Source organism: Amborella trichopoda, chromosome 13 (genome assembly GCF_054954075.1).
Source record: "Amborella trichopoda isolate Santa Cruz 75 chromosome 13, AtrichopodaSantaCruz75HAP2 v2.0, whole genome shotgun sequence".
NCBI lineage: Eukaryota > Viridiplantae > Streptophyta > Magnoliopsida > Amborellales > Amborellaceae > Amborella > Amborella trichopoda.
In genome coordinates, this window is record NC_142348.1 from 36053770 (window position 1) to 36125858 (window position 72089).

Genomic DNA, 72089 nt, shown 5'->3' on the forward strand with positions numbered 1-72089 from the left:
ATCAGCCTTGGCTAGATCTCACCTAAACTTTTAAGAAATGGAACATTTTGTTTTTGAATAAAATTAAATTAAACCAAATATAATCAGATTAAAAAATATAATAACAACATAAGCGAGAACAAACTAAAAAAGCAACTTAAAGATAACCTACTAAGCCTAACTGATATCTATATTTAGAAAAATAATAGTTTATCAAATGAGCATTTTGATTAGTAAATAATACTATTAACAAAAATATTGAGCTGTTATATTTTATGAAAAGAAAACTTATAAAGGAATAAATCTAAACCTTCAAGGGAAATATAAAATTTGAACTAAAATAAAAATATTAAATTAAAACCAGTTCTAACTAAAATAAATATTCTAAACTAAAACTAATGAAAGGAAACATAAAAAATAAAAGAGGAAAAAAGTTTGTCTGGAGCTGGAGTCGAGATCAAACTTAGAATTTATATTGGTCTTTTCCATCTTGACTGAATGTTTGATTATTACAAAAGGCTTCAGATCTAGGATTTTTTATTACCCTCATAGCTTCAAGGATTTGGAGAGAGTTTTAAAATCTTTATTTATGGATCATCTCAAATGCTTTTCTAGATTTCCCTTAGATTTACAAGAGGTTTTAATAGCTTTTTCGATGCTTCGATGGGTAGAAGATGACCCTATTTATAGAATTCGAAATTTAGCATAGACAGAATTAAAGGACGTAGGATTTTGTTTCGTAATCCATGTAGAATTTTAATATGAAATGCATAGAGTAATGTCTTGGAATTGGATAAGTAAATTTTTCACTCATGACCATGTGGTCATTTTAGAAATTGTTTAGTATTTCGCTTATAATTTTCTAAACTGTGCATTGGAATTGAGTGATTCATGAACCTTTTTAAAGCTTATGAAGTCATTTGCAATTTAAAAAATAAATTTAGCTTAATTTAAATGAGTTTTGGAGGGGCTATGATATTTGAACTCTAAATGATGGGCTTGGCGTTTCTGGATGTCAAAATGGTATACAAGGTAACTTCTTATGGGAATTAAGCAAAAATGGACCTAGGATAATGAAACAAATGCATCCACTATTTTTTAAGGTCAAAGTTAGGGTTTGGATAGCTTATAAACCCCATCAATCAAAAATAGGTCACCTATAAACGTACTTTGCGCGACATTTGTCTGGGAACTTAATAAATCTCGCAACTAATTCAAAAGAAACAATATGTAAATCAATACTCCTCAACAATGATTAATACCATGTGACTATTTTTGCCAAAATAACTATGTGAAATTGTGAATTTCCAAAAAAAAAGACAATGAAATATTAAAATTGAACTCATCATAAAAAAGGTACATGTCAGAGTTTGTGAATATCCTCACAGTAGAGCCATCTGGTTTGTGGAATGGATATGTCTCTCGATAAAGGATTGGAGTTCTAAAGTCAAGAGGGCCTTAAAGCCGAACTTGAATTTGAGAACTCTAGCTTTCAAGCCCTAAGAGGTTCTGATGATATCTTTAATATTATGTTTAGGCAAGTAATTCATCGTATGTTGATGAAAAACTAAGGCAGTTTAAAGTAAATTATCTCCCATTCTAGATATCCCTCTATATATACTTAACAATGCATAATCACTGGGGAAGGTGCCAAATTGTCCATTTAATCTCTCTTTAAATCATTTTTTTCATCTTCTTTCAGTAATTAAACGCATGGTGAAATCATACAATAGGATCTAACAAACAAGTTAGTGAAAACAATATCAAATATCAAAATTCAAATAACAAAATGAAATTACAATGACCAAATGAACTTACATTGACATATAAAGAAAGTTGCAGCAACATGCCTCTTTAATGGCTGCTGCAACTACCATTATGTACACTTAAAAAACAAAGACTAAATCGCTCACTTTGGTCCCATTGCTAGAACGAATCAAAACCCAACTTAGAGATTGACTAAATGCAAATATATCACCACACACGTGCAAAATATATGAACTTAACCAAATGTGTGCATAAGACTCATTAAATATGATAAGCCAAGAATATACTCAATTTTGCTTAGGTTACGACTACGGGACTTAGATATACAACATATCGATGCTCACTTTGAATAACACAAGATTAACAACTCCAATGGATTTGGGATTTAAGGAATTAAATTGTGAATAAAGCCAACTATACTTTAGAAGCTCAAATAACATGCAAATACTAATGAAGGGACTACAAAAAGAATCATTGTGGGGGAGAGAGATGGCGTGGGGGCCAAAATGACTAATCTATGTGCTAAATTATGGGGAATTAACAAGAGAGTGGGAGAAATAATTTTAGCATAGTTTTGGCTTATAATATCACCATCTAGAAATCATTAGGTTGCTAAAATGCTTGCCGATTATTATTGAAAAATCTCTTAAAGTTCTACTACAAATTTCTCATGAAAATCATATGAAAATTATGCCAAAATTGAAGTATATTAAACTAGAAACATATGTAGTTTAGCTACACATAATGGAGAATGGATTGATCAAGTAAATAGGATATGAAAAGTCATATACAATATTGTTTTGATCATATTACAGCCAAGGAAGATCATGATCTTGATGTATAAATAATCTTATTTGAATGGCTATAGATCACCAAGATGGACATACACCATGGGGCTTCACATTAAGTTTGTTGAACACATAATTTTTAATTTTATAACAATTACTAAGAGTAAGAATTGTTGTAACCAAAAAAAGAATAATAATGATTTAAACAATCATAAATAGAGTATGAGGAAGTACTATTGATAATATGCACCATCACACTAGGCTTTTTTACTTGTAAGTAATTAGTGAAGAGCCGTGATAGATATGGAGATCATCATTGATAAAATATTGTATACATAATGGATGTGATTTGTATACACCCACTATAGAAGTAAGGTGCACCTCAAAAATTAAGTAGAAAAACCTTTCAATTAATCATACTACCTTAAGATGCAAGGATATAAAAAAGAATTAAAAAAATAAAAAAAATTCAAGTCCTATAAATACTATATCTTGAAATAAATTATTACGAACGGTCTATTTTCAAGATTTATAGTTTTTAATTTTATAACTAGAATGTAAAGGAGATTTTCAAGCCACTTTCATATCGGGGGGACATTTTTTTTAGAATGAATTTTTTTTTTCTCGAGAATGAAATGTCGGAGGGACTGGCAAGATTTAAACCTAGAGACTGCTTATAAGGTGGGCACCTTATGCAAAACTAAATACCGGTCTTCGACTAACGATGCCCTGTTATGCCTCTTTTTCTGTCTGTGCTTGAGAGTGGGTCAGCAGTTCATATTCGAATCACGGCAAGGCAAACAGTGCGGAGCCCTGCTCATCAACTCGAAGAATTGTTAACAGTGAAATTTGATCAGAATCTTATTATTGAATAGTGGCGATGGAAATTTCAGAGGATTCTGATGCTCCAGAGGAGTTTACAATGACACAGGTTCTCCTCCTACCCCTTTTCAACAACGCCAACTCTTTACTGGTTTTAGAGCTCAAAAGTCATCTCTCTCTCACTCTCTCTCCATTTTCTTGAATTTTCTCGTACTTGTTTTGATCCTGTTATGACTGGTATGGCTTTTGATCATTTTCTTTCCTCCCTCACAACAATAGTTGCCCATCTCTCTCCTTTTTCTATTTATATATGTTTTGAGGTAGATGTCATGTTTGGAGGAATTGTTCTTTGTAGACAGTTCTAGCTTTCAATATTGTAGGTCTGGTTTTTCGTCTAGGTCATGTGGGTTGTTATTGTTTTTTACGTGCTAATCTTGTGTGGAATGGAGTGTATTGGCTCTGCCTTTTCTGCTCTGATGTCTAGAAGCTATGGATCAGTTATCTGGTGATTTTTGAGAAGACCACATTGTTACCTAATTTTGCATGAATACTTGGCCTATTGGGTTGAAAATTTCATGGTAGTCAACGGTGGTTCTCTACAGGGTGATTGGCATCGGATGCGATTCCATTACGTTTATACATGCTATATATTAAACTCTAGAAAAGTTGGGGAATTCATGTTTGAGGGTATTGGGTAGTTATTTGGCGCTACTGAGCGAGGCAAATAGTGAGTTCTGGGGTTGTTTTATTGGATTTGCAAAATAGCTTGAGATGTGAATACTTGAGTTGTACTTGAGTGAGGATTTCTGTAATTGACTATGCACTTGTGCGCCACATTTCACTTCTAAAGCGTATCTCAACGTGCACACAAATTATTGTTAGCCCAAAGTGCTGTGGAATAAGAGTGAGGATTTCTATGTTTGACGATCCAATAGCTTTATAGTGCCATACATTTCGTTTTATATTGATTTAAGCAAGCTGATCCTGAATTGTTACTCAGTGTGAATATTTGTTGCATATTTGGGTTTAATGTCACTGTTAAAAGTATCTTTAATGCTTATATTTCTCGCAATACATTTATAGCCTTACCATTCCATCTGTGCTGCCCACTCTTCTAAATCTTCTTCCATATGGTTACAGAAACCATTCATTTACTACCTTCAAACCATCTGTGGCATGAGTTGAATGATTGGCAGTTTTGTTGCTTCTCTTGATGTAGTTGTAATGAACTAGATCCCAGCACTAGGAAAGGATGTCATGAGGAAATGTTGCATTGGTCAAAGTGTATCTACTAGAAAATTGAGAGCTATTTCTTAGGTTTCATGGGTTTGATGCTTGTTTAACATTGTGTGTGGCTAACATGCGTTAGAGGATGATACCTTCTTATTGAGGGCATAAGTCTTCAAGCCTTAGGGAGGATTTCCATAGAGGGGGGGCATGATAAGGAGAGATATACTACGATGAGTTACCCCTTTTTTTTAACGAATGTCACTTCATCCCTAGTATCTTCAATGGTTCGCCGTTGGTTCATTTTGCATCTGAAGGCAAAATGAGGCTACCATTTAGAGTTCGTATTTTGTGAGTTCTAATGGTGTGGCTAAAACTGCATGGTTCATGAAATGAGTGCAAAATATGGTCTAATTACTCTCAAACATAACTATTTTGGAATTGCAATGGATGCTTACAAGAATTTTTTGTGTGGTAACATTCTTTAAGTGTAGCTACGTATAGATTATGGTAAACATACAAAATCAGTGATTTAGATGCTAGATTGAAAAACTTGTAGGGGGAATGCCCACCAAGGTAGAAAAGGATATTTGTGGGAAGCCTAAAAAGTTTGTTGTACTAAACAGTGTTCTAAAAGGCGGACCGCCCAACACCTAGGCAGTCCAAAGGGCTTGGACGCCTCGCCCAGGCCTAGGCAACCTACCCTTGGGTGGTCGCTTAGGCATTAGGGAACCCTTCCAGGCGGGTGGCTAATGCCCAGCCCTGGGCGGCTCCGCCAGCCAAGGGGCGGATATACCCTCGTTGAGGGGCATTTTTGGGTTTTGTTTTAATAAGAAAAATGGATAAGGGTGGGTTTTAGGTTCATTTGAAACCTAAACCCCATTAGAGCCTATTTTAGAGAGAGAAAAACTTCAAAACACTAGTTTTTAGGCATCCAAGTACTACATTCCATTTGAGACTAATGGTGACCATCACGATTGGGTTTCATAATGATGACGTGAAAGTTTGACAAGCCTAGTTATATACTCATGAGATAATCTCTGTTCAGGAGGATTTGATTTGTTCTTGTTTCCATTTCTTTGCCAGTAGTTGTATGTGTCGTGACATTAAGCACTTCCACGTTCTTTTAAATGCAACTTTTTAACACTTTCATGATCTTAAGATGATTTGTGGACATGTTATCCACTTTCAGATGCTTTTCCTCATTTCTTTCTGTGTTTGCTTTATAGGGCATGGAACAAGAGGAAGAAATCAGAAAGGTTCAAAAGGATAATAAGATGAGGTAGCTTCTTAAACTTAATTGGATGAGAATACATATTAAATTTTTACTATTGCTGCTCACTTAAAAAAAAAAAGTGCTGTTTCACTTTCTTGTTTATTGCATATGAAATAGATGTGTAGCTGGGAAAAATAGTTGATATTTTATATTTCTTGTTCTCTTTTATGGAGGGTGATGTATTTTGGGAATGGTAATTGACGTGGTCATATTTCCTGTTTCCTGGCTTTGACAAATTTTTTTTTTTGCAATTGTGAAAAGCAACCTAACTAAACTTATTCCAGGACATGCTCAAAGAACTCACTATTGGGTTGAGTGGGGGAAAATGGCTTTGTTTATGGAACACTTTCAAGTTATATGTTAATAATTGTACCTTACATAATATCATCCGCAATCATGGTTGCAACCTTATATAAAAATTTTCCTTTATATTTTTCTTGCTAACAAGTTTGTACACATCCAGTGATGTAAGATGTACAAATTCAGATAAATACTTAATGCCTGTTTGTGCATGAGGGTATATGCTGCACAAAGGGGACTTATCCAAGACAAATGACTTTTTAAAAACAAATCCCTCATGGATAACCTCTTGAACTCTTCAGCTACTACTGAAACACCAAACACCTCGTAAGGGTCTGTTGGTAGAAGTGCACCTTGTTGGTAAACTGCACAAGCATCCAAATTGTACAGTAAATTATGAATATAAGATAAGTTCACTATAGTTTCACAAACGTAGTGCCCGTCATCTGTAACAACTATAAATTCATAGACTACTTTTAGATTGAAGATTCTTCTCTGAGGTCAAGTTTCAATTGGGAGCAATTTAATTACAACCTATGTAGTTGAAGAAACCAATTCAATCTCCATTTTATAGCATTTTACTAACTTGGCTTTGTTCATGCTATATATATATACCTAGAGATTTAATTTGGTGGGTATTGGAAAAGAAAGGAGTCACCAAAGGCTATATTGACGTAGTGAGAGAGATGTATGAGTGAGCTCTAACTAGTGTGCGGGCAACTAGTGGAGAGAATTGAGTTCTTAGTGACAACGGGCCTACATCCACGGGTTAGCACTGAGCCCATATGTCTTTGTTTTGTTTGTGGGCAAGTTAATTAGGCACCTACAACATGAGGTACTATGATGGATGCTGTTCGTGGATGACTTAGTTTTGATCGATGGGACTAAAGGCGACGTCAATGCAAAGTTAGAACGTTAAAGGGATACTTTAGAATCTAAAGGTTTTAAAATTAGCTGGACTACGATAGAATATATGGAATGCAAGCTTTGTAATAATAGAAGTAGAAACGAGGACGTAGTTCAGATTGATAGTCAAGAAATATCTAAAAGAGATTGTTTCTGATATCTAAGGTCAATAATCTAGGAGAATGGAGAGATTGATGAAGATGTCACACATAGAATTAGAGCTAGGTGGGAGAAGTGGGGATGTGCATGAGAAGTTTTATGTGATCGCTGCATACTATTGAGATTAAAGGGAAAGTTCTATAGGATGACTGAACGACCAGCCATGCTTTATGGGATGGAGTTTTCGGTGGTCAAGAAACAACATAACCATAGGATGAGCGTTGCTGAGATGAGGATTTTGAGATGGATGAGTAGCAGGACAAGAAAGGATAGAAGTCAAAATGATTATGTACGAGGGAACTCAGGTATGGCTTCAATAAGAAATAAGATGAGGAAAAGTAGACTTAGGTGGGTTGGTCACGTGCAACGGAGACATAATACATTACCGGTTAGGAGGTGTAATTTGTTTCAAGTGGAAGGCTCTAAAGAGGCAAGGGGAAGGCCCAAAAAGATCTGGACAGAAGTCGTGAGAAACGATTTGGTGACTTTTGGTCTTACTGAGGGTATGAATGAAGGAACAACATTCATGTAATCAACCCCAAATAATTGGAATAAAGCTTGGATGATGATATATATCATTTTTCCAAAAGGCGGACCGCCTGCCCAGGGCCTAGGCGGTCCAGAAGGCCTGGGCGCCTCGCTTAAGCACTTGGGCACCCGCCTAGGCTGCCGCTCAGGGGTAGAAATGCCCCTTGTTGAGGGGTATTTTTGATTTCTTTTAGAAAAATAAGAGGGAAAAATGGTGGGTTTTAGGTTTATTTCAAACCTAAACCCCATTAGAGCCCATTTTAGAAAGAGAAAAACCTCAAAAAATTAGATTTTTGTGATTTCCCTAGATTTTAGGGGTTATTTCATTGGGCTGCTTAGGTTCTGGGCGCCCTGGACTCCCGTGGCCACATAGGCGCCGCCCAACGTTATTTGGAATGCTGACATATATATATATATACCAGTATAAACCAAGACCGATTTTAATCCAATTTTAATTCTTTAAGTAGTTGCAGAATTGAATATAAACTATATTTTTGAATATTAAATATATTTTCAATTCAATAATTTAACAATTCCTAAATATAATAAAACAAGTATTATCACAAATATAGAGAAGGGAGATACGTCTAGAATTATCCAACTGGTATGTGTAATACTTTGAACTTTAATGCTAAAAATAAATTTCAATTGCATAGCATACAATACTAATCAAACTTAATCAAAATTGCGTAGCACACAATAACTAATCATTTATTCATAACAAGATTAGAAATTTACAAGACTTACTGAGAGCAGATACAGAAACTATGAAATAGTTTCCATTCGTCAGGGCAGTAACTAGGCAAAGAACTGAAATTACAGTCGCACATCTATGTGATACAGAAGCATAAAAGTACAAAATAGGTTACAGAAACAGTTACCCGAAGTATCTGCAGAGTTGAAGAGTACAACTTCCGGTAGCTTTACAGGAAAGATAGGTAAAAAGTAAGAGTTTTTTACAAAGAGAAAAGATGAAGAGGGAAGATAAGGGTTGGAAGTGGAGGAAGCAGATAGCTGGCTTCACTCAAGGCTGATTTTTGATCTGCCTTCACTGAGGACTTCTTCCTCCTTTTATAGAGTCCGGAACTCAAAGGATTATTAAATATTTTGTATAAGTCTGCATCTTCAATAATATCTCGGTGGTGATTTATTGTGGCCAGCTGGAGGTACGGATGGAGGCACTGTGGTGTCGGTGGAGGCACTGTGGTGTCGGTGGAGGTACGGCATCTGTGAGAGGGAATCGCCAGGTGGTGGTACGGCATCTTAAATGGCCAACATAGGGAATCTTTTTTTTTTTTTCCAAGTGGAAGAGAGGTATTTTTGGATTTTATAGGGCTTTTCACCAGGTCTTTAAACTTTATTTGGGTTTTTGTGAAAATTCTCCAAGGTCGGGCCTTTGTAAAAATCCTTCATCGTCCATTTCAGCTTCGTCTTCATTTTGAGAAGAGAGTGTCATATTATCTGCTTCTTCTTCAAACATTTGTAATAACTGTTTCTTTAACTCCTCCTTAATTGGCTTACTGATGCAGGGAGCTTGAAGAAACATAGAAAATCAGCAAGAAAGCACCTTGACACAAACAATTTTGGAGGAATCCTAAGGCTTCTTTTTCCAAACAAAGTATTTTTCTTTTCTTAAAGAGGAATACGTGAATGCATTTCCAGCTCATCCACACCCATATTTATATTGAAAATTTATTTTTTTGGACAATATTTGTCCATAAAATTAATATTTGATCAAAAGGTTCTAATTTAAGTATAACTTGAAACTAAACTCCCTGACTTTAATTAAAATATCTAAAAATACCCTAACTGGTCCAATGACGAAATAAATAAAAAAATCATCTGAATATGCCTCAAAAACTAAAAAAAAAACATTCAAACTATTTCTTGCTCTTCTTGTTTTTCTTGGAAGTCCTCTTAGGGTTTTTATCCTTAAAATATGAGTGAAAATTAGGAGGAATCTGTCCTTTCCAATGAAGATACTTGTGGCTACTTGTACTCTGATCACCATTATCATTCTCCCCTGGTTGAGGTGAACTCGCCCTTGAGTTCACATCTTCATCTTCATACACCTCCAAACCATGATACTCTGATAGATCAACAATGTTGAAGATGTCTGAAGTCTCCATATTTGACGGCAAAACGGCCTTGTAAGCAATGCTGCCCCTCTTCTTCAAAATCTTGAATGGTCCTGCCTTGCGATCATTTTGTTTGCTGTACTTTTCCACTGGATTTTATTCCGTCTTGAGATACACCATTACCGGGTCTCCCACATTAAACTCCTTGAAACGGGGATGCTTGTCTGCTTCCTTGCATTTGGATGTATTGGCTTCCAGACTAGCACACATGGCCCTCCCCATTGGCCGAGACAGGAACCAAAGTAAAGCGAGTGAGTTGGGTTTTTTCCCATATAACACCTACAACAGACTCCACGAATACAAAATCGATACATCTTTGAGTCCATGGAAGTCCCAGCACAAAATCCATGTTAACATCCTCCCAAGGTGCGTTAGAAATAGGAAATGGATAATAAAGCCTGGTATTTTGTCGTTGCACCTTAGCCAGTTGACACGTACGACACCTCAAACCGCACAATATCTCTATTCAGTTTTGGCCAGTAGTACTTAGACTCCAATACTATGGTTTTGTCTGGACCAAAATATCCACCAAGACCTCCCTCATGAAGCTCTGCTATTGGGTTTCTCTACAAGAACCTACAGGAATACAAAGATGGTTTGCTTTGAAGAGAAATCCATCTTGAATGAGAAAATCCCCAACCCACTTCAACACTGGTCCCATATCTCCCTAAAGTCATCATCTGTATAATGATCCTTCATAAACTCGAACCCAGTAACAACAGTCGTCATGGTAGTTAATACAGTCGACCTTCTACTCAAAACATTGCCACTCTATTCTAATTGTCTGCCTTATGCCGAATAACAAAAGTGAACTCCTACAAATAAGCCCATCGAGCATGTCACTGATTTGGTTTATGTTGCCCATTAATATACTTCAATGCCTCAAGATATGAGAACAAAATAAATTCTCCGAATCAGGTAATGTCGTCAATGCCTTAAGGCTTGAATAATAGCATAAAACTCTACATCATAAGTAGAATACTGTCGGCAGGTATCATTGAACTTCTCACTGAAGAAGGCAATAAGGCGACCTTCTTGGCTCAATACTGCACCAATTCCAACATTTGAAGCATCACAATCCAACTTGAAGATTTTATCATACTTCGGAAGAGCTAACATTGGTGCCGCAATCATCTTCTGCTTCACCTCGTACAAATCCCCCCTCCTATGATCGAACTAAAGCCTCTGATAAACCTCCTATGGAAAGTAGCCAACTCATGAAAATTGCGAACATCATGGACTATAGTAGGAGTAGGCCAATCCTTGATAACTGCTCTCTTCTTTTGGTCAACCTTAATTCCCTCAGCTGAAACAACATAACCATGACAGATGAGGCAATCTGTCGTGAATTCACATTTTTTAAGATTCAAATATAATTGTTGTCCCTGTAGCAAGTCAAACACCAATTGTAAGTGCTCCATATGCGCCTGCTCACCAATGTTGTACACTAGAATACCATCAAGTATACCACCATGAATTTCTCAATAAAAGGCTTGAACACTTGATTCATCACCCTCATAGAAGTACTGGGCGTATTGGAAAGGCCAAAAGGCCCCCTCGTGTTTCGAATGCAGTCTTTCACTCCTCTTCAAGTCGAATATGGATCTGATGGTACCCACTCCTCAAATCTATCTTCAAAACACAATAGCACCAACCAACATATCTAACATATCATTTAGGCATGGAATTGGGAAGCGGTACTTGATTGTGATCTTGTTAATGGCCCTACTATCCACACACATCTGCCAAGTCCCATCCTTTTGTGACCTGTCTCTGCAACTCATCATGCTCCTTTGGACTCATTCTATATGTAGCCTTGTTCGGTAGGCTAGACCCAAGAATAATCTATGTGATGTTGGATGTCCCTCATGGGTTAACCCCTCTGGTAGCTCATCCATAATGACATCACTATAGTCCCTCATTAAGTACTCTAACCCTGGTGGAACCCAACTAATAAGCTGCCCCTCCAATTGGACTACTGCAAACAACATCCTAAACTCCTTCAATCCTTTCATAAACTCTACCAAAGAAAGAAAGCTAGCACACCCTTCATCTGATTTGGATGCACTTTCATTATTAGATGGATCTAAATCCACTTTTATCCTATCTTTAACAAAGGAATCAGTGTTTTTAAATCTATCATGTATGGTACGCCTATCATGTTGTCATGGTCTACCCAATAATAAATGACACATCCATAGGCACAACATCGTCCCACACCTCTTCTTTATAATGTTTTCCAATAGAAAAGGAAACTAGACAGTGCTTAGAAACTGTTACCTCATTTCCCTTTTTGAACTCAGCTATCGTGTATGGTTTTGGATGGCGCTCTTTGTCTTCAACTTCAGCTTGTCTGCCATCTCTTGAGAAACAATATGTTTACAGCTACCCCCATTAATGATAAGATTGCAAACCTTCTCGTAGGCCGTGCATCAAGTGGTATCAGAGTCCACGATCTACACGGAAGGTACTGTAGCAACGTATGAAATTACAGTGTAATGACGATGGTGATCAGAGCACAACAAGTAGCCACAAGTATCTTCTTTGGTAGCAATAGATTCCTCCTAATTTTCGCTCATATTTGGATGATGAACACCTTAAGAGAGCTTCCTAAAAAAACAAGAAGAGCAAGAAATAGTTTGAATTTTTTTTTAGTTTTTGACATTTTTATTTATTTATTTCATTATTGGACCAGTTAGGGACTTTTTAGATATTTAATTAAAGTCAGGGAGTTAGTTTCAAGTTATACTTAAGTTAGGACCTTTTAGTCAAAACTTAATTATATAGACAAATATTGCCCAGAATGATAATTTTCCAAGATGAATATAGGCGTGGATAGGCTGGAGTGGCACTCATGTATTCCTTTTTAAGAAAAGAAAAGACTTTTGTCTTGAAAAAAAAGCCTAAGGCTTGAGCCTTAGGTGGGAGAAAGCCTTAGGGTTTCTCCAAAATTGCTTATGTCAAGGTGCTTCTTGCTGATTTTCTATATTTCTTCAAGTGCCCTGCATCACCTACTTAGCCTGTCTATTATTAGCAACGCTTCAGGATACATAACAGTGTATACTAGATGGTATACTTTCCCATATACATAGAACATGCATATGTTCGTGTTGACATACACATTAAGATCTCTTTTGTGCCCTCTCAATTTTTACTTGATTTGTCACAACATGGGGTGCACAATAGTGGAATATGTTGTTGACCGTTATGTTATCTTCAAGACTGATGGATGTGAGTGTTGCTCTTGGTTTTCTATATTCATGCTCTCAGTAACCAGATTTTATATTTTCGGAGTGCTCCATATTCATTATGGATATAGTACCCTCTTATCATATTGAGGATCTTCCGATGTTTTAGAGTTTGAATTTGTATGTTACCACTTGTCGTTGGTTTGAATAAGAATCACCATCTTACTGCTAAAAATTGAATACCCTTAAGGGGGAGAGGTTAAGATTAATATGTTTTGTTTTGCAAAACTTGGGTTGTCGAATATTCTGTTGGCCAAATACAACCCTTTCACCCATTAATTCCATTGAGAATTCTAAAATCTTTGTTTTGGCTCTGCAGAGTTGCTCGAGAAGCAAAAGAACGACGAAGGAGGCGGTCACAAAAGAAAATATCTGCATCATCAGAGGAAATTTTTTTTGAAGAAATTACTGAAACTGAAATGCATCAGGAGTCAGTCACAAAAGAAAAACACAAGCGGCGATCACGTAAGAAAAGTCGTTCATTAGAGGAAATGGAAGCTGAGGAACTTACTGAAACTGAATTGTATCAGGAATCTGGAAATCTAAAAGGAATGCTTCCGGGCAGCATTGTGGACATCCTTGCTTCCAAGGAGAAGTATGGCAGTGTTTGTTGCATTCAGAATTATAATTGAACGTCTGAGTTCTTTGTTTACTGATTTTCCATGTTATTGGCCATTCTGTAACGAGCTTTTCATTTACACATTCTATGCTTCGTAGGCTGTGTTCATAATGTTTGTTAGGATTTTGTTGTCAATATACTTGATTGATTGTGTAAGATTATGAGAATACCCTCTTAAACTGTTTGTATCCAATTTAATACTTGCTATAACTTGAAATTGGTCACTCCTAATTTGTTTATGCAGCATTATATAGTATCACAAATAGATATGTCTACATATATGCTTTTACTGCTGCACATGCAAACATAAAAAAATGGCGAAATTGATTCGACACCTCCTTCACACACATATTAAGTAACATATCTGCATTCAATTAAGTGATTCACTTGAAAACTTATTATACAAAAATGGCAATAAGAATTCCTGACGCATGCATACAAACAAGCATGAGTACATGTTTGTGCACTGTACTTGTGTGTGCTTGCACTGCCTTTTCTTATCATAAGGTTCAGTAACTATGTTTTTCTTAGCTGGATGAAGAACTAGTCTTGTTGTTCCAGTTTTCCTTGCACTCATGATGCCTTTGAAGTGAAATCTGGGCTGCTTAACTTGTGCTGGATATCACTCGATGACCAGACTGATTTGTCATGAAGACTTCATGGAAAGTTTGAATTGAGGGGTCTACATTGATGGGTCAAATTTACTATTGATCATTGCTTATGTTCGAATCATCATCATCATCAGAGCTTTTTCCCAACTAATTGAGATCGGCTGCACGAATCCTGATCCACCATTATGTTCTATTAAGGGTCATACCTTCAGTGAGGTCATAAGTCCCCAAATCTTTTCTCAGTACTTCCAACCATGCCCTTTTGGACCTACCTTTTTTCTTTTCTGAGCCTTCCACTTGAACTAATTCGCACCTCCTTACATGTACAATACGGGATCTGCGCTACACATAGCCGGCCCACCTAAGTCTATTTTCTCTCATCTTATCGCCTATTGGTGCCACGAAATTCTCCCAAATGTATTTATTTCGAATTCTATCCCTTGTTTGAGTGATTCTATTAATTCTTGTTGTCTTGGGAAAATATCACTAAAATAGAATGGACCCTTTGAAAGAATCATTAAGGTGGTCAAATCAACCAAATTAACATTAGAGTATTTATAAGATTCCTTTCACTTAGGTACTTCTTAAAAAAATTATCTAAAAAAGCACAAATTTCCCTTGTTTCTAGATTCACAACCTTGAACAAGTAGGGGAATTTTGGTAATTTGGCCTAGTTAAGTGCCCAAGCCAACTGGCATAAATATCAATGTTATCAAATGCAGTTGTGTGACGCATTACATGGCGGCATCAATTTGGATGCACCTTGAGGCGCACCGCACACCCATGCATATGCGGGTTTTGGAGGTGCCCCTCCATATGCAACGAATCTCCAACATTAAGGTCAACATACTCTTTTCCATGATAGTTGCATTAGTCTATTAGAGAATGGAGAGAGCAATTTTACTTTATTAGGCTATAAATATCGAGTAGCCGACCCCAATTAATTGGGAAAAGGCTAAAATGATGATGCTGAGGCTATCAATACTGAGTCAATTAATATATTAAAGATAAGTACTATATATGTACATATTTTTTTTTGATGTATAGAGGTACGTACTAAATTATAAAATGCCTACTATCATACAAGTCACATATTCATGTTATTATGCATTCTTATATTTTTTATAGGGCAAGGTATCAAAAACTCTAGGTGACCCCTAGGCAGCCTGCCTGGTGCCCAGTGCCCGGGCGGGCTCCTAGGCGGGTGCCTAGATCCTCGGGCGCCCTGTAGTGGAAAATCATAGCATTTTTAAAGATATTTGCTATCCTAATGTACATATATGCATATATTTGTGTCAAATTTTGTAATTTATTCCGTTTCGCAACATACGTTTTATTTTGGGGGTTCAAAAATAAACCCCATAACTGTTTTTTATACAAACTTGGGGGTCAAAATGACCCATTCTGCCCTTTTGGGAGAATTTAAAAAGCACTTTTCGCCTGACTCCACTAGGCGCCCACTCAAGTAAAAACGCCCGTTCGGGGCGCCTTTTCATGGGGCATGTAGTTTTTTGTTAAAAAACGGCTAGGCGGGCGCTTAGGCGCCGGGAGGACTGTTTTTTTAAACAATAATATAGGGAAAATATCTCCATATCCCCTATTTTTAAGTTTCATTTCTTGATAAACCCAAGGTTTCAAAAGATATCTTCTAACCCCTGGCATCTTTAAACCTAGTTTTTAACCTAAACAAATGTGAGAAAAACATGCTCTTGCTAACCCCAATCCTTTGTCTCTCTTCACTTATATACCCCAAATTTCTCTTTCTCTCTCTTCATGCGTCTCTCACTCTCTCTTTCCTGTATTTCTCCAAATACCTCATTCTCTAGAAGTTTGAGAGGATGGCTTTTAGAAAAGGCGTGTCTTTTTAGATTTGTTTGGTCTAAAAACATAGGTTTAAATTAGCTCAGGGAGTTAGAAGAAATAAAATCTACAATTTTTATGCCCCAAGATATCGTTTAAAACCTTAGGTCTATTGTGAAATGAAACCTAAAAATTGGGAGTATGGAGATATTTTCCCTTTTTTATAATTTTTAAAGTTTTAAAATTTACTGCCCATATTAGAGGTGATGTGCTCAGATAAGTCTCAAACCTCTCAGGAAGCAAAGAATGCAAAATAGAAAATGCACATGACCAAGATGAGTGTGCCACAAATGCATCCTTCTTTTTTATTAGCAATTACGGACAAGGCAGTGGTTTGAGTTCTATAGGAGCCTGTTTTTGGTATATCTTTAGAAGGTACAACCCTCCATCCTCATGATCATACCCAGATGTCTTTCCTAACACCAAATCCTGAAAGACACAATAATACGGGAAAAGTTACAAGTTTTTGGTACAATTGCTAACATATAGAAAATTATTGGACTACTTGTGAACATGTAAAGTGGATAACAAATGCATGGAGGATTTAAATTGAAAATTTTGTTTCCTTTACTGGATACAAGGGATCCATCAACAATCTTGACAGACTCTTGATATGAACATGTAGCATGAGTAAAAAAGAGATTGGACATATTAGTCATATGTTCAATGGTTCTTGAATCAATAATCTAAGGAGCTTGAGTCAGGGAAACATGTTGTGCAGATGTAGATATACCTGATGGGGCGAGATCTGACTTAGAGGAAGAAGAGGGCTCATCATGTGTGAATGTATGCTGCTTAAGATCAAGAAGCTTTCTCTTGGAAATGATCACCAATTCAGCATCAGATAAAGAAGTATAGTCTTATGTATATGACCATTAGCATCTTATTGTCGAGACCCAATATGCCTAGTCTCCTCATTAGTCACAGCTGTATATGCTTGAGTTGTATTGCGCTTAAGGTGTCGAATGAGATCCCATCATGTTTCCTTAGTGTGTCGGGAATTCCACAATGGGTACATTTCAGCTTATACTTTTCATCAAGTGTGAGACGACTGCAGCCACCATTACATCCCCCACCTCAACCACCACTACGGCCATCACCATGATTAATAGAGGAATTGGAAACTAGGACATCCATAATTTTTTGGCGCGTTTCTTCATGTTAAGTTATGCTAAAGTTTTGCCACCGAAAATATTCGGTATGTTCATGTTTGGGGTTAAGACCCCTTAGAAGATTAATATTTTTCTTGTATTCCACTCTTTCTCTATGCTATTTGGCACATTGAGAGCAATTTATGGGCTGTTAGCGATTCAAATCATCCCAAAAACCCCATAAAGCAGCATAATAGTCACCAACCTATATATCAATTTGTTTGAAATTCCTAAATACTCCAACTCATAGATTTTTGCTCTATTCTTCTTTTGCGAGTAGGTTTCAGCCACTGCATCCCATATCTCCTTTGAAGTATTACATTTCATAAATGTGCATTTGGTTGCATAGAGCGTAAAATCTACTTCATGTTAATCAACGCATTAGCTTATCAATGAGCATAAGATGACTCCTTTACATCTGGTTTCATCATAAGACCTTCAATATAACCCAACTTCTTTGTACCTACACGGAACAATATTGCATTTCTAGCCCATTCCGGATAGTTTTTGCCATCAAATTCTAGAGTCTTCCATCCTTAATGTTTGCTGTCACATTGTTACTTTTCAAGGTAAAAAAACAAATTATAGTGTTGCTAAAATTTGGATACACCTTCAGATTTCTCTCTAAACACGTTTTGTAAACATCTAAAGCACTACACAGTGCATTGGGCAGTCGATTATGCAATCGTGGCTGTGAGTTTCAATTGTAACATATCTGAAAGTTATTTGATATGCATCAATCAGTCCCTGTAAAATAAAACTCAATAGATCTATTTCAAGTTTCTCATGGGAAGCAACAAATTTATGCGACCTGGTTGACCATTGGATCCATTGTTCAAAAAGATTGGGGGGCTGCCAAGTATGTAAAACAGAAGGTGGGGGAAGGGGGGGGGTTAGGGTTTTTACAAATTTATGACTTTTTATAGGTTTATAAATCTCTGATTTTGCATTATAAATTTTAGACATAGCTATAAATAGAGTAGCCATACATATAGTCAAACATAGCCATAAATATTTTATAAACACAAAAAACAGCCAAAAAAAAAAAACTACTCATGAATCATAACATAACACAATGTAAAGCCAACTAAAAAGTAGGTCAAATAAAATAAAATAAATAAATAGAAAACTAAAAAAAAAGCATATCATCATAAATGTAAAGCCAAACTTAAAAAAAAAAAAAAAAAAACACATGAGAATGAAAAAAAAAAGAAGCATAATACATTACTCGCAATAAATACTAAACCCTAAGCATAAACAATTGAATTTACTAACCTTTCAAAAAACCAGTAGAAGTAGGCTTGAATCGGTCACTTTGGTTGCTAGAAGTTCTATTTTGCAATTTCCCCACTTTTCATTGGGAGGAAGGGACCATTTTTGCCCATTTTGTGAGGCCTATTTTGGGCCTCATCAAAGGCGTTTTGGGCAATTAGTCGGCCGTCTAGAACTACCATCCTGCACTGGGCCGAATAGTCCCAATGCAGTGCGGGGCTGACTTTTTGAACATAGGTTGGATCAAGCATCAATGGATTATGAAAAACCAATATCTCGGGGGAAAAGCCTAAAATAAATTGGCACTTTTCCTAAAAAACCAGATCAAAATTATGATGAAACCTTAGAAAATTACACTTTCCATAAAAATAGTATATAAGAATAGTCTCACCATTGATCTTCAAAAATAAGATCTGTTAGGGTTTCTTCTTGTTGAACATTCTTTTGTTGTCTGGCCTTACTGTTGAACCAACAGTTACATGGCTAGAGTTTCTTCACTCGACTCTCACTTCTTCAGATCTAAACCTTTCTCTAATACGAAGTTGGAAAATATAATCTAGATCTATACTAATCATCAAGTATTAGATGAATATTTGAGAGAGCAGAAAGAAGATGTGAAGAGAGAAGAATAAGAATAAGATAAAGAATAAAGGAGAGAGGTGCCTGAGTGAGAGGGAGAGGAGACAGAAGAATCAAGAGAGAGGGGTTCCTAAGAAAGAAAAAGGGGAAAAATAGTGAGATGACCCCTCTTTGGGATCAATCAGGTATTTATATGTTTACTGACGTGGAAAACTTATAGAAAATAGTCTTGTGTAAGTTAATAACTCAGACATAACCTTATTGAATCAAGTATTCTATTTAAAGGAGAGAGGTGCCTGAGTGAGAGAGAGATGAGACAAAAGAATCTAGAGAGAGGGATGCCTAGTGACATGTCTTTGGGATCAGTCAGGTATTTATATGTTTGCTGACGTGGAAGACTTATAGAAAATACCCTTGTGTAAGTTAAATAACTCAGACATAACCTTATTGAATCAAGTATTCTATTTATGTCCCTAACTTGCTGCCATACTTACTTTCAACACTCACATTGGGACCAATCAAGCCGCATATCTAATTGAACTGTCATGCGCATCAAGTTCGTGTTCAGATTTTGATAATATTGATAAATACCCTTGCTTGTTTAAGCTTAGACACCCAAACAAGGATTTCCAATGGAAAAAAATGAGTTATAGGTTGCTTGAATAAGTGGAAGTGGAACTGTCATTTCACTTGGGCCACTTAATTTGAGCAAAATGATGATATTCCCCCTCCATGTGCGGGTTAGGACCCGTAATTCATTTTCTTTTCATTGGAAATTCTTGTTTTGGGTTACTAAATCAATCTTAAAGCGAGAAAAATTCTTACACTACCCTTCCTCCCAATGCCCTTGCACTAATTCCCTATGCATGCACCCTACGTGCAATCGAATTCCAATTGTCATTGTCTCCATGCAGTCAAATTCTCATGCCTTGGAACCTTCTAACTTTGATCTAGAGTTCCTACACATTCACCACATTGGAACTCCATGACGTTATCCCTTTTGACTCACAGGAATTCCACCCTATCTTCTCTACCCACTTCATAGCATGAAATCCCATTATAACTCTTACCAACATATTGCAATGAAGCACCCAACGAACAAAAATAATTTCATCTTGTCCAACGTATCAAATAAGACAATTCCAAATTCATACTTAATTAAAATTGAAATGAAATTTAACCCAGCCTTCCCAAATGCGATTTGCGCCATCCTCCCTTGGTTGAAGAAGACTTGACTCGATCGTTGCCATGATACTTGAAAAGGTCTTGCCCGTTGAAGATCAAGGAGATAGTTGATCTACTTGGCAGCTCCACCTCCTTGGCATTGTCATTAATCTTTTTGATCGTGCAAAGTCCAATCTTCCTTCTTTGAACTTGCTATAGGTGCCAACAAGAAATTACTCCGGTCTAAGGTATGCCATGACAAGTTCTCCTACATTGAGCAGCCCCATTCATCAATTTCTATTCACTGCATTTTGGTAGTTGTCAGCTTTCTTCCAACTTCTTTTGAAGCCTCTCATGTAATTCCATATATTAGGCATGCTTGCGGCATCGGCATCTACATTAACATTCTTACATATGGGTAAAGGGATTAGATCATGAAAATGCAAAGATGTTATACCATTGACCACATTAAAAGGAGTCTTTCCGGTTGAGCAATTTGGAGTATATTTGTATGCAAATTCTGCTTATGGTAGAATGAAATCCATGCTTTCACATTTTCTACAACCAAACTTCTTAGCATATTACCCACACTCCTATTAACCACCTAGGTTTGACCACTTGTTTGGGGTGATATGCACTAGTAAACTGCAAATTGGTTCCCATTTTCCTCACAAGATTTTCCAAAAGTGGCTAAGAAGTCTAGCATCTCAGTTGATGTGATGGTTTTCGAAAGGCCATGCAAGTGCACTATCTCGTTGCAGAAGAGATTAGCAGCCATATTGCATCCATAGTCTGCCTACATGGTATGAAATGTGTTATCATGGAGGACCTATCTAGTACCACCATTATTGAATCATAAATCCTACCTGTCCTTGGTAATCCCATAATGAAATTTATGGAAAAATCAACCTATGGCCTAATTGGAATAGGCAATGGGGCGTGTGTGCAAACTAGTGTTTTGAGAATGCGCCTTCTCTACTAAGCACATTATACACCTACCAAAAAAATCTATGCACATCTCTTCGCATGAAATGCCAAAAATATTTCTTTTCAAACCAATGAATATGTTTTGTCTCTTAATGTTAACAGTTTCAACTTCTCAGCCCTGAAAATAGCAATCACTTGGTACAAATGATGAAGATGCACCTTTGGATTAGTGTATGCACCAACATATCATCAAAACATGCAATAATGAACATTTCCAAAGCAATGATGGAAGGCTTGAGTCATCAAGTGCAGAAAATCGTTGGGTGCAATGGGCAGCCTGAATGGCATACCCAGCCACTCATCTATGCCACTTTTTAACTTAAAGGTTGTCTACCACTTGTGCCTTTCGGAGCTACTCACTTTTCAAGTCTATCTTTGAGAAGGCTGATGCACTAGCGAGCATGTCCAACATATTATCAAATCTTGATATAGGAATCAATACATGATGGTAATCTTGTTTATAGCTCTACTATCCACTCATGTGCCAAGTTCCACCATTCTTAGGTGGGATCAAAGCCGGAGCTGCAGATGGGCTCATGTTTTGGTCGAATGAGTCCCTTAGACAGCAGCTTATCAACTTGATGTTGCAATTCCTCCTGCCCCTTGGGGTTCATTCAATTGGTACGTAAATTGGCAAACTAGACCCTAGAATGAGGTCACTGCAATGCTGAATATTCCTCATTAGTGTCAATCCAATTGGTAACTCTTCTGGTATAAGATTGATAAACTCCTTCATCAATGGTTTAAGTCTCCAAGCACTAAAGAGCATTGGACCAAGTCCTTCTCAACCATCATGAAAATTTGCCGCATATCCTGACTTGCCTCCACATATTGTCAATACAAGAGTAAATCCTCACCCTTCTCCTTAATGGACTTAGGTGAGGCTTCATCTCGCAATGGCACTAAAACTATCTTTTGGCCATCCTTTCAAAAGGTGTTAAGTGTTGTGTTCATCATTATAAAATGCCTTGCGATCATATTACAACGCGAAACCAAGCAATATGTGGCACGTATCCATGGATATCACATACACTTCATCACTATAAACTTCCCATTTGAACAGTAAAGGCAATGGGACTTAACCACTACCTCAATACCTCTTTTGAACCAAGCTTATGAGGCTGATGGTGCTTCACCTCCTTGAATAACAACTTTTCATACCACCTCTTTTGACACCATGTTCACACAACTAACATTTTCAACGATCAAGTTGCAAATGCAACCATCGTAACTCTAAGGATCCTGCAGCTATCCTTCTTTGGGGCCTTAGGACTAGTAAGGATCCTTCGGACTAGCAGCATCTTTCCTTGGTCTACAGGAACCTCCTCACACTGTTTAACTTGACCAACTTCCTCATCATACAACGGCTCACCCATATCAGCAACTATCACCACGTCTATCTCTTTGCCTTCCTCAGCTTCGTCAAGATTAGCATATGCGGTTGGGCAACCGCTGATGAGCACTCCACCGCCTTGTGGCCCATCCCATTACAAGAAAAACACCCAATACAGGACTGCTCATTTGTTGTGGCCCACAATCAAGTATTGACACAAGACCAGACGGTGTTCGATCACCTAAAGCTTGCTTCCTATTCAGGCCAGCAACTCCCTAGGGTGGTGCATCACCCTTTTGGCTTCTAATGTCCCCACACTTGATCTCCAACTAGCCCTGATGTGCAGCTTCCACGTGGGGTACCTGTTGTAAGGAAAGTTTGTTCTTGGATTTGAAGTCGTAACCCAAAACGTACCCTGCCACCTACTAGTCCTCCATCTCAGCTAACCCCGAACACAAGGTCAAGCAATGAAAGTCCTTCATATATTCGCAAATGGACTTCGAACTTTGCTATAATCAATGTAACTGTTTGTACATGCTCGTGGAATGCTTGGAAGAAGAAATTGCTCATGCAACTTCGCCCTCATCTTCGACCAAGATTGAATCTTATCTTTCCCCTTTTGTAACCTCACTTCTTGAACTTGATCCCACCCAAAATAGGCAAGTCCCCAAAGGTTAATTGCAACTAGCTTTACGCTTTTTGAATCTGACAACTCCTTTCATTCAGAGAATCACTCCACCACACTTAGGCATTCGAAGAAGTTTTTTGGACATAGGATGCCTGAAAAATTCAGGCAGGTCCACTTTTATACTTGAGTGATCATCTCGGTGATGTAGGGTCTACTTCGAGTAGATCATCCTTTTAAGTCATCATCATTTTCATGCCAATACCAATGGAGTCATGCATCAAACCGGGCACTACGATCATCATCATCATCGTTACCCAATTATTTGAGGTCGGCTACATGAATCTTGTTCCTCCATTTTTTTCTATCAAGGGCCATACCCTCAATAAGACTAAAAGTCACAATATCTTTTCTCATTCTCTCCATTCTCTTGAATTATCAACCCTAGATATCGGATTCAATCTTGTTTACGTATTTTTGGACCATCAATCTTAACTACTTCCTCGTTTCTACTCTTATGATTACTAATATTGCATTTCATATATTTGTCTTAGTCCAGCTAATTTTAAAATATTTAGATTCTAGAGCATCTATCCAACGTTCTAACTTTGCGTTGACACCGCCTCTAGTCTCATCGATCAAAGCTATGTCATTCATGAACAAAATACACCACAGTACTTCATTTCGTAGGTTTCCGATTAACTCGTCCATAACCAAAACAATGAAATATGTGCTCAGCGCTAACCCTTGATGTAGGCCCATTGTCACTGAGAACTCGTCTCTCCACTAGTTGTCCTCATACTAGTTATCGCTGCCTGGTACATATCTCTCATTATGTCAATATAACCTCTAATGACTCCTTTCTTTTCCAACACTCACCAAATTAAATCTCTAGGTACCCTATTGTATGCTTTCTCTAAATCGTTAAGAGACCATGTGGAAGTATTTCCTTTCGCCCTAAACTTCTCAATCAGTTGCTTAAGTAGAAAAAGGACTTCAATAGTTGACCGCCCTAGCATAGAACCGAATTGATTTTCTGATACACTCATTTTATGGCTTCGTCGTTGCTCAACCACTCTCTCCCACAACTTCATATATGTTTCCTTTGTTCTTGTAAATTGGTGGCGCAATACTTTTTCTCCATTTGTCTGGCAATTTTTTTGTTCTCAACACTTTGTTGAATAGCTTGGTATGCCAACATATGTCAATCTCCCATGTGCACTTCCAAGCCTATATTTGGATACCATTTGGTCCTAAAGTCTTTCCTATCTTTATCTTTCTCAAAGTTTCTTTCACTTCAGATATCCTAATCCTACGAATGTAACTATGACCTCCAATCTCATTTATGTCAAAGGTTCCTCTTAACATTGTATTTCTGTACTGGTTGTTATTTAAAAATTTTGAAAATAAATTATCCAGCTTTTGTTGACCTCATCATCTATCTCCAAGATCCTCTGACCCTCACTCTTAGTGCATCTAATGGGATCTAGATCCCTACACTTCCTCTCTCTCATTTTTTACTAGTTTGAAGACATGTTTTTCACCTTCTCTTGTCCCCAATTTATTGTGTAGATTATCATATGTTTTAAGTTTAGTCTTTCTATTTTCTTAGCATTTTTATATTCTTCTAAGTTTTGATCATTTCTATTACATTGCCAAGCTTTATAACATGATCGTTTTTTTGTTAATAGCTTTCTGAACCTCCTCACTCCATCACTAGGTTTCTTGTTGAATTTCTTTTCCCTCTAGTTTCTCCTAAAACTTCTTTTGGCACTTTCTTAATACTATCAACCATCTCATTCCACATAGCATTACGTTGTGCTCAGAATTTCATTTTACTTCTTTTACCAATATATTTGTAAATAAGTGTTTGTTTTCCTTTTTTAAATTCCACCACCTAGTTCTTGGACAACGATTAGTTTCACTATTTCTCTTCCATCTCTTTAGGCAGACATCCATAAGTACAAGCCTATGTTACATGGTCAAGCTCTCTCCCAGGATAACCTTGCTGTCTTTATATGATGGTCAATCTACCTTCTTGACTAAAAATAAGTCTATTTGGCTTTTATATGATTGACTTTTATAGCACTACAATCAGACCCTGAATCTGTTCCCTTCGTCTTCGACTCCCACTTTGCTTTATGTTGCTCACCAAAGAACCCGCATAAGGTGGTGCCATCAACTGAATGCTTAGGTCATTCAGATACCTTGTTCCCAACCACACTTCAGCATAGCTAATGATTCCGGTACCTCATGCACGGTTTCAGCAACCTAATCAAGTCACAAACACCAAACCTGGCTATGAGATCTGCCTTGTCCAATTATCATGATCGTTGAACATCAACCTAGGTTCTAATATATCAAAACTGGCACCTAGAAGGAGAGATCTAATACTGATTTCACTACAATAGCTTGACGATCACTCTAGTTGATCGATCAAGGAGGTAACCCTCTCAATCATCATCAAGGAAAGGAGTTAGGGGACCTTTAGCCCTATTTCTCACCACGAAAACCGGTAGGGGCCTGCCAATTCACAAGTTGGGCAATCTCTCTCTCTCTCTCTCTCTCTCTCTCTCTCTCTCTCTATATATATATATATATGACGAGACTACGCAACACCTATAGGCAAAATTCTACAGTGAGTTCCCCTATTGGCTCATCACCATCCGAAAAAATCAGACGGCGTAGATAAAACGACCGTTACGGATCTAGCATGACCGTGACAGTACCGTCACGGACATGCTAAGTCCATGACGGTAAAAAATTCAGGCAGAAGCGTCACAGACATTGCACCGTCCGTTGTGAGTCCGTTCAATAAACCACCACGGACATAGCAAGTCCTTGGCGGGACGAAATACTATTTATTTTCGCCTATAGGCATTCTTAGAACTTTTCCATATATATATATATATATATATATATATATATATGAGCAATGATCTAATGCAACGGTTGTATCATAGTATAATGCAACGACACTTCTAGAAAACCATATTTGTGGTATTTGTATGACCCCAAATTTTGCACACACACTCTTCATCTCAATAATCAATCCCCAAAAAAAATAAAGTTCAATTTGAACCCTAGATATGGTAAAAATGAGTCCCCCCCTCTCCCCCAAAACAAATTTAGACCATTCATTTTGTGAATTTCAAGGTCTTAGCTTTTATAAATTCAAAATCATTTTTTTCTTTTTTAACATAGTTCATCTAATGATAATAAAGCCATCCAAAAAAATTGAAAATGAAAAAAATCCTTCCAAGGCCTAGATCTAAGCATCTCACCAAAATGAACGGCCTATGTTAATTGGGCTAAAAAAATACTTTCTAGGTTGTGTTTTCAATTTTTTCTTTTTTTGTGATTGTTCATTAGAATGAAAAGAGTGTATATTTGAAAATTTGGATCAAACAAATGGCCATAAAATGGTTTTTTAAGATTGTTGCATCATATTACTATACAATGGTTGCATGAAATCATTGCTCCATATATATATATATATATATATATATATATGGATATGAAAGATAATACAAAACACCTATAGGCGAAAATGAATAGTGATTTTGCCTACCCTCATCACCGTCAAAAGTTCATTGCACGATCACGATTGTCCTGCAGTGTTTCATTTTTTTTATATATATAAATCGGAATTACTTGAAATTTGGAGCGTGTGTTCATCAAAAATAGTCGAATCTACGAAAAATATCAAAAAAATATTTTACATGAAAACAATGACCAAAATACCCCTAAAATGTTTTGGGGGTATTTTGGTCAATTTGTTTTTTGTCAAATTTTTTATTTTTTATTTATTAGGTGCGCCTAACTAAGATGTACACACGTTCCAAATTTCAGTTCATTTCGATTTGTAGAAAAAAATGAAACACTACGGGACAATCGTGATCGTGCGATGAATTTTGAACAGTGATGAGGGTAGGTGAAATCACTATTTATTTTCGCCTATAGGCGTTGGGAAGAGTTTTCATATATACATATATATATAGGTTGCATAGTAATATAATGCAACAACCTTCAAAAACCACGTTAGGGCGATTTGTTTGATCCAAATTTTAAAATATACACTCTTTTCATTTTAATGAACAATCACAAAAATAAAAATTTGAAAAGCAACCTAGAAAGTATTTTTTTTAGCCCAATTAACATAGGCCATCCATTTTGGAGAGATGCTTAGATCTAAGCCTTAGAATGATTTTTTTTCTTTCCAAATTTTTAGATAACTTTATTATCATTAGATTAATTATATTAAAAAAGAAAAAAATGATTTTGAATTCATAAAGGCCTAGATCTTGAAATTCATCAAATGGACGGTCTAGATTCATTGTTGGAGGGGACTCAATTTGACCATATATATGGTGCAAATTAGTTTTTTTTTTTTTTAAGATTATAGAGATGATGAGAGTGTGTGTGCAAAATTTTGGATCATACAAATACCACAAACATGGTTTTTTAAAAGTATGGTGTATTATACTATGATACAACCGTTGGATTAGATCATTTCCCATATATATATCTATATATATATATATATATATATATATGGGTTATGTTAGGGTACTTACACTATAGAGTATTTTGTAATTGTACACAACAAATTTTAGACACTTATTTACCCTTGTTTTGTAATACAATATTTTTTTAGTAAGGGTAGTTTTAATCACTAGGAGGGGTGTGACATCATCCGCATGGGGTGTGACATCACCCACATACAGCATTAAATGCCAATAGTGTGCTCCATGTGGATGATGTCACACCTCTCTTAATGACCAAAAATACCCTCACTAACAAAATGCTTCAGATACAAAACAAGGGTATATAAATATCCAAAAAATTGAGTACAATTATAAAATACTTTATAGTGTGAGTACCCTAACATAATCCTCGCTCTCTCTCTCTCTCTCTCTCTCTCTATATATATATATATATATATATATATATGGGTTATGTTAGGGTACTTACACTATAGCGTATTTTGTAATTGTACACAACAAATTTTAGACACTTATTTACCCTTGTTTTGTAATACAATATTTTTTTAGTAAGGGTAGTTTTAATCACTAGGAGGGGTGTGACATCGCCCACATACAGCATTAAATGCCAATAGTGTGCTCCATGTGGATGATGTCACACCTCTCTTAATGACCAAAAATACCCTAACTAACAAAATGCTTCAGATACAAAACAAGGGTATATAAATATCCAAAAAATTGAGTACAATTATAAAATACTTTATAGTGTGAGTACCCTAACATAATCCTCTCTCTCTCTCTCTCTCTATATATATATATATATATATAGGGAAGCATCTACAAAACGCGTATAGGTGAAGTTCTATAGAACTTCACCTACACCTCATCACCGTCCAAAGTTGATCACATGGTTACAATTTTTGGTAGTATTTGAATTTTTATAATTTTTTATTAATCGGATTTATCTAAAATTTGGGGTGTGTGTATATAAGACCAAGTCGCACCAAAATAAAATATTAAAGAAATAATTGTCCTAAAATAAAATGATGAAATTATCCTTGAAACTTTATATAGGTATTTTACGTAATTTTTATCATTCAAATTATTTTTTTTATATTTTATTCATGTGCATCTCACTAAGATGCAAATACCGACAAAATTTCATATCATTATGATTTGTAAAACAAATATTAAAATTCAAACACTATCAGACATTGTGGCCGTGTGATAAACTTTGAACGGTGATAAAGCCGTAGGTGAAGTACTGTAGAACTTCACCTATAGGCATTTTTTAGCATTTTCCTATATATATATATATATATATAAAGAGAGAGAGGGAGGGAAATGATATCATGTCACCATGTCATTATAATATAATGAAACCACATTTCTAGAAAACCATGTTTGTGGTATTTGTATGACCCGAAATTTTGTATACACGCTCTCTTCATCTCAATAATTAATCTCAAAAAAAAAAAAAAAAATTGCAACCTATATATGGTCAAAATGAGTCCCCTCCAACAATGAATGTAGACCGTCCATGTGGTGAATATTAAGATCTAAGCGTTTATGAATTCAAAATCATTTTTGTCTTGATTAACGCTGTTAATCTAATGACAATAAAGTTATCTAAAAAATTTGGAAAGAAAAAAAGATCCTTCTAAGGCCTAGATCTAAGCATCTCACCAAAATGGACGGTCTATGTTAATTGTGCTGAAAAAACACTTTTTAGATTTTTTTTTCAACTGTTTCTTTTTTGTGATTGTTCATTAAAATGAAAAGAGTGTGTCTAAAAATTTGGGTCAAACAAATAACCCTAACATAGTTTTTGAAGATTGTTTCATTATATTATTATACAATCGTTGCATGAAACCACTCCCCATGTATTTATATCGCTATACACCAAGTAGGAGGATAAGAATACTATTTCACTTTCATTAATCAAGTCCACCTTGAAGTTACAGCAAAAGAAGCTTATATAGAATTAAACAAGCATATCATTGAGATGGCCTTTTTCGCATGACTTGATGGGCTGAGGTTTCATTGCATACTAAGATGTCATTAGAAGAGGCTTTTGTTGCTGAATATTTTATGGTGGACCATATTATGATGGATGATAGGATACAAGTTTTTTCTTCTTTTTAAATTGATAATCTTGGTATGAGTTTTCTGGAGATTGGACGAAGGGATTGATGGCGAAAGAACACACGTAGTGATTTTCTTTATGTTCAGTTAATAAAAGAGTGATTCTCATGAGCTTTACATGGGTCATGAACTTTTTAAAACACAGAGAATCACCTGAAACAAATAACCAAAATACACTCCTAGGCTAGTTGTTGTGGAAATAGTTGTAATGCTAAACATGTGATATGCATGATAACTGGCTTTCTTTATGTAGGGAACGTCATAAAAAATATAGAGTAACAAACCACCTAGTGATTTGTGATAATAATATGGGGGTTTGAGATTATGGAATGTTCTATACAACCAAACCAAGTTCTCATTCTTTAGATGGTTGAGGGAAATATCTCGGCCGTATTGCCTATGGGTGGGATGCATGAAGCACTTTGTTGCAATTTCAAATGTGGGACAATGGATGGGCCTTGATAGGGAAGGTGATTTCATGAGCATTGAGTTTTGTCCCTTTCAAGGGTGTCCATAGATGTTAATATGTGGATGACAATCTGATGGAGTACTCGGTGGGTGAAGATAAATAGACTACCAACCTAAATGGGGATGTAGTGTTATTTCTTGATTTTCATTATCTTAGTTGTATTGAGCCATGTGCTATCATTTCCTTTAATTGGTATTGGCTTAGGAAATGTGTGGCTTGCCAAGTGGTATGAGCATGATAACGGTATCATGTGTAGTAATTTGGCTAGCATCACAGCAGGAGATGAATTTCTAGAATCAAAGGATTCTAGAGAGTTTGGTGGAGAAGATCGAACAAGGTAATAACAAATTGAGGACAGAGGGATAAACTCTGCGGTTTGAAATTAAGGACAGAGGGACAACAGAAGGGAAGGACCTTGGTAAACTCTGGGGTTTGAAATTTGTTTACCAAGAACAGATTGAGGTTTGGGATAACAGAATAGGAGCAGGATATTGACTACACTGTGATGGTAATGGGGAGAAGTAAAGCACATACAATGGGAGGGGAGTGACTAGGGATGTGGAATTGTCTCTTGGCCGCTATGTAAGATGTCAAGGCTATTATGGCATACCAGTGTATTGCTAATTGTACAAAGATGGAGGGTAGACACTTTTCATATGTAGTTCTTGTGATGTTTAGGATGACCAAAAGGTAGGACATTTGTGCTTGGTTCTTTTCTTTTTCGAGTGGCTTTACGAAAAGGAAGTCAGCAGGGTGGAATTAAATAATTTAGTTTGTCTTAAATAAAATCTGGATTTTTTCAATTTTCAATTTTCAATGAATTGCTTTCTCTGTCAAACCCATTTTGATGACTCTGTTATTCGCATATTCATGACAACCTCCTATACTGTCTTTGTATTTGTACTTCTTTCTTGTGTGCTGCTTAAGTAGCATCCAAATGTGAACTTCAAATGCATGAAAAAATGTCTTTTTGTTGAAAAATTCATGTTGAAGTCTTAAACCATATCTCCACGTTCAACCAGCTACTGCAAAAAAACATTATCAAAAGAAAAAAACCAGCTACTGCAAAAAATCAGAAAGAGTTATTGTGTTTTTAATGATAAAACTTCTTTTTCCTGGTTCCCAGTAGGAAGGAAAACGCTCATGTTTGGATTAGATTTGATTGCTAATAGTTTGTCATGTTTATTTGCTTTCCATTGGAAAAAGGATTCTGATGCTTGAATGAAATTTTGTCACTAATAGAGAAGAGGAAGCTGACCTGAAGATATAGTCACAAACTCATATTCTTGTTTGAGCCTTCTTTTATTTATTGATCTTGTTTGCTCACTCCATTTAAATAATTTCTTGATGCATTCAGGCGGGTATTCTCAGAATCTGATGACGAAGTCATTGATGACATGCCCTCGCCAAAAAAGAAGATGCCGAAAATCCCAGGGTAATGACCCCTTTTCTTGATAGTATAATCACTCCTTTTGTTAGTATTATCATTCCCTTAGTTTTTGAGATTCATGGCCCATTCAGAGGAAATAACTTATGCTTGATGCATTGCAGTGCCAAAATAGTACTTTTGGAAGGTTTGCACCCAGCTGACTGTGCACAAAGTGCTAAAGAGTTCATGAAGAAGAGAAAACATGGAGTTCAAAGGTCATCCATGGTTTTGAAGAATGCCAACCAGGCTTTGCGCCTCCTGTCTAACAGTGGCATCTTGAGTAAGCATTAAACATGTGTATCACGAGGAATTTATGGTGTTCCCCATGGGATATTGTATGGGGGAGAGATTTATCAGATGGGGATATGAAATATAAATCAACACCCCAAAAATTTGCATTTGCAGGCATATAGTCCTTGTACTTTGTATGGAAGCAATGAGGTGGAATGTTTTTTTGGGTAATTTGTCTTGGTTCACTCAATTTGACAAGGTTTTCGTTTTCTTTTTGAAATTTTGTGAAATTAGTTTTCACATACGAAGTTCGCAGTTTTTACCATGTGAACAAATTTCCCATGATTACCAATACATGGAGTAATTAGAAGCCATTCATATGCATCCAAGTCCGCATGGGCATATTGATTGGTTTAAGTCTCCGTCTCCCTATGATAATCAATTTGACTTTGAAGGCCGACTCTTTATATGAATAGGAGGTACATCTCTTCTTGGTTAGTCCATTCAACCTAAATCTCCTGCTAATGCCATAAAAAGAGTAGGTAAATCATGATGATGCAAGTACACGAGTATGATAGTTTCCATTCACCATGTGCACATGGAAGATAGAAGAGAAACTAATCTCCAAGAAATATGAGGCCTAATCTTCTCACTAATCTACAAAATCTATTACCCACGAATGCATGCACTCTAGGACTTTGAGTGGTTGTGATTTAAGTTATGGAGAAGACCTATGTTTTTGTATGTAATTTGGAGATAAATAGAGAAAATGGATGGGGGGTGTGTGTGACTAGTGCCCATTTTGCTAATTAATGGAAACCCTAGGGGGTTTTTCAAAGCAACTAGAGGAGTCAAGCAAGTGGATCCTTTATATCCATTCGTTTTTACACTTGTTGCTGAGGGATTTAGTTTGATGTTTAATAATGTGGAAGGAAAGGGAAGATTCAGTGGATTTAAAGTTTTAGACACTAGCCTTTGTGTGTCCCATCTACATCTACAATATATGACGCAAAGAGAACCAATTACTCATATTAGCAGATTTTTGCAGTACTTGCGAGATGGATTTGGTCCAGAAGGTCAACTTTGACAAACTTGCCATAGCAAGGTTTGCCTAAGGATTGGGTGGAGTCTCTGGCAAAATAAAAATTGGACGCATGGTTGATAAATTCCCAGTTAAATACCTTAGCTGGCCTATCTTAGTCGGTAGACTATGTAGGTTTGCTTGGGATCCCTTTATTCACAGAAATCAGAATTCAGGTGAAGCTGGATTTATTGAAATTCAAGTTTTAGTCTTTTGGTGGTCGTGGTAATAAAATTCTCCTTGGCAAGCCTACCCATTTATGAGGTGTCTATCATGCAAATGTCAAGTTCTATAATCAAAATTCTTTGACCATTCTATGAAAAACTTTCTACAGTGCTCCTTTGATGATGATAAGAAGTACCATTTGGTTAAATGGGATAAAGTTTGTAATCTTAAGAAGGACGATTGAGTATCAGAATGCTCAAAATCTTTAATAAAGCACTTCTAACAAAATGACTGAAGATTTCTACAAGGTAAAGATCAGTTTTAGAAGACAAGTTCTTGTGATCAAATATGGGATTGATAGGTACTCCTAGTTTTATCAGCAGGGGAAGAGGTGATACCCAATAATCTCAGATCTGGAAAGGTATTCTTTCTTATAAACCAATAGTGAAAAAGAAGTTTTATCAGCAGGGGAAGAGGAGATACCCAATAATCTCAGATCTGAAAAGGTATTCTTTCTTATAAACCAATAGTGAAAAAGAAGAGGTGATACCAAAAATTGACTTAGATGGTCTAGGCCCATTCTTATTAAGGTATGGAGATGGCCAATTCCCAAAGTACAAGCCTTTCTATAAGACTCTCATGACGGATAATCTTAAAAAAGGAGAGATCAACATGACCGGAGGTGTGCTTTATTATTGATTTACTAATTTTCAACCACGTAACATCACTAAGACTTATGTCATACAAACAGGTCCTTCATGCAGTTGGTGCCTTTCTGAAGCAACCACTCATAGTTGTCATCTTGAAGATTGCATTTGCCATTCCAAAAACCATGCTCCGTTAAAATCTTGTCCATCTAATACATGCAGAAGCCATGGTTTAAACTCCAGCTTCTTCGTAACATACAAAAAAAAAAAGTACGCCATGAGAAGACCGACAGAACAGTTTCCACTGTATCCATGGCATCTCCAAAGGGGTCAAAGGTTAGTATCACGGAAACTATACAATTTCAATGCAACTGGGTTTCCTTCAACAAATCTTACAATTAGCTCTAAGCGAAAGTGTCTTCCCTATCACCCTCTGCATGCTCTCCTTCCTCCAAATTGCTGAACTCGAGGAAATGGGTGGGCCTGTGATCCTCATGATAGAAATCACGAGGCGTCCCCAACTTAACATTGTACTTCATACTCACGGTGTGCTTAACACCCATGAAGTTGTAGTTCCAAGGCCCGTTTTCAGGCATCTACATAGAATCACGCAACATGCATATTAGTTTATGAGGTGTGCGGGTCTAATTTTTCTTGACCCAAAAACAAGTAACCGTGTAGCAAAAGAATACAGATCCAAAAGATTACCATGTAGAATCCAAGGAACCGGTCACTGAGAAGCATCTGAACCTTCTCGTAATGGGTTGGGAGATAGCCATGGTAGTTGCTGCCAGTGTCCTTGTTGAGTCTTCCCCACTCGTAACCTGTTGGGGTGAGCTTATATGCAGTCAAGGAGCAGGAGCCAGGAGTGAAACTACAAGTTAGAATGATACACTTCTCCCCATCCCACTGCTTGTTGTTCTCCAGAATCCGAGCATGACACGTAACATCCTGCATGGAAGAACAGTAAGAAAAAAAAAGACATAGACGAACTTCTTTTAGGAACTTAATCACAAGGAATCAAGGATGATGTATGTGATAAACAAACAAAACAATTGCAACAGACAATGTTTTTGAACTCGGCTCAGCCATGGAACTGGCCGAGTTACTCGGGGGGAGTCCAAGTTGACTTGCCTGAGTTTGCACCAAGATGAGAACGAGCCAAAAAATCCAAAAATTCAGTAAAAATCCTGAAAATTTGCTCATAAGGAAAAGAACAAAAAGAGTGATAAACAGACCAAGTATATGCAAGATGAGAAAAGTTTTCAAAGGTCAAAAAACCAAACTTCTTAAATATCGTTTTCTCAGAAAAAATGAGAAAAATAAAAGAAAAATCATAATCATTAACAAAAAAAACCATGAAAAGCACATTAAAAACCATTAATAAGTCTCTATCAAAAAAGAAAAACCATTAATAAGTCGATTATAATTTCATTCAATAGATCAATTAAAAATCCATTTTTAATCTCAGGCAAGACACCGTCAAGCCCAAGCTACTAGCACAATAAAAATTTCAGGTAAAAGATCTAATAATTGAATATTATCCGTAAAAGTACTTGTGGAAGATTCAATTGTGTGAGACTGAGGTTCAGATTTTAAGATTATATTCAACCATGAAAAAGCAGTCCAGCTGACAGAAATTCAAATTTGGAGAGTTTGAATCAAGTCCGCATGCCAATAATTGATTAATTTATCATTTAAAAAAATGCACAGAAGTTACAAGACTGATGCATGTGCGAGAGAGAGAGAGAGAGAGAGAGAGAGAGAGAGAGAGAGAGAGAGAAAGAGAGTGTGAGAGAGAGATTCAAATTGATAATCAAACTGTCTAGTACTTTGACAACAAATACAAACCAAAAAGGAGAGCAATAGATACAAACCTGAGGTGAGAGCTGAGGGAGTTCATTGGGTTGTGTATGCATCCACCCCAAGGGCTCCAAATCATTCAAGAAGTCATGATCAGGCAATGCTGAAGGCAAATGAACCTGTTGGTGGGTCCCCCACTGTGGTGGCATAGCAATGCAACGGATCTCCTTCACTTGAGGATTGTCAGGAGGACTGATTCCATACAAGTAACCCGCAATTTGGGTCCTTAGATCTGCTATGCAGATGAACTTCTTCAAGACATTCTTTGGCATGATGTATGTGTAACCAGTCTCCTGCAAAATGTAAAATTCCAAAGATATTACCATATGTTCACAGGAACTTTTTATGTGATTGATAACTGGATTTTATTGAGGGAAAGTATGCCGCACTCAGATGGGCTGAGTAATATCATAGTGCACAAGGGTCACCACCGTCCAATCAAAGGATGCAGAGTACCAACATAATAAGTCAAAAACCCAATTGTGGGTCACAGATTCCATTACCCTAGATCCTTCAATGACATGGTGATGCTCCAAAGGACTACAGTGTTCCAATAGTTTATTGAATAATAGAAACTTATCCCCTCCATTAATCTTCATAGTACTTAAAAAATAATAATGAAGTTATCTGTGTTACCTTGATATCATCTGAATTGACATAGATGTGATTAACTCGGAGATAAAGATTGGTTGCAGAGATTGCACGCACACGCCAATCAGTCTTGGAACCAAAAGCAGCCTGCTCATATGGGCTTGTTGTGGTGACTATCAATTCATCACCATGCACATTTGTTGTTCTTGTGGTAACTGCAGTGAGCTGGCTCGCTTCCTTCGCCTGCAAATAAGAGATTTTCAAAAACAAATGATCAGCCATGTCCAGAACCAGCGTAGGAGATTTGCAGCTGTGGAAAAAAACTGAAAAGAAGGTACCTGTTTCTCAATCTCTGCAATCTGTTGCCTCTGTTGTGATGGTGGAGTTATTTCAGCCCCCAATATGATATCACGAATCTCAGACTGGGTCAGAGCTGATGTGTTAACATTATTCTTCTTTGCATAATCAGACAGTATGAGATCTCTCAAAGCCACCTCAACCTGCAGTAACAGATAGATAAGTAAAAGCCCAAACACTACATTCAAGAAAAATCAGTAATTATCCAAAGCAATCCTGAATCCCGCCCCCACCCCCCCCCGACCCTTAAAGAAAACACAAAACAAAAAGAAAAAGGGAACAACAACAGCATACTCAAGCCCCATAATTACCTTCATCCACTGGTCATCTGTTAGGGACGGCCAAATGTGGTGGGGTTCTGTGACAACAGTCTTGTCAGGCTTGAGTAGCATCTTGGCCTTCTCGTTGTTAACATGGAGGGCACGCAAAATCAATATTAGACGAGAGAATGCTGTGTATGATGATATCGTCTTCAACCAATCATCATAAATATTGAAAAGAACCATCTGTGGCTCCGTAGCCTTGAGAATCAAATCCCCAAACTTCTCAATTTTCAGGCAAGCCTGGAATGGCAACTGGAGCTCACTTCCCTTTATCACAATGTTAGGGAAGTCAAGCAAGTGAACCTCCAGAGGATCGAGCATTCCTTTCCTAGTCACAATGATTTGCTTGGGCTGCTCTTCAACAGGCAAAGAGCGCACAAGAGCAGCAACTTCTTCTGCAGTTTTCCACTTGGCCAACTGCCCGAGACGCTTCTGCCCAGCCCAAACACTTGTGTGGATAACCTGCATGGATTAACAATGCCAGTTTATCTCCTTCAAGTATAAAGAGGGGGCATGTGGTTGATAGAAGAAAGTCACAACAATAACCAGTCAACAAACCTTTACATTATAAAAAAAAAAAAGTCAACAAACCTTGAGAAACAATTGCCCCGTCCTCGGGTTAAATATGAAGATGGCACCATTGATAGGCTTTGTGGTGAGATTTCCTTCAAAGGTTTTGTGGATAGTGACACGATATACATTTGTGTCATCAACAAACCATATAATTTGATTGCTGAAAATTTCTCCATAGTTTTGAGATGATAGATATGGCTCAGTGGGCTCGGATGAATAAAGCTGCAGGCCTTTCCTTATACGCTCTCTCAGAACATACAAAGCAGGATTTGACTGCAAGTAAAAACAAAGAAACAGTGAGGTCGGTCAGTCAGTGTGAACCAAAGGGCAATTAAATGAGCAAAAGAAACTAGGTTGCCACACAAACCTTCATGATCTTATTCATAGCTTGAGCCAGAAGAGGCTTTGAACCGGGAAACCAGTTACCATAGGCGGAGTGCAAGTTATATGCAAGATCAATTCCGATCATGACACCTGCAGCCATTAAAAATAAAAAATCCATTGGTGATCGTCTCCAAGAAATGATGCATCCAAGAATAATGTGACAGCATATATTAATCCTCTACCTGTTGGAGATGGATAAATTGACATGTTGTCAGTGGTGTAGTCCAAAAATTTGGCCCTGGTGTAACGTTCGATATCATGAGAATCATAGTCTCCCCATCGGAGCTGAACATCTACCCAATATTTGTTGCTCGCTTTCTGATCGAACATATCCTTAGCTTCTGCCACTAAACTCGGTTTGGACATGTTCCAACGATAAGCAGCAAAGAGGAGGATGTCGGCACAAGAACTGTTCATTTTGTAACTCTTCCTTGGATGTATTGTTTCTTTCTGTACAGTCTCAATTTCCAACGCATCCAATTCCTGATCCAGCACCTGACACAAATCCATGACAACACTTTCGTGGACCTTTTGCCAAAGATGGGCCCTGAATATCTGAATCAAGGATATCTTCAATGTTGGGATTTTCCCATGCATGAATATCCCAGTCAGATCCAACTGTACTTGGAAACCTACATAAACATTTGCACGATTTATAGTAGGCGACCACCACAGAGTAAATCTACGATTCGGAATTTGATTGAGCCCAGAACGCTGTGCATTTGTCAGCTTCTTGTACTTCATAGACTCTTCAAAACCAGATGCTTTCTCCCAGAAAAGACCTTCCCATGTTGGAAAACTGGAAATAAGAATCCACAGTCAACATCATGAAACTTTTTTTTTTTTTGTTTTCTAAGAGAGAGTTGACTATAATATATCGAATATAAATAGAGGATAGAGAATGGGCTGGAGCCTTGGAGGTAGAACCAACGAGCCCTATGATGAAGTCTCTGACTCTATTCTCACCAAAAGGTAAGGGTCTAAATCCTCACTGACTTACCCTTTTTTTGGGAAAGGGGCTAAGGTAGTGGTGGTAGCACCCCCACACCATAGTTACCACATTGTGGTTTCCATTCGCACCATTAACACCACCCTACTAACACCTTCAAAAAAGCCAATTCCTAATCTACTTGAAAAAACGGGTAGGGGCCTGTCTTCCCCACTGAATAACCCCAAAAAAAGAATAGAGGATACAAAAATTTCAGCTCCTGACTAAACAGGGCCATATATATTTACAATTTTCGTTTTCGCACAGTGGTTCAGCAGGAGCTTGTGTTGAACAGCACGCGGTCATTTTTCACCCCTACAGCAAATAGTATCAAGATGCCATAGATTTCGGGGAAAAAGACAAGAATTACTATTGGAAATTAACACAAAGAGGCAGCTACCTCAGAACAGACACGTGACGTCCAGCGACTGATCTATTCTATCGAAAAAAAAGAATTACAGTGAATGTTACTGTTGGAAATTAACACAGAGAGGTAACCATAACTAATTAAACCCAGAAGTTATACTGGGACCTAAACCTGCTTCCCTATCCCTCGACCACCAGGGATCCAATATACCAAAGATATGGAAAGAATAAGGAAACCTAGCATTTTCGCCACATGGTAGAAAGATTAAGGTACACAGGTATACTGGGACGTTTTCCAAATTTTGGCCTTCCAGCAGGAAGACACTAAAGAGAGTAAAACTTGGCCTGCTTCCCACAAACAAAGATTTTGTGGGAAGATCAAGAATATGAGATCCATTATGCGGCAATGAAAACATGATACTCACTAAGTTCCTTTGAAGAGAGTATGTTCAAGAATGCCCTCCACCCCTCCAAGTGCCTGGATGACATCAGTCCGGTAATTATTCAAATTCCACAGCTTCCCATCATGCCGCTGATGTGTCCACCAGAATGGATTTTGCTTCAAAACCTGGTACTGTTTAAAGTCGGTTCTTACTCTCCACCCTTTGTCATATGCCAGTGTGTGTCGATCTTTCTGAAAGAGAGTATTGATTCGAGGAATACCTCTATCCCAAGAGTCCTGATGATGATGCACTATTTGTTAGGAAAATGAATATTTCAATAAGATGAATATCAGACATTACTTAAAAGTTCTTGCATCCCCAATAGGAGGACATAAGTATTTAACAATATATCTAATTTCTTCATGCATTCAATGCAAGCATCCACCTTTCCAACCGTAAGTGGTGAGGAGGCTCTCAAATCCCAGGTCTCACTCGACGTTTACCATTTTTCCATGGACAAAGGAGAAGCATTTATTCTTATAATATATAAAGAACATTCAGTTTCTCTTTCTAACTAATGAACAGCATTTAGGGGTCATTGGGATCCTAGGTAAACCTTTACCTATTTTCATAAAACCCAGGTTTCCCGAAATAAATAAAAAGGGTTTGTTTGGCACACTATACCTCTCTCAAAACCTAATTCAAAATTACTCCGGAAAGCCCATTTTGGTGTTAAAGTAACCCAGTCAAGACTGGTTTCCAAAACCTGGGTGATTTTTTACAGAAGGGCACATTTGGCGGGTGTAAAAAAACTTTCGTAAAAGTATTTTCATATGAAAGAAACATACACACACACCCAAAAAAAAAAAATGCGATTAAGCGTGAGAGTTCTTTCACACCAATTAGCTGTCACTTGGCATGAAAAGATGTGTTAGGACCAATTGATGTGAAAAACTCCCACACCTAATCACTTGGGGAAGTATCACGTGAAAATACTTTCACGGAAGTATTTTCATGCGTGCGAAACATCCCTTGGTAATCTAAAACCCTACCTCACATAACAACTCAACCTCCAATGATCCATTTTTTCTACTGCTCCCTACCTCACATCACCTCCCTCCCTACCTCTCCCCCTCCCTCATCTCAGCTTTTCTTTTTAATCCACACAGTAATTTTTGACAAACATAAAACCACAACAAGATCGAATCCAACCTCGAGATCTTCAAGAGTCAATCGCCTATTCTGGGATTGTGCTTCTTGTCTCTTCAAAGCATATTCAGCCCAAACACGCTGTGAATCTATGAATTCACTTTCCCATGGCTGCAGACAAACAAGTAATCAGCAGTATTATCATAAAAATGCACATTACAGATGAAAATGGCTAATAAAGAACAAACTGGTAAAAGGTCATAGAAAACCCACCTGTATGTAGCGATATAAGTTCGGAATAAGCTGATCCTCCTCATGGCTCATACCACTTCGGAAATGAGTTGCTCCAACATCTGTTAGCTGGCGGTATCTCAGATCACTCTGAGGGATCAATATATGACCCATGGAAAGCATGCCGAGACCTCCAATTTCCTTTGGTGTGTAAAAAATTACAGGGGGAAATCTGGTGTAAAAGACAAGATTCAAAATCACAATATACATGAATTTCAGAAATCCCAATTGAAAAGAACAGAAGATGAGCAACTGACAACAGCTTACCTGCTTGGCATTTTTGAATTCAACCCAATCTTGATACGGGTTTGAATCTTATTTTCACATTTCACAAGCAAATCCAACAGCTCTTGAGTATGAACAGTTGCTTCACGAAAATATGTCATGAGGCCTAAAATTGCAAAACAAAGTTATACATCCATATGTCCCATTGGTTCAAATAAAGAAGTAAAACACCACAAAGAAAAAAGTAAAAAAGAATGAAACCGAAGAGCTATCTTTCATTTTCATATTTAGTAAAGAAATATACCTATAAGAGCCGTGTTCCACTTATTAACAATTTTGGTGAATGTTGTCGATCCCGAAGACATCAGAATCTGCCGCACACGATTTTCGAACACTTTCATGTGCTCATCATCAACTCGCAAGAAGGCAATGGCTGTTCGCTCTTTAGTCTGCTCATTCTGAAGATTCCACACGCCATCTTTAGTGTTGCTGAATGCCTCCTGTGTCATTCTGATCTTTGGTAAAATTCGCACTTCAAAGCCACACCTGCTTGCCCGAAATCAAGCCATCAATTAAGGGGAACAAAGAAATGTAAAGCTCATGGTTTTAAAACCTTTTTTTTACTATTGTTATTAGATAGGGAAGGGGTTGGGCTAGGTGCAAATAAGCCTTCAAGCAAAGAAAATTTGGAGAGTGGCATGGTATGGAGTCGTAAACACATGCATAAGCTTACATGCTGAAAAGCAGATTTGGATTGTCCTTGCTGTACACAGAGATAAAGCTATTCTCCCACTCTAAAGTGGTTATACTTCGGGGGAGACGATTCTTCATATCCCAGAAAACACTTCTTCCAAGGTTGACTGCAAATCAAAAGAAAACAATCAAAATTTTTGTCACAGAAAGAAAGTCAAAAATTTGAATACCAAATAATATAATATTAAGCAACTCTGACTATTGTATTAATATTAACATCAAGCTCACCATCATGCTTCATAAGCCTCATTCGGGCATCCCTAGGCCAACATTTCTTGTTATTATATCCCACCATATTCTCATTGTTGGGGTCAGGATGTTCAGTTAGATAGCGTTGGATGAGGTCTCTGGCCTCCTCATGAGTGAAACGGAACAGTATATGCACCTTGTCAATATACCGTGAATACAGCCGTATTGGATGTCTTGTTTCAACTTTAGTATCCCAGTACGTAATGAATTCATTGGGCATTTGAGGTGGACCGGCAATTTCACTGGCCCGAGTCAAACCAAGAAGCAAGAGATCCAGGACCAGTCCATAGTATTGTACCACAAAAGAAGCAAACTGAAGACCACGAATCAAACCATATGAATTTGTGTGACTCATATCTTTGTAGGACAAAACAACATTGTTTTTTGCTGTGACATAATCAGCAATATTGTGATCAAGAACCAGTCGCAAAAGCCTGAAAAAGAGCAGAAATTAGGACAATCAATTGTTCACAGATGTGACCTCGTACCACTTATAATGTGACAATGTTTCAAAAAGCACTAGGCGGCACCTAGGCGGTCGGGGGGGTCTAAGCTGCTCAGCGCCCAGAACCTGGATGGCCCAGTAGAATTTTTTTTTTTTTTTGGGTTTTCTCTCTCTAAAATAGCCTCTAATGGGTTTTAAGTTTCAAATGAACCTAAAACCTACAATTTTGCTCCTTTAGTATTAAAAAAATGACCCAAAAATACCCTCAAGGAGCCGCATTTCCACCCTGGGTGGGGCGTAGGGCCTAAGCGGCCGCCTAGGCAGGTTCAAGTGAGCTCCAGGGATATCCGCCTAAGCGGCTGCCCAGGCGCTGGGTTGTCCGCGTTTTGAAATAGTGTAATGTATCAAAAGAGAAACTGTACCATCAAGGAACATATTCATCCAGAGAAGACTATATTCATCAAGAGCACTATAGAGGACAAAAAGGAGGAAAAAAAACAAACAAGGAAAAAAGATGGCCCAAGGAACATACGGCATAAGTATCAATTTGTATTTACCTATTAAGCATTGTCAGGTCTATCTTCTCAAAGAACTTTTCAAACTTTGTCTGAAGCATCACTACACACTGACCTTCACTCGTGTCCCATATATCTTGTAAATTATTTATTCCTTGGCACCACTTGTAAACCAAGAGGGGAGGTGGCTCAGAGTCCGCAGGCTTGATCCAATTAGGAAAGAGATGACGTTTGTCACCTTCATACCACAAATACTGATCAAGGTATGCATCTGTGATTTTCTCAAGAGGTTCAATCTCATAGACGGGAATCAAATAACTATACAAATCCATGAACTCAATGCCAACCTGCAATTACAATGGAAGTTAAAAACTCCTTAGCATGTCTGCACATCAAAACAAAGACCAGTTTCCAATTGTATAGCTAACTTAATAGTACATATGCAAAATGGGTGGTTGACCAGATGGCCCTCGTCGTCCACCCAACCAAAGTCTTGACCACGGAAGTGGACTTGCCACAGGACCAACAATTCTGGAACAGACCAGGACTGGGACCAGGTCGGTAGAAAAACTTAGATAGCCACTAGGCTATCACCACTACCATCCCCCACCCCTCCCCTCCCCACCCCACCCCGGCCCTCCATTTCTTATGTTAGGAATATTTGTTTAGTCACATTTTTTGCACACATACACACTCTTGACCCTAGTGAAAACCCCCATGACAAAAATAAATAAACAATAATAACTAAATATGGTGTTTTGATGAGAGAGAAAATTAAGTTGACAAGAGCCATCTATTTCAATTAACTGTTAGATCTAGGGTCAGATGTGCTCAAAAAAACCTTTTGTTTTTTTCTTTGTTGTTTATCTAGTATTTTTAAAACCGTCCCAAAAATTTGAGGTCAAATAAATCCCTTTTGGATGCAATCTTTGAGGGTGGTGTACCTGAGCATGCTCAAAAAATAGGCTAAAGCCCCTGCCCCCCTGCACGCGTGCATGCATGCACACAAAAACATAAAAAAAGGTCCAGACCCTGGACAGTTAGACTTGGACCCAGCCCAGCCCAACCGCCCATTTACACCTCAAGTTAAAACTGAAGCTTACTTCTTTGAAGGCACGCTGCGTGAGAAGGTGCCGCTTTATACGTGATAATGCCTCGTGAGGATTGTCATATGCTTGTTCAATAAGACCCAGCTCTTCCCTCTGTTGCTGGTTTAATCTCACAGCAACACTATAAGACTCCTTCAGCCTTTCAAGTGCAAGAATAAGAAGTTTTGTGTCATGCTTGTAGGACAATGGTGGAAATGGAATTGGAGAGAATTTCCTTGATTCCAGCCAATGCACTGTTGTGGTGTAGATGGCAACTGCTTCTTCAGGAGTCACATATGGACCATCTTTCAAGTAATTGTGTTGCCGTTCCTGAGAGATGCATCTGGAATAAGTAACTGTATGGAGCTAACCTTCACAGAGGCACTTCTACAAAGATATGAACTTATACTTTATGATGATAAAATAATAATCTGCTGGAAACTTTACCATTTCCCAATAAAATAAACTGCTCATTTATACTATTGCAAACAACAAAAAGCTTAAACAAATAAAACATCTAGATATAAAGTTAAAGATCAAACCTGCTCAGCTTTTAGCCATAAGCGAGTCAATCTTCCAAGATTCTTTCGGCAAACAGTCTTGTCAACTGTTGCACCCCTTCTTATACGTTCACGATTGTAATGAGCAACATTTGTCCACCAATCTGCCTTCGACTTGACGTAACGAAGGATCATGTTCTCAATGGGAACAGGTAAACCGGGGACCTGAAAAACACAAATATGAGACAAAGTACAAGACAGAAACAACATACAATTTAGCACTCCTACGCTATTTGGAAAAGAAATATTGTGGAAAGTGTACCTTCCAAGGAATATTTGCTTTCCAACAGCGCCATGCTTCACTAAGATGCTGCAAAATGGTCCTCGCTTTGTTCTGCTTGATGCCCTCTGAAATGCGATAATTACAATTCCCATATGTTAACAAAGCCATAAAATCAAGGACGAGAATAAAGCTGATAGAACACGATGTAATAAAAAGCATCGACAAAAGTTCACAAAAGCAAACAAGAAAATAACAATATATTCTTGTAATGTAGTGAACAGTCCACAAAAGTAAATAAGCAGATAAATGAAGGATGCATGTGTTATTATTCTGAAAGGATAAGTCCATTAGATCACCTGGCATAGCGTCGAGCACATCATGCATGACAGCAGCTCGTAGTTCCAAATCGAAATGGCTCTCAACACGTTGCTTGGTCACAGTCTTGGCCACTCCTTTTGAATGCCTTCCTTCAAATTGCCTTGCAAGTAAATTTCCCAACCATCTTTCCAATAGAGGTACAATACCTCGGAGGAAGAATAGCCAAACCCTCCACATCGGAGCCCAGAAACCACATCCCGGTCCCTTCCCAACCGGACCAGTGTTGAAACGGTAATAAATCAGATGCTTCAAGTCCTTACACATCCTTATCTGCCTCATAAGTCTATACTTGTAGCGATACATACCAGTCAATTGACCAACATGTGAAAATGTATACTGCAAACCATCCGCCAATTGAAAAGCATCCACATTTCCTAATCGGAACTGAATGTTTGCATCCACCACAAGCTTAGTCAAACGCAAAATTTCACGACATAGGTGGAAAGCATTTCCAAAACGAGACTTTTTACGCTCCTTCGTGGTGAGGGTCTTGACAGGCTTCAGATTGAAGTTGTAGTCAAGATGGAGATAGTTCAAATTCTTCCGGTGAATCAAAAGATTGAGCATGTTGTAACCTTGCTTACAAACTTGAAGACCTGCCTCAGCCCAATCCAGCTCCGTGGTTTGAAAGAACTTGGTGGCTTGAAGAGAACGGAACAAATGCTTCTTTTTCTGTGCTTTAGGGGGCCTATGGTGCAGCTCATTAAGAACATAGCACTTCAAGAGCTTCTGATAGCTGACACGTACTTTGACAGGGTATGATGGGGGGCTGAATTAATCAAATTCAGCATTGTTAGACATAAGATAAAAATCCCAGGGGTGCAGTTTGCATACGGATGCATCCATAGAGGTAAGGTGCACCTTCAAATTTTATCATGGTATATAATTTTGATGTAAAATGTTCTTAGGATTATCTCAAAATCTATTTTTATATCTAATTATAAAATTTTAAATTTCAAAAATGGTTAAAATCAAGTAGATCTATCAACATCCGAAAATCTTGAAAATGGACGGTGTAGATAATATGTTGTAAAATGCACTATTTCTGAGACTTAAATCTTGTTATTTTTCATAGTCATACATCTCGAAGTCGAGATGATCAATCAAAGGGTTTTTCAACATTAAAACTACCTTTTCCGATGGATTTTTAAGGGGCATCCGTAGTAATATATTATAAGGTACCATCCTTATATAAACTTTTTCCAAATCGCAGACACGCAAATAAAAAGGTAATATGATTACTATTTCTGTTCTATTACTTCATGTACAAAAATATGCTATCACATAAGAAATAATGCATACCAGTGCTCCTTGTACCACTCGGATACAAGGGGGATATCTTCAGCACGCCGCATTCGACCAGATCTCATATTAAAAGGCCTAGGAGCAAACAACAAAGAAATCCCAGGAGCTGTAGTATCAGTATACAATTGGGTGTTCTGCAACAATGGTTCCACCCCTTCTGGAAGATCGAAGCCATCAATATCATCATCATCATACACTTTCTTATCACGCCTCTCCTTATTGATCGACGTGATGGGGTGAATCAAAGGATCATAGTAAAATGCAGGAAGATCGGGGTCTTCTGTCTTTATGTACATTACCATAGGAGTATGGTACACCCCCAGCTTTACTTTTCTTGGCCTATTGTTGTAAAGATGGGGAAATGCAATTTTATACTCAGTCCTGAGTGGCGAACGTATAATAAGCTTATTGATGTCATTGAATTCGTTCCAATCTTCATCTCCTTTTTCCATATCACGATACAACGGCTCAAATTTGGGACCTCCTGAAGAAAGAACAACAATGATGAGCTGAAGGGAAACTAATTACAGTTTGTTACTTGCCTAAAAGAAGAGAATAAAACAATAAAAAATTGCATATGCTTTACCAGGTATGCACATGTTAAGTGCTTTGGCAGTGAAAAATGACTCCATGTCAAACAAGTAAAAGTAGTTGCGATCAATTAGATCAGAAAGTAGTTGTCCAGCAAGCCGATGCAGGGTTGCCATAATTGGGAGAGACAGATTCCACCTTCGATAACTTGGACCATTGATGAACAATGTTTTCACTAGCGGTTTGTGGTCATAGAACCATGTATGTACAGCAATATCTTCTTCAGGATCCAACTCTAACTGTATAGGCTCAAGGGGATCCACATCAAGTAAATTATCAGCATAATCCAGAGGGGGTTCCTCATCATCAAAAGGTGGAAAACGCATCCGTTTAAAATGACGCCTATCCCTTTTCTCCCTCCGCATCATGATCCACATTGTCCCCCACTGTTATAATCCATTTTAGTAAGTACCATAGTAACGCAGTAAAAAATAAATAAATAATGGCAATAGGATTATACACAATGTAAACTGTTAAGAGGAACATTAGACAAAACAAAAAGATCAAAACAAGCATACTTGCGCCAAATATATTGGTTCAACCACCCATGGGATCTCATTCACAAATGTTATTGCACCAGTGATGTGATACAAAATCTTTACATTGCGAACCTGCAAAACAAGCAAAGACTGTAAGCTAAAGGAAGAATTGTGCTAGGAAAGAACCTTATGTCATGCAATGAGAAACTAAGGCATATGATAAATAACAATCACAGACCTGCTCCCAGGGCATTGGCATGTTCTCAAGAAGCTTGTAAACTGCATGGGGAACAAATTTCAGTGCCCCAAGGTACACACGCTTGTCATGGCGATATTTCTTGGAGGACATGTCCCCATGATCTCTGTTAAGTGTCAAACAAAAAAGAATGGAAATAATTTCAGGGGACCTGAGTGTACATTCAAGGAAATTGGGGAGGTGAATTTAAATACCATATGACCACCAGTTTATTATAACCCAATAACATCACATTTCAAACTTTATGGCAGCAACTGCAGGCAACAATGTAATGTCGCTAATGGAAAGAAAGAGAACACTAATTCAATATAGACACAATCAATGCAATAAATATAGTTTAATTTTGAGTATATGAGAGCACTACAAGCTGCCATTTAGAAGACAGAGTACCAATGAAGTATATCCAATGTCTCAATTGGCAAGAAGCTGAGAATTAGATTAAGTTTGAATTTTACCTTGAACCATTCACAAAATAAATCCTTGGCAGATAACTAATCATTATTTCCTTTAGCTAGATGGGTAAATAATTATCCAACATGGAAGTGCCTACAGCTCATTGCATTTAAAATTCACAACCATGGCAAATAGCAACAGGCCTAGAAGAAGAATAGAAGTGAAGAATTGGACTACCACAGCAAACATCCCCTGTTCATCTGGTTCAATTCAGAAAACTAAAGATAGACAATATATATATAGGAAGCCACTATGCAACGCCTATAGGCGAAAATGAACAATGTTTTCATCCATAGGCTCGACGCCATCAATTTTTTCGAACGGCGAGGCTTAAAGACCGCCACGAACCTAGCATGTCCGTGGCGGTCAAACCGTCACGGACAAAGCAAGTCCGTGGCAGTCAAAAAATATGCGGAACCGCCACGGACCACACACCATCCGTTGCGGCTCCGTTCAATAAACCGCCACGGACATAGCATGTCTGTGGCGGATAACACTATAGCAATTCGCCTGTAGGCTATATATATATATATATATATATATATATAGGGAAAGGATATTGTCAGCCAATGGCCCAGATTGAATTTGGGCCGATGGAATGGTCACGACTTCATTTCGTGTTTGAATTTTCATTTTTTTTCTATAAATCCAAATCACTTGAAATTTGGAGTGTCTATCCTTCAAAAATAGTAGAATCTAATAAAAATATAAAAAACTAATTCGCATAATATAACTTGATCAAAATACCCTTGAAAAGTTTTGGGGTATTTTGGTCAATTTATTTTGCGAATTATTTTTTTTATATTTTTATTTAAGTGCACCATGATGAAAAGAATGAGGCCTAAAATTTCAAGTGATTTGGATGTGTAGGAAAAAAATGAAAATTCAATTACGAAATGAGGTCATGACCGTCAAATCGGCCCAGATTGAATCTGGGCCATTGGCTGACACTGTAGCAGTCAGCCTGTGGGCTGACAAAATCCACACACACACACACACACACACATATATAGATATAAATATAAATAGAACACTTGTTTCAATGCGGGTTGGACCGCATTTGTACAATATGCGGTCTAGAGGTATAAAGCATCCATCTTAAAGACGGATGCAAATAGGTGGTCCATCTACAAACAATTGGAACTAACAGTCCAAATGTTTTCTTAATAGAATTATTATTTCTAACTTTTAAAATTTATTTATTTTTCATATTCAGGATCTCCATGTTAAAGATTATATATTATCTAAAAATTACGATCGAATTTTATTTCAAAAATAAATTTATTAAGAGGCCCACATTTCTACATGTGCAAGCTTGGCCGCATGCTAACCGTGTCCACCTATATATAGCATGTAAGTTAACTGCGTAAAGTCATTGTTCCAAGCCTCCAAAAGTACAATGCAAAAGTTCGTGTCTATGGCAAGAAGGCTGGCCAAACTCTAAAGTCTAAACCAATGTTTTCAAACTCAACTCGGGCATTGGAATTGCCCGAGTCCCAATGGACTAGGTCGAGTCCTATACAAGATAAAAAAAAAGGGCTAAAAATTCAAAAAATCTGTCAAAAAAATTGCTAAAACAATTAAAAACAGCAAAAAGTAAAATAAATAACACAAATATTGAATATAAAAGTCCAAATAAGTGTATAAACGATAGTCTATTAAAAATTGATTTATACTTGAAATATATCAGAAAATAAAAAAGGGAAAAATTAAAAATTTGGAGCATGTAGTAAGAAAAGTTTCCAAAACCATATACATCGCATAAAAATGTATTTCTAAAATATATATGGGCGATTTTTTTGAAAAAATTGACGATTTCATAACAAAATATACGAGTTTTTCTAATAATTTTCAACAGGGGCGAGTTGACCCGAGACAGCCAAGTCCTTGAACACTGGTCTAAACCATTTTTGGAAATCGAATCCATGGAATGGAACTTTGGATGTCTGATTGCAAGACCTGCATGGGCTGGGAAAAGATTGCAGTGGGAGGCTGAATATTCAAAGAAATATAGCAAGGAGCAAAAAGACATCATTGTCATCCATGTTCTTTAAGTGCACCCAGCAAAAGCTAACCTGGTATTACACTCAAAAGTAAATAGAATAAAGGCATTACTATGTCTTACCACTTAAAGTATAAGTCGGCAACCCCTTTGCGCATCAGAAACAAATCCCCCGTAATCATACAACTGCCTCTTTCAGCTAATATCCATATTCAGTATATTTAACTCGTTATTTCATATTCGTTACAAGAATCATAGTCCACAAATGAGATCATGAGACTTTTTTCAGTTGAATCTCAGTTGCTCTAAAATTAGCTCTAAGTGTATGATTTACTGGTCTTGTTTGTCTTATATCACCAATTTTAACATTAGGATGCCCCCTTCTGGTGTTCTAATGTGCCATCTTATCTTGACCTGAGGTTGAACCCATGGAAGGAGAGATACATAGTCCTGTATTTGGTTCTGGAACTTATTGATAAGAAAAAAGAGAGTAGCTAGTTTTTTTGTGTTCTATTGGGGTCTCAGGCGATCCTTTTCATAATCTGCTTTGGTTGTGCTTCAAGGTACTCTAGACAATTAAAATGAACACCCATACAACTGAGATTCAATTGTTCACTCTCAGCTAGCAATTGTAAGAATCAGTTCACTCTTACCAGGCAGCCGTCGTCTAAAATGCATGCCGTCTACACCGAAGAACCAGACCAGACCCATTTTACCAGCCGCTACTCAACTAATAGAACACATAGTCTTCTAAACATATTAGGGAAAGTCTACGACAAGCATCTAATGAACAGAGCAACACAGAATCAGTTGACATTAAGGCAAACAGAAACAACTCCAGTTAACGCCAACAGTATCTCAAAGAACTATCCATTAAAGGAAATAGAACATAACGAGTTTTCATTTACCTTATGATCTTGCGCACATGTTCAGGAGGCATATCCTCTTTCTGAGTTTCCACAAATCCAAATTTCCTCTTATCTCCATATCTCTTGTTGTTAAGCTGCATCCATTTTCGAGCTTTCTCCTCCAACCTAGCTTCCGTCTCTTCAGCAGAAAGAGGCACACTGTAAGATGGTTGCACTGCAGGAGGTGGAACTGCCTGTGCCGTTCCTGGAGGGGCCATATGAGGCCCAACTCCATTGTTCCACATCTCTCTTTCTCTCTCTAGATTCTCTTGTTTTCTACCGGTTTAAGAAACCCTAAATTTTCTCACTCTTCTCCAGCTGCGAGAAAGAAATTGAACCCTCAATGTTTACAGAGCAAGAGCTCTAAGACCTAAATGATTTACCACTCTTCAGCAGCTGCTTAGGTAAGAGGGTTCAATGGCTCCGAGAATTGGTAATTAAGACGGAGGGGTGAAGGGTTTAGAGCGTGATAGAGGCCGTGTTCCACCGCAGAGCGGCGCGAGAGCATTTGAGCGACTAGGGGGGAGAGGCGGTCGCGGCGAATTCTAATTTATACAGGGACACCATTTGGCGACTCTTGAACGCACTTAAAAAAAACCACTTACGATTTAATAAAAAGGGTAGCGGCTCGTCATCAATTATTGAATTACTTTGAAAAAAAAATTTGTATAACTTTTATACGTAGAGGTCACAATTTATGATAACCTTCCCATGTAAAATCTGAAAGGGGTTTCAAGGTTATTAAATCAAGTAAGAGCCGTCATCAACCACTAAATTATCTAAAAAAAAGACTATTTAACTTTTGTATAGAGAGGCCACAATTATCGGCAGCCATCCGTAATAAAATCTGAAAGGGGTTTTAGGATTAGGGTGAGGTTTACGTAAGCTTGACGCATACCTTACGTATCGAAAATCTTTGTGATAGCCAAAATATTTGAAAGTATGAAATGAGACTATTTACCTTTAGTACAAGGTGGTCCCATTAATCTTGACCATGTAATATTGGGTTGCTGCAATTATTCCATTGACCAAACTCAAACTTCAAAAGAAATTTTCTCAAACTTTGTGATGCATCCAACTTATCAAATTTCACATCGGATGATTATAAGCAATTATGACCACCTTGTATCAAAGATAAACAGTCTCATTGTATATATATCCTTATTTATTGTCATCTTTAATTATAGATTTTAAAGCTTTAAAAATAGTACAGCCAAAAAGATCTATGAACATTTGGAAATATAAAAATGGGCGGTCTAAATAATGCATTACCAAATGTATTATTTTTGGGACTTGAAATCTTTCCTTCTTTTTTTCCATATTGATCCATCTTGAGGTCAAAATAATAAATTTGAGGATTTTTCATTATCGGTACAACCTTTTCTAGTGAGTTTTTTTTATGTGCGCCTTAATTTTATATTATAAGATTGACAACTTATACAAACTGTCCTTCAAAAAAATAGTTAAATGTTTCAATTTGAATTTTTAAGAAAATCTTTGTAATTTTTATTGGGTAGTAAAACATTTAATGTAATTTTTATAGCTTACACTCATATCTTTTTTTAGAAGAAAATTTTAAAATACGTCAAGTTTCGAACTTCAGAGTTCTGACCCGGTTTATTTTTTGTAGTACTTGGAATTAAGTGAACTTGGCATTCTGACTTGAGAAACAAATAGTAGGCCATGACGTCAAGTTCTTACCAACTAAACCCTAAATTAGATAGTGCGTCAAAACTCTATACCAATCTACCCATTCTTAAAGTATATTCCAATCTAAGTTCAGACCGGCTACCTATTTAATTCCCCACCCCATTCCCTATTCTTTTTTACTCACTCTCCCGCGCTCTCATATCACTTTCCCCCTCCCCCTTGGGCTCCACCCCCTCCCCAGGTCCCCACGCCCCGCTTTTATCTCCTTCGCTCTACCTGTTCTGCTCTGCGTCTTCTTTGAATTGATGCTTCCAAACCTTAAAAGCTTCAACCCGTGCTCCAAAATCAAATGTGATCCACGCTCTCTCCCTCTCTAAATCCTAGTCTATCTCCATTAAGTCACCTAAATACCTCTAAAATTCTCTCTCTATCTCTCTCTTGGTTGTTCCCATTTATTTCCCTTTTTTTAGCTAAAGAAAAAAAGAAATTTATCGAAACTAGGTATTTTTATGTAATGTTGAGATTTAATATATGCATTTTGCGTTTATGTACATTTGTATGTGTTGTATCTAGGGTAAACCATGTAATGAATGCGTAGAAATGGTTTAAAACTACGGGTTTAATTTTCCCCCATTTTGTGAGAGAGAGTGCCAAATTTATTCTTGTGAAGTGTAAGTTAAATCTAAAGTTTTGTTTACCTTTCACCTCCAGGTTTGCTCACGGTCCACTTTTCTTGTCTCTACCTAACTATTTCTTTTCAGGCTTTATTTATGCACATAGCTCAAGAAGCAAGAATTATATCTACTTATTTGTCGTAATTTTGAGTAAAATGACAATGATGTGTCTCAAAAGCATTTCATTATACTACCATCCACTGCCTTTGATACATAGATTGATTATGGAGTGAGGTCTCAGTTTGGTTTTGTATATGAAGGTTGTATTTTGACTAATAAATTGATATAAAGATATAAATAATTGATTAAGATTCAGAATTAACATTTAACTAATATTAATATGGGGTAAACTACTATTTAGAATGATGGAAAATATCTTTTTCGTGGTAACACTATGTTGTGCTATCTACTCGACTTGTGTTAAATTATTTTAAAGAAGTATTGATATTAAGTAAACTATTGCCTAGAGCAGATAAATGTGTTATTTCTGTAGTGCCATTATTTTGTACCACCCGCAACATTTTAAAGATTTTTTTTTTGACACTTTTCCTTAAAGAAATTAACATTTTAAACTGTACATATTGTTTTATTATAGATTTTAAATGTAGAAGTCAATCTAGTTTTTATATGATCTATATTTAATTTTTAATTAATTTTATAGCAATGTGCTACCCTCTTAACTTGTGTGAAATTTATTTTAAAGATCAATATGAATGTATAATTTATTTAAAATGGTCATACTATTTCAGTATAGATTTTAAAGGGATACGAACATTACACCTTAACATAGGGGCTTTATACTTTAATTGTGTAGAAGATTATACGTTTTTTATTGTGGTCTTCGCATACTAAATTGTACGTCTTACTATAAATAATATTTTATTTTTTAAGCTATTTAGATTTATTAATCAACTTTTTTAGGAGTCTGTATTAATTGTAAGTTATAATTTATTATAGCTTATCAAGAATAATTTAAATATTTATAAGTCATTAGTTATAATTTATAAAATATATATTTATAGGGAAAAATTACAAAAATACATCCTAAAATAGACTATCTATGCAACTTACCCCACCCCAATATTTTCTCTCACTTTTTTTCCCAAAACAACATTTCCTAGCCGAAACCCCCCAAGGTAAAAAGTTGTTATTTTTTGGACGAAAATGCCCTTCCCGTACAAACCGAATCAATTCGCGGGTCCCAACTGCCGGAGCGCACATTCAGAATGTCGGAGCGCTTGTTTATATTGCCGAAGCGCGGTCCTCCATTGTCAGAGCGTTGTGGCTCCAGAGACTTCATTGCCAGAGCAGAATGCTGGAGCACATCTTTGCACTACCGGAGTGAGTTCTCGTAATGCCGGAGCACTGCGGCTCAGACTTGCATTGCAGGAGCGCACATTCATAATGCCGAAGCGAGTGTTTGTACTATCGAAACGTGTGTGAAAATAGGAGAGAGAAGGCCGTGTGAAAACAAACAATGGTAGATTAGTCTTATTTCATCTTACTTTTGGGTTGGGGGGTTATTCGAGAGGAATGGTTGTTTGGGGAAAAAAAGTGAGAGAAAAGATTGGGGTAGGGGTAAGTTGCATAGATAGTCTATTTTAGGGCGTTTTTTGTAATTTTTCCTATTTATAGCTTATATATTTTTTGGTTATATCTATAAGTTATAATTTATAGCATATAGATAACAATTTAAATATTTTTATGTTATAGACATATTCAACTACAATATATGAAAAATGATAAATAAATAATCTGCAATTCAATATTTTTATATTGAAATATATATTTTATTGTTTTAAAAGAATTTGATTTTACAGAAATTTGGAGGCTCATCAAATATTGGTGGTGAGTATTTTAGTAATCTTAAGTAAACTTCTGCTTAGAACAATATAATGCGTCTTTTTTGTAGTAGCAATATGTTACCCACTCAGCTTGTGTAAATTTTATTTTAAAGAAGTTAAAATAAATGTAGAATTTATTTAAACTTCATACAGTTTTTCTTGACTAAGTTTAAATGGATGTGTGTGTTACATTGCCTAGAAATTAAATAATAGAAGTCCTTCGTTGTAGTTTTGCTGGACTACATTGTAGGTTTGACTTTTTTACATCAATACTATTTAAGAATGAGATAAATGATTTTACATCATAAAAATACTTTATCATGTGTAATTAGCATCTAACTTATCATCTATAACCACATTAAAAATTAAAAGACCAAATGGACCATCTTTAAATGTGTTGTTCATTTCCCACTTGTGTAAAACTTCAAAGGGAGTGAAATAAATCTACCTACAATAATGAGAATGAAACAATATTGAAAAGGGCCTATTATATATATATATATATATATATATATATATATATATATATATATATATATATATATATATATATATATATATATATATATATAAGATGTAATGAATTTTTGAGAAACATATCTTCCATACAATCCAAATACTACACGCATCATTCAGGTCTCTTATACAATAGATACTTATATATCAGGATAAGTCAATTTAAGGAGATGTCAATTCCATAAGAGGCATCTCCCTAGGATAGGCACTCCAGGTTTCCAAACAAGTCATAAGCCTCCATTTAGATACCTAAAAATGCCTCTTTAAGGGACACGTTTCCATGTAGATTGTTAATCTCCTCTGCTCGGATGACACAACAAAATTGAAAATGCGTCTCATGTGTGAAGTCGTCTTCTTGCTTTGAGGGCCAAAATGTAGAAATACTAATCTCACCAAAGAGTGGAATTGACATTTCCTAGAAGAGGATAATTTTACAAGCCTTTTAAGTTTATAACAAACCCACATATTATGGGTTAAGTTTCCCTTAAAAACAAAATCATTTAATTTTATAAAAAACACATTTATTTGGGATGAAGTTCCCCTTTAAAGAAAAAAAGCTTGAAACCCTAATCACGTAGACCCCCATCACGTTCTCAGTCGTATCACGTTTGCCAAACTCTTAAGCTCACTATCACCTCTCAACCTCAAGCTTTAGGCCAAAATGACTTAATCTAGGTACTCTCCCTCTCTCCCTCCGTCTCTCTCTACCCCCTCCCCCACATTCCCCACCAAACTTCACTAACATTTTGCTGCAACTTTCTTCTCTTTTAATTCTCGCCTCCCTTCTGCAACTCGTACAATCTCTGTCTCTCTTGCCCTTTCTGTTGCAACTCTCCCTCTCCCTCTCCAGTTCTCCTCAATCATCTCATTAGTTTGATGCATCTCTCCCTCCCTCCCTCTCTCTATAACTTTCTCCAATGCTTTCTTCTCCTTGTTGCAATGTTCTTCATGTCTCTCCCTCCTCCCCCATAGTATTTCTTATTTTATTTTGGTTTGTATTGTGAATGATCTTCTTAACTTTGAAAATGTAATAATATGTATATACTCGAAAATACGAGTAAGGAAGTCAGTCCCTGCCTTGGTTAGGGATTAACTCACCGAATGATGTTGATAAAGAAAAGGTCCTATCAAACTACGTTCCAAGTGGGAGTCAAGTCACAAGACCTTCTTCCACTCGGGCCACCGGGCATTGGCATCGGCCCTTGTTCCTTCCTACCCTCTACTTTTTGTTATGCTCGAAGTGATAAAGGAGTCTCTGATGCCATTGTCAATCCCATTGACGCTATTTGCACACACGTCAGCCCTCAGTCACCTCAGACAGTTCTTTTTTTGCATGAAAACATAGATAGTTTAGGGTTCGGTTGAGAGAGGGATGTGAATGGTTCAAGTGTCGGTGGCTTGCTTGAGGTATTTTGGCATTCCACAACCTCCTTGATCGGGATCAGGGTGTCCTCATAATCATTGTGATATAAATGAACTTTTCTCTCTAATTGTATATTATGAATGAAGTTCAATGCCTCTCTGTAATTGCATCTCTTTATTATTCTTTATTTGATGCTTGTCGTTGTACAAACTAACCCTTGGTTGCAAAGGTAATTCCTTTCTCTCTAGCTCTCCTCTTTGCTCTTGCCTCCCAACTTCTTATCTCTCTCCCTATCTCCCAATGTCTAACTCTCACCTTTCCTCTCTCTTCCCTTCTGCCTCTGTCTCTTTCTCTCTATCTCTCTCACTTGAAGACCCTTAATCCTCACTTATGCAGGCTAAGATTGAAATAAAAAAGCATGACTCGACACACTGATAAATTTAGATGAATGTTTTGACGGTTTAATTAGTTGCAGAATTTAGATAAATGTATTGTTGGTATTTTTCTTGATGAATTTCAATGAATGTATTAATGATTTAATTAGTTGTATAATTTAGATGAATGTATTGATGATTTATTTAGTTGGATTCTTCTCTTTCCAAATAACATGTCTTTTGTAGTTTTTATTTCATTCAGTTGGGCTTCAACATGATTAAAGTTTGGTTGATCGAGAGTATATTATGCATATCTTGATGATTTGATGAATTGGGTGGTTCTCTGTTGAGAATCCCCTTTCTCATTTTCTTCTCTATTATTTTAGTAGAGTTGCATTCTTATCTTTGAATTGATTTTTGAGTTGTATTTTAATTTTAATTTTTATTTATGAGGGCATGAGGCAAGGTTTCTTAGTTTAATTCTTTGTAGATATTTTGATATTGAAATTCATTATTGATGTGGGAAAATAAATAAGAACTAAAAGAAAAAAGATCTATTATTAAAATTGATAAATGATCAATAATGTGAATTAAAATTTGTCGTTGGACAAGTGATTTAGATATGAAGAAATATGGTGGTCAATGTATCTATACATCTTAAGCAAGAGTTAAGGGGTGGACACGTGTCGTAAAAATATAAAGCGTTCCTACTTGTATAGCGGTTGTAGGACACATTTTTAACTCTTAGGGATCGTTTGGATACCTGAAAATATATTGTATGTGCAATATATTACTGGCGTAATACATTACCTGCAAATGGATTGTTACTGTTTGGGTAGTATTTAGATGCAACCTGGAAAATGCATTGCAACTATTTGACTCTGTCTGGAAGAAATATGGGAAATGCATTACTAATATTTTACTAGTATTTGCCTATAAACTATCATTTCTTTTTTTTTTTGTCACAAAACTCCATTGAAATGCGAAATTAAATTCATCAACACATCATTCCCAAAAGATTTTTAATAATAACATCATCACTATTCTAAAAAAGATTTTTTAATAATGACTTGTACCATTCTAAAGTTATCATTACACCATTTCCTACTTATTTTGCATGCCTTTGGCACTTACATGGAATCACATGTCTTCTAACATAATTAGACTTTGGTTTCAACATGATAAGTCATTGGAATAACATATATATATTGTGATAAGCCTTATTTTTATTTATTTTTTATACAAGTCTTTTAAATGTCTCTACATAATTTCAAATAAGTAATAAATTTATGATACCAAATTCAAAATCTTTATGGTACAAATTGAAAAATGGGAAGAAGTTTGATTAGTAAACTCGAAGGTTTGGTAATTGAATAAAAAATTTTGAAGCATTAGAGGAGACTAAAGAGGTAAAGTTTATCCAAACCAAAATAACTAGTTAAAGAGAGAGGAAGCAGGTTATGCAAACCAGTTATTAAAGCTCAAAAGAGAGGGTGTGGACTTAGAGAGGGAGCACATTGTGCAAACCAGTTATTATGAAAGAGAATAGGGCTTACCAGTGAAAACCAGTTATTATGGCTCAAAAAGAGAGATAGTTGAGCTTACCAGTGAAGAGAGAAGCGCCGCTTTGATAACTTCTTCAAACGAGTTTGAGAGAAGAAACATGGCAGGTTGGCATTTTTTTATGCGGGGATAGGGCAAAGAAACAACTCGCACGCCATAAAAATCGGAGAGAGAGATTTTGGTTAATTTTATTTTTATTACCTTTTTTTTCTAGTTGTTTTTATTTATTTTTCTATTTCCTCAATAAATTTGTGCGCACAGACATAGGTATGCATGCTTTCTTTTCTATTCTAATATTAGGTTATAAAATTGGTTTAAAAGTATTTTATTTTTATATAATTTTTATGCTTCTAAATGTTATGCATGCAATAGCTTTTATAATATAAAGATTACAGTATTAAATACAAAACTTTAAAAAAAAATTATCATCAGTAACAAATAATTATTTTTTGTTAACTTTCCTTTTTAATTTTCACTACTTCTTCATGTTATTGCAGTTAAAAAAAAATTATTATCTTAGGGGTGATCATGATTAATCAAATTCTCGATTAATAGATCTATTTGATCATTGAATATTGAGTTAATCTGCTATAAGTAATTGCGTACGTGCAACATATGTAATTCAACTAGTATGTATTAACTTTGTGATTTTTATTACTTATTGCCACATAGTGCTCTTGTATTTAAAAGTGCACCATGTAATATGGATGGATACTCTGTTACAATACTAATGGTTGGTTTTTCTAGTAGGAAGTTGAAGAGAGAATTAAAATTGTGTATTATTAAAAAAATATTGGATCCTGATTAATATATGTGATGTGATGCTCTTATCCCATTTTAGAAAAAGTAGAAGAGCGGTTTTGAATATTACAAAATTAACATGGATGTGTAGTTGTACCAACAAGTAGTTGTGTGAAGATAATGGCATTTGTAGTGATGTTCATATGCATCTTTGCTATATTTTATTATATTGTTGAAATGTCATAAAGTGGTAATTGCGACTTTTAGCAATGAAATATTAACGTATACAATTATCTAACATTTGACTGGAACATGTTTTGTTTATAGAGTTGTTGTGTTTAATTCTTAGTGTTGCCAAAAGACCTGTGGATTCATTTTGATTGTTTATTTGTGTACCTTTGGAGTTTATTTAAATGGTTTATTTTAAATTATAACTCATTTGAAAGAATATTTCTTATGGCCGTTTAAGATTTATATTACTTCCTTCAAGAATTCATTTGGATAGTACTTTTTAATATTATCTATTTTCTTTTTATATGCCTTCTTTATAATATTTAAGATCAAATGAGGTCCCACGCGTTTATGACCATATAACTTCACATGACTAATATTGGAAATGTCTTTAACTATTCAGGATTCAAATTAATTTGGGTTTGTATTTTATATGCCACAAATGTGAGATATGCAAATTAATTTAGGTTAGGAATTGTCTCTCACATACTTGAATCGAGCAAGATATAAAGAAGAATACTTTGAATAATTTAGGAAGGGTATGAATGATTTTGCATCATAAAGTATTTTAGCATATGCAATTAGCAACCAACTAGGTTATTTTAAAACGTTGTGTTTATTTCGCACTTGTATAAAAGTATAAAAGGAGTGAAAGAAATCTACCTTTAATAATAATAATTACATAATAATGAGAATGATAAATTTATATATAAAAACAAGATGTGATGAATTCTTTAGAAATAGAATTTCTAAGTAATGTAAATAATGGACACATATCGTTTAGGTTTCTTACCAGATGCTATCCAAATAACAATAACTGCATCCCAAGAGAAGTCAATTCCAGAAGAGGCATCGCCCCAAGGCAAGCATCTCTAGGTATCCAAATAGTCATTAAGGATAAGAGAGGCAACATGCCAGGCCAGCCTTGGCCCTAGGCCGATTCTTGTCCCCATAGGGCTGGCTCAAGTCCTCAGGTAAAAAACAAATGAAAAAATAAAGAAAAAACAATAAAGATGGAGGGCCAGGCCGGGCAGACAATAGCCCTACCCTACCCATCAGGCCACAGACTATGGCCTAGGGCCTACTTTTTTAGGGTTGCGGTGAGCGACCCTTTGCCATTCCGACCTAAGGGTTCAAATGATACTCGTTATCTCCACTTAATAACACAATCTGCCCTAAATTAGGAGAGGAAGCCATTTGGGCTTGGATGATTGATATGTCTAGCAGTCGATCAATATAAAGATGGATAAGGCATACTTCTGTATAAATTTCTTATAAAGATGACCTAGTTGTTTAGAAAGAATAAGAGAATGTTAGTATTATGAGCACAATGTTCAATGAAGATTAACAAAAGTAAGGGCTAATCCATTAAGTATAATATCATATATAAATATTAAATATGTATATAATTTGTAAAATATAATTATACGAAATTCTGATTATTGGACAATAATGTTATACAATAATTATGTTATTGTATATTTTATAGTAACTCAAATAATTATAACTACAATTATAACTTAGAATTATAGTTTAATATAATATGTCAATTCTAAATATTGTATAACTGAAATTCATATACCATTACACATATCATCATTATTATACCGATATAAGAAGCATTAAATAATAATTGTAATAAATTGTTATAAGATATCATGCCAACAATTATAATATATTTGAATAATATAATTAAATAAAATAAGAAAAATTCTAATCTAATTAATATATATTATTACTATTATTGTATACTATTATTATTTTATTTATCTTATATTACTCATAATTTAACAATTTTTATGGTTTTTTAAATAACAATTGTCATTTATATTTTGTACGTGGAGGTCACAATTATTCAACTTATTAGATATCAAATTGAGTGGCTTGGGGTGAGTCACGAAGTCTGATAATATGTTTTTTGGAAATTTGTGTTTGACACTCTTACAACCACTCATTTTGAAATTTAAGGGATAAGAATGATTGTGACCTCCATGTACAAAAGATAAATGGTCTCTTTGTAGACAAACCTTTTACAATAATATCCTTTTTATTCTATGACATTAAAAGAAGGGAAAAGTTTATATAGGGCGTGTTTGATAACAAGAAGCAATAACACGAACTAGAAATTGGAAGTTACTAAATAACTGTAAATTAGAAGTAACTTAAGAAGTTCATGGTTTTTGTGCTTGATAACCTCCCTGGGAAGCTAGTTTATGTGTTTGATAACTCCTGGGATATATGGTAAATATCTTATATTTATCTTTACATAGATGATAATTTAAATAGAAACATGTAATATTTAAGTAAAGGGGACTTCTCAAATTATCTTCCACATTTTATCAAACACATAACATGAACAGTAATAGGTAAAGTTCTTTCTTCCTCTTCTAACTTCCTGTTATCAAACACGCCCATAAGGTTGCAACCTTAAAATATAGAATTACAAATGTACTTAAAAAAACTATCGGAAAGGTTGATTTAATGTTGAAAAACCCTCTATTTGATCATCTCGACATCGAGATGTATGAATATATATAAATTTTTTTTTGAGTCTCAGAAATAGTGCATCGTGCAACAGCCGTCCATTTTCAAGGTTTTCATATGTTTATAGATCTCTTTGATTTTAACTATTTTTGGAGTTTAAAATTTTCTAATTAGATATGAAAATAGATTTTAAGGCAATCCTAAGAATTTTTTACAACAAAATTACATGTTCTAATAAAATTTGGTTGTGTGCCTTAATTTGATTGTTTAAGGTTGCAACCTTATAGAAACCGCACCCTTAAAAGAATGGCTGCTATTTTGCATATTTTACACTCATGCTAGTTTTTAGGCTTTTTTTTCCCCCAAAGTACTTGCAGTTCAGAACTTTAGGTTTTGATCCAATATGTTTGTTTTCTTTTTGAATTGTCAGATCGAAACTTCAAGATCGTAAACGGCCAATTCATACAATATTTGGTTCAAAACTTGAAATTTTGAGCTGGTTATCTTGCCAAAGAGCCCCAATAACTTGTTTGAAAATAGAAGTTCCAAATGGGGGGTGTTTTAGAAAAAAACAAATTAGTACAAAAAAGGTGCATTAGTGAAAATTCTTATAATATATGAAGAATTATAAAGATAAATGTATTATGATATATCTTTATGTACAATTATTCACACAGACACACACAATTACACACATATACAACTTTATTGATATTATGTTGTCAAAGAAAAAATGTATATTCTTTGTTATCTAGCAACTTTGTTTAATCTTTTAATGTTTCTACGCACAAAATGATACATTGATACATGATTATCACTTATATAAAATATAAAATTTACAATTCTTGAAATCAATTTGTTAGGGTATAGATGCATTCAAAGACCTTGCCATACTTTCATGAAACATTATTAAGTATCTCTCTCTCTATCTTAAAATCTCTAAATTTTTATATACTTTGTGTATCAGTGTTTCTTCTCATAGCTTTTAGAGAATACAGTTTCTATAAGGCCTAGGCCCTATGGAAAAAAAATAAAGCCTCATATTGAAATCTTGTCCCTAAAACACTTTAGGAAATGAATTTTCCATGACAACTCTAAAATATATTTCCACTACTGATTATGAAATTTATAACTTGGGATAGACCTTGTAGATTTGTGAACACTTGAGAATTGATGGTCTAGAAAATGTGTTACAATATACACTATTTTTAGGGTTTGAACTCCTTTTTTTTTTTACAACCATAATGATCAAGGTCAAGATTATCCATTTGAAGATTGTCCGATACCAGAACCACAATTTCGGTGAGTTTTAAGGTGAGTCTTTACTTTTTTTTATATAGCATTGGCCTTATTTTAACCATTTCTATTTTTAAATCTCTCTCCTAAAATGCCTCAACTTACATAAATGTTCTCTATTTGTATCTTATAATATCTAATACATAAAATAAATTTCTATCCTAGAATGATGGGATTTGCCTTGTTTTAAAAATACAAAGATAACTTGCATGGCGCCCCACTCCCTTTATTTGAAGTTGACGTACCCTACATCCTTGCTACTTGCTACATATAGGGTCTCATTTTATTTTTGCAACATGTACCTATACGTTGATTGCTGCTTATAATCATATACTAGATGGGACAAGATAGAACACAAAAAAATCTGTATAAAATTATATTTCTTATACTTAAATTTTTAACTTTATAATATTTAGAACTAAGGCTGAGGTCTTAAACAATCAAAGTAAAGCACACTCTTAAATAGTGTCAAAATATTTTTTTTTTCAAAAATCTTTTTGATGGCAATGCAAAGATTAAAAAATAGTATAGACTAAATAAATTTATGAACACTTGAAAATCTTAAAAGTTGACAGTCTAGAGAATTCATTACAAAATGCACTATTTCTAATACTTGAAATCAATTTTTTCTCATGTTCATAAACCTTGAGGTCAAGATGATCAAAATTCAGAGTTTCTCAACATGGAAACAACCTTTTCTAAGCAAATTTTTAAGGGTACGGTTTGTAGAGAGCCGAGGCTCTAAACGATCAAATTTGAGCCTACCTTCAAATAGTGTCGAGAAATATGGTTTTAATACTGAAAAGTTTTGTGATAGCCTTAAATTATATTTTCATCTTTAGTTAAAAAATTTAAAGTTTAAAAAATAGTACAGAAAGAGCATATCTATGAAAACTTGAAAATTGACGGTCCAAAGAAGCGTTACAAGATCCACGATTTCTAATACTTGAAATCTATTTTTTTCTCATGTCCATGCATCTTGATGTGAAATGATAAATTTGATGATATTTTGGGATCAAAACAACCTCTTTTAGTGAAAGTTCTGAGGTAGGCTCTAATTGGATTGTTTATAGCCTAGGATCTATATAAACTTTTCCCATTTTTCAAAGGAAAAAGTTTATATAGAGCAGATACTCTAAACAATCAAATTTGAGTCTATCTCAAAAATTTCACTCGAAGAAGTTGTTTTGATGTCCAAATATCTTCAAATTGATCATCTCGACATCAAGATGCATGTACATGGGAAAAAAATAGATTTCAAGTTTTGGAAATAATGCATTTTTTGATTGTCAATTTTCAAGATTTTCATAGATATGTCGATCTATACTATTTTTTCAGCTTTAAACTTTATATATAAAAATATATTTTAAAGCTATCACAAAGATTTTCCATATTAAAACCACATTTCTCGACACTATTTGAAGGTAGGCTCTAATTTGATTGTTTAGAGCCTAGGCCCTATACAAACCACACCTTTTTTTAAACGCGCCTTAATTTGCTTGTTCAGGCCTCACCCGTTTATAGACTTCCTCCAATAAAGTGACGCAACCGGCGTCGTAGATGAACCTTGGCCGTTGCACATGTTAGGAATAAAAATTGGAAACCTCCGAGGGACGAATACTTCTCTCTAATATCCAAGTCAACGTCGCCATCATCTCTCTCTTAAATAGGCGTGCTTATTTCGCACTCAAATTTGGAGATGAGAGCAATGGAAAGGACATGGACACCAGAATAAGAAGGTGGTGATGATTCTCTGATTCCTTATTCTCATATTTTTTCGAGCTGTGAAACAAGAAATGCGTCCATAGCTTCTGAAAGTCACAGGCTTTGGAACATTTTCACTGAATGAGTGATGATGATGGCGGGTGGCAGTAGCAAGAACCATGTCCTCCCTGTCTCATCCATGGGCCTCGAAAGGGCTGACTCTCTTCACCCCAAGCCCTCCTCCTCCGCCCTTACTAAGCGTGGTGCTTATGCTGCTCTTTCCTACATGACCTGTGCAGGTTAGCTTCATCTCTCTCTCTCTCTCTCTTTCCTTTTACTTTCTCTTTCGCCGGACTTATTAGTTTTGTGCATATGTATAGAGATGGTGCCTTTGTTACTTGTTTGTGTGAATTAATCTCAAAGTTATTGTTGATTTGAGGATTTTGATCTGTAATGTTTTTTGTTGGTTTTACAATATGGGTTTTTTCTTTTGGGGGGTTCTTGATGGGGAATGAATGGGGGATATTGTTTGAGGTGACATGCATTTGAGATAGTTGATGAAGTTGGTCTTTTTTTTTTTAATCAGTAATCATTGATGAAGTTGGTTCTGCTTTAATTCAAATTTCTAGTGGTTGCGTTACCACTCAAATTTTCTATTTGGATGTCTGTGTGGATCGTGGGTCTTTGGTTTCAGGCGCAGACTTATCCCTCAATGTTCAATGTAATAATATTCACTTCATGCATCTCAGTCTTTAGTGGTTTGGCCTCTTGGCGTGGTGGCTATGGAATAATGCCTCAAAAGCAGTGTTCTTAGGTTCATATGGTACCATGCCAACAGACACCAGTAAGAAAATAACAAATGTATGAATTCGACAGAAACAGTCATTTGATTATGACTTTTGAGAACCTATCTGCCTGGCAATTATGGGTCTGGGATGTTATTTTGAATGTTTCATGCTTACCATGGCTTGAGACTTTTCTACCCGACATTTTAAGACATAATATATCTTTGTCCCTGTGTGCTTTTCCCTAGAGTCAAAAGCAACATAGCATTGTTCCTATTTGAAGGAGTTCTGGCGTATTTCAGGAAAACATAATTTTTCTGACTCATGGTTGTAAAATACTCACAAAAGTTACCTGCTGCGTCTTCTTTGCCACTAATAGAAATGAGAGCTTGGTACTGTCAATGTTTTTTATGAATTGCTTTGTTTGTGTCAAACTTTCAATTAGTGCTGCTTTTGTTTTCCATTTACACATCCATTAAAGGGAATATTTTTTCTGTTTATTTTTTTGGATGGTATTCTTTATGGTGACTTATGGATAGTATTCTTTGATTAAGTCTTATTCTTTATGGTGACTTATGGATAGTATTCTTTTGGATTGTATTCTTTGGTTAAATCCTTATGGTGACTTATGGGCTGACTGAGGGTATGGCCCTCGATGGAGCAAAATGATGGAATAAGATTTTCATGTTGCTGACCCGAATTAGTTGGGATAAGGCTCGGATTGTGATGATGATATAATGATGTTAATGAGTCTTTGGTTAATTCTTCTAAATGCCCATGATATTATCTATCAAATGAGTAATGCCTTGTGCTTATGCTGGATGAAGAACATTGCTTCACGCTTTATTCCTTTTCCTCTGCTGAACTTCTAAATAATTGCTTATATTTTGGGTATTTGCAGTACTTTTGGTGATGTTTAACAAAGCAGTTCTTTCTTCGTACAAATTCCCGTGTGCTAATGTCATCACACTGCTTCAGGTAAATCTGCTTGCCATGATTCAGGATTACTGGATGGATAACCTTATTACCTCAACTATACCATGATTGTGTTTACTGTGGAATATTAGAATTTGGAATATCTAATAATTTGGTGCACATTACCAGTCAAAAAAATAATTATAATAAAGTGCACCTTTGGCAGCATTACAAAGCACATGTGTGCAGTCATGCTAACAAGAGGTCTTTGGAATCAGATTTGGAATTTTATTGTTCATTTTTAATGTTGATAGGATAGCTGGCAGCTTAATGTCATTTATTTTGTGATAACCATGCCAACAAACTTTGTGTATAATATTCCTCTTGCCACAGTTTTAAGTACTTCAAATCTGTTCTGTTCTTTTTTCCATGAGAGGTTTAGTGAGACTTTTTGCCTGCATTTTTTGAATGTTTAATGGAATTATGGGGCTCTATGAAGAATGCTAAATATGCATTGTAGGTTGGATAGCAATATAGGAAAGTAGGCTCTACTGTATTGGCAGTCCTCTGTTAAACCTCTTATTAAACTATGACTGGCTTTAACATTTGTCATAATCAGCTTGCTCTATTCAAGTTGAACACCTTTGGGTTTCGCTCTATATCTTTCTTTTTTCTTCCACATAACATATACATCTCAGTTTGTTTCTACTTTATCTACAACATGATTGTTTGCACGCATTTTTGATGCACCATGCCTCCATGCAAATAAAAGAGGCCATGGAAGCAACCGCGGCTTTTGGGTACCGAAAATGCCCGAAAAGGCCATGGAAGCATGGATGAGCCCCGTACAAAGATTCTTCCGGGCTCAAAAACAGTGAAGTCCCCACTTTGCACAGCCAGGAACTCACCTATTAAAAGCCATAATACACCCAGGCCCTTCCGGCCCCAAATTGCCGTGGAGCGCACGAGGCCCTTATTCTGAAAGGCACCCGGATGACCCCCGGATCGGCAACATAAGGAGTGTGAAGGTGGGTACGATTGCACCCCAAAACACATCCCTGAATCCCATTTCAATTGGATGTCTTAGCTCAAAGAAACAGGAAGGTCGACATTAGGGGACCATACACCACATGTGTATGGGTATGTAGCACACAAAACATCACTGAAAGCCCCTGGAATTTGATCTCTGATGGCCATGGGACCATCACGGATGGAGTCGGGAGGTCCTGAAACCCTTAACCCCCAAATTTCATCTTAATCAGACTCTCTTAGGCCCTATTTTCTAAAAATGGGTGTATGGCATACTATTCCAACATTGCATTCCAAGAATACTGCCAAAAATGGAAAATTTCTGCAACCATCCTCCAAAATTAGGCAAACTTGACGGCATTGTATCTATGGATCAAAGAAGTGGATCGGGGTGAAATTCGGATATGTTGTACCTCTCGCCAAGCACTTTCATTTGGCATAAGCCTCGCTCATGATGAACGTTCGGATCGGAAGAGATCACAGAGAGAAGTTTGCAAGTTTCCATGCTTATGCAAAACACAGTCTATCACCATAACGTGACATCCGACCATCATCTCAGACTAAATGTGTGCATTTTGATCGTGACTCGAAGACCTTCGTGATGGTATATGGAAAGTTACGATTGGGGTCTGGATCAAAGTCTGTTTTGAGGCCTATTTATATCCGATATTTTGAATATAGCTGATTTTTGGAGTTTTAAAGAATCAAAGGTGTATTTCTCTCTCAATATGGGGTCTTTTGGAGAGATTCTTGGCCCAAAAATGTTTGTGGGAACGTGCTCTACAATTTTCCAGCCAAACATCATAAAAAAATCTGGCCACAATCCGTTGGAAAATGAAGAAGATACATGATCCGAGAAACAATCAAACACTAAAAAATCTCTCAAATCTTTGAGTTTTTGAGTAAAATTTGTTGCAAAATGATTGTAGTAGCCGACTCTATGATTCTACGGCGAAATATCGTCCATTTCAGTGCCAAAACATCAACATTCAATGCCCCATACCATAGATATGCGATGAGGAACCATAAGGGAAGGATTAGATGGAATCTGGAACTTTCTCAACCCCAAATTTGGTCAATTTTCCATTTGGCTGAAAGTCACTTTTAATTTCCTCCCATCTTTTGCTTATTTTTTTAATTATCTACCTATGTTTGTAATGAAGTCTATGAAAGGGGTTGAACCCCTTATTTGTAAAGGTTGGAGGGTGGGAGTTCATTTTAATGAAATTGGGAGTTGATCTGTTTTGCTTGCGAGAGGAGAGAGAAAACCTTTTCAAAACAGTGATCATACCCTTCCAACCTTAACTACCCATCAACCGCACCTTTGTTATCCTAACCCAAGCCTGACCGACCTTGGTTAAGTCTCTACACTTGACCAAGGTTACCAAACCCTAACCTTAACCTAATTGCTCTCTCAACCCTAACCAACCATCCTCTCAACCCTAACCCTAACCCATCCACTCTCTCAACCGCAACCCACTTGAACCCATCTATCCTAACCCACTCAAACCCACCTAACTGAATTGACTCAAACCCATCTAGCCTAACCTACTTATACCGAACTAGCTGAACCTACTCAAATGCACCTAGCTAAACCCACTTGAACGTACTCTGACCCACTTAGCCAAACCTACTTGAACCCACTCAAGCCCACTGAGGCCCATCAACTAAGCCCATTAAGGAGGCTCTTCCAAGGTGATGCTCGGGTGGACTTGTTTTCGTCACACCCTGACCCCGGATTCTTCCGGGGTGCCTGGGTAACTTTGAGCACCTTTCTTTGTCGCCAACCTCCATTGTATGGGGAAACGCTGCTGTAATTTTGTCTGCTTTGCTTAACCTAGTCCACTTGACATTGTCCACTTAACTTAGTCCACTTAGCCTAGTCCACCCAACCTTGCTTGCTTCAAACCAAGCCCATTTCTTCCCAACTAGGCATAGACCTAGCCCACACCTAGGTCCACCAAAAACCAAATTGCGACGGACCCATAGGAATCCATTGCAACCTGTGTGCGCGCAACCCCTAGACCAAGCACGACAATAAGTGTAATGGAGCGAGATTCAAACCACGCTCCAAGCTTGCAGGTATTGATGACATAGGTTTGGCTCTTGGGGAGCTATCTTCGAGACTAGGCGCCCTACGAGTGCCCGAAGGCTTTTTGTGGTGTCAAAAGCTGGGATTTAAGTGGGCTAATGGATTGGGCACGTTCAAACCCCTTTCTTTCTGGTCATCGAGGTAACTTTGATTTGTAATTTCTTATCTTGTTGATTAATAATTTTTTTTGTTGGTTCTCCATTTGCATCGCACCACTTATCCGCCTTATCTGCACATGGACACACACCTTGGGGTCACGCATGCACACACATGTGCACGCGGGTCGGGACGACACATGGGGCTTTCTGACTGACGGGCAACTCCAATGGGGGCGTGTCATCTTGTTGTTGGTCGCACTTGTTTGCACTCTTGTCGCACTCACTCTTTGATCACGCAAATGCCTAGCGATGAAGCCTATTTGTCTGTCGCACATCCGGGTCAGGGATTTCATAATCCCTGTTCCCGATAATTTGGTTTGGGTCGACTGGGTACATAGCAAAACAGACACCTCTGTCCTCCTTACCATCAGCTCCTGGGCCTTTGCCCTCTCTAGGCCTAAGGGTGGCCCAAAGGCCACCCCGTGTGTCTTAGCCCATGGGACCGACACCTTAGTCGCCAACCCCATTCTTTTCAGGGTGGCCCAAAGACCACCCCCGCCTCCATGATCCTTGGGATTGACGGCTTAGTAGCCGGCCCCTCCACTCCTCAATCGCATAAGGCTAGCACCGGCTACTGGCCCCCCTGAACCGTATAGTGCCAGTTCTTATGGCGCAGGTCCACCTATACATGGGACTAGTGGCTTACTTCATTTGCACGGGGCTAGTTCCTGTGGCGCAGGCCCATTCATACATGGGATTGATGACCCCCTTCATTTGTATAGGGCCAACTCCTATAGTGCAGACCCACCCATAGATGGGATCGGCGCCTTAGCCACTGGCCTCCATAACACGCATAGGGCCAATGCCTATGGTGCTAGCTCACTTTCACATGGGATCCATGGCTTAGCCACCGGCCCCCTTCACACACCCATACATGGGACTGGTGGCATAGCTGCTGGCCCCTCACAAAACACTAAGGGTGAACATAAGTATCACGAGTGTTAGAGTTTTTTTTTCCTAGCTAATATTGCGACCCTAGCTC

At 36.7% G+C, this 72089-nt stretch overlaps 3 protein-coding genes across 7 annotated transcripts in view; 2 read left to right on the plus strand and 1 right to left on the minus strand.

The window, feature by feature from the left end:
* Positions 1–3300: 3300 nt before the first annotated feature.
* LOC18446317 (UDP-N-acetylmuramoyl-L-alanyl-D-glutamate-2, 6-diaminopimelate ligase) lies at positions 3301–32328 on the plus strand. Its single transcript, XM_006856439.4, has 5 exons — positions 3301–3465; positions 5813–5865; positions 13458–13733; positions 31795–31872; positions 31989–32328. The coding sequence occupies exons 1-5, from the start codon at positions 3415–3417 to the stop codon at positions 32155–32157; spliced, it is 627 nt and encodes a 208-aa protein (XP_006856501.2). The 5' UTR covers positions 3301–3414; the 3' UTR covers positions 32158–32328.
* A 1829-nt stretch (positions 32329–34157) lies between these two features.
* LOC18446319 (pre-mRNA-processing-splicing factor 8A) lies at positions 34158–52275 on the minus strand. The gene is made up of 26 exons (XM_006856441.4): positions 51689–52275; positions 48308–48431; positions 48109–48201; positions 47586–47976; positions 46997–47483; positions 45673–46463; positions 45356–45441; positions 45076–45258; positions 44549–44863; positions 43488–43792; positions 42465–42919; positions 42217–42343; positions 41788–42029; positions 41526–41649; positions 41241–41430; positions 41031–41138; positions 39861–40114; positions 38264–38880; positions 38065–38171; positions 37716–37970; positions 37113–37586; positions 36783–36944; positions 36490–36687; positions 35868–36146; positions 34699–34941; positions 34158–34586 (listed from the first exon to the last, which is right to left on the minus strand). The coding sequence occupies exons 1-26, from the start codon at positions 51931–51933 to the stop codon at positions 34395–34397; spliced, it is 7047 nt and encodes a 2348-aa protein (XP_006856503.1). The 5' UTR covers positions 51934–52275; the 3' UTR covers positions 34158–34394.
* A 13668-nt stretch (positions 52276–65943) lies between these two features.
* LOC18446320 (Nucleotide/sugar transporter family protein) overlaps positions 65944–72089 on the plus strand; it is a 22069-nt gene continuing 15923 nt past the window's right edge. For 2 of the 5 annotated variants that reach the window (XM_006856442.4, XM_020674963.2), the window contains exons 1-2: positions 65944–66427; positions 67815–67891. In XM_006856442.4, coding sequence (XP_006856504.2) covers positions 66277–66427; positions 67815–67891 — 228 coding nt within the window. In that variant the 5' untranslated portion in view covers positions 65944–66276. The remainder of the gene's footprint in view (positions 66428–67814; positions 67892–72089) is intronic. The other 3 variants (XR_016047128.1, XR_016047129.1, XM_088855264.1) reach the window with 2 other exon arrangements.

What these genes read in the sequence shown, in the direction of transcription:
- LOC18446319 (XM_006856441.4), bottom strand. Translation starts at nt 51,933, where the DNA reads ATGTGGAACAATGGAGTTGGGCCTCATATGGCCCCTCCAGGAACGGCA. An exon ending in CGCAGCGTGCCTTCAAAGAA is followed by an intron (nt 43,793 to 44,548) that starts GTAAGCTTCAGT and finishes TTGTAATTGCAG; the next exon opens with GTTGGCATTGAGTTCATGGA. An exon ending in CAGATGACCAGTGGATGAAG is followed by an intron (nt 36,945 to 37,112) that starts GTAATTATGGGG and finishes CTGTTACTGCAG; the next exon opens with GTTGAGGTGGCTTTGAGAGA.
- LOC18446317 (XM_006856439.4), top strand. Translation starts at nt 3,415, where the DNA reads ATGGAAATTTCAGAGGATTCTGATGCTCCAGAGGAGTTTACAATGACA. An exon ending in AGGAGTTTACAATGACACAG is followed by an intron (nt 3,466 to 5,812) that starts GTTCTCCTCCTA and finishes TTTGCTTTATAG; the next exon opens with GGCATGGAACAAGAGGAAGA. An exon ending in ATCCTTGCTTCCAAGGAGAA is followed by an intron (nt 13,734 to 31,794) that starts GTATGGCAGTGT and finishes TGATGCATTCAG; the next exon opens with GCGGGTATTCTCAGAATCTG.